The following is a 72,089-nucleotide window of genomic DNA, read 5'->3' as shown; positions in this document are numbered from 1 at the left end:
TAATTTACCATATTCTTACTTTGTTATAATTCAAGTCATAAAATAATAATGTAAATACTAGAATGCTAAGAAAAAGAAATGCTCTTAAAAAAACAAGTATATTTTTAAGGTATTAGGTAGAGTATTGGAAATTGTTTTACAATTGGTTATAGGATTAGGATTACCAATAACTAGCTCATTGTCATCCATTGTTGGGTCTGAAGAGTTGTATGGATTTGATTAGATGAAACTAGTAATATGTTAAACATAAATGTTGATGCAATATAGATGAAGATCTCAGTTGTTGCCACCAACGCAATGCAACTTGGTACTAAAGAAGAGAAATGTTGAAGAAATCATCGATAGAACATAGACTGAGTTAGTGCTAACTTGTGGCTACTAATCGAGACCAAGTTACTCTTGAGGTAGAGAAACAGAAGAAACGTGATAAAGAGATTAGTTACCTGCTAACAGGGGCAAGTGGGCAACAAGAGTAACTAATAAATATTAGTTCCCATGAATTGAAGTTGAATGAACTAGTTCTTTCCGTCAAAGTTAAGTTCCTACTAAATTCAAATAAAGTGTGTTGATCAGTTCTTCATGTAAATAATAGAAAACATGATAAATTTTAAACCTATGAACCTGTTATAGCATGGAGAGTAGAAACCGCAGCATAGTATGATGTAGTCGACATGTTTGTCACCTTGATCGAGTTCCCCTTTAGGAAGTATAGTTAAGGATGGTGTTAGGGTTCTTGAGAGGAACCCGGTTTAAGAGAGAGGAGGCACACAAAATTATAATGTGTGTGTGATTAGGTTATAATGTTAATATTTATCTCTCTTTATATACACCCAAGAAGAAACCATTTATTAGCTAGTAAGGGTAATATGGCTCATTAACAATTACCAAACTAATATATAATAAGGTATAGTTAATATTTTAATCTATATAATATAATGATTATAATTTCCATATATAAAAATATATTATTCTAACATTCTCCCACTTGGCCGAGTAATCATTTATTATGAGTATTAGATAAGCCTGATCAGGAGTTAACATTCATTTTAGCTTTAAACTTAAACTGAAGCAGAGAAATACAGTCATTGAATTGAACATCAGCTCAAGGCCTCCATTAATCATATTGCAGTCCTTATTTAAAACTTAAGTAGTTATGATCAAAATTTTCAAGTAAGACCTTCAGAACGTTTGATTTGTATATTAGCTCGTCTATATGTCATTATGCATGAAGAACATATTAAGAGACGTACAAAATCAAAAATGATGAGAAAATTTGATAATTAATCATTCATAGTATGATATGCAGTTGCGCATAGTCATCAATAATCCGTCATTATTATAAACGCTTTCATAATATTTATGGGTGAGACTTTTAGTTATCGGATCCTTAAGCATATAATAAATGTATTCGATACGAAAATTTAGATTCCTCAATTCGTTCATAAATGAATAATTAATTTCATATCGAAATTTTAATGCGGCACTTCTCGAACTGTTACTGTTTGAGAAAACCTGATAGCTGACTTTATCACAGTAAATCTTCAATATATAATTTATATTGAGATAATAAACTTATGAGCCCACTAATTAATTTTCAACAACATTTATTGCTAATTGCGTTGTGATTAATCAACACATTATGTCATTATAACTTAGATTGTTGTTATTAGTTCATAATGACTCCTCCATGAGATAGATTTAATAGCTAACATAAGAATATATTCAGAAAATTACATTTTCTTATATCTGAATATGACAAAGTTTAGAGTAATCTAACGGTTTGAATTCTCACTTCTTCTTTTAAATTATAGATTTTGTTTCTTTTAAAGGAATTTTTTTAAAACTAGGGCCTTATGGAGATATTTAATCACATGGGGGTTTGGTTTTCTTTTTAATCACAAATGAGGTTGTTGGCATTAGTAGTGGCGATTAAGATGAAGAGGTAGGTGTGTAAGAAGGGTGGCAGGGAATGTTAGAAAAGTTGACAGGGGTGTAAGTAAATTGGGTCTAGTAGAGGAGATTAAGGGTAATTGGGTTTGGTAGTGGCGATTTGCATGTGCATTCTTTTATTTAAAAGCTTTGCAAAGTGAGTGGAGAAAGTTTTATCCATATGTTGGTTTATTTTGTAATATGTATATATAGATTACGTTCTTTTTATATATATAATAATAGAGTCACATTTGGCTTTACTATATATATACACACTAGATGGGTGTTTGTGTAATGCGACGGAAAACGCAAACCATAATTATTAGAGGTGTGCTTCAAACTGAATAACCGACCCGAAACCAAAAAGACAAAACTAGAATAGCCAAACCGAAACAAAACCTACGGTTTGGTTTAATGGGTTTTCTAACAACCGAAACTGTATTAAACAAAACCAAAAAAGCCAAAACATAATGGTTTTCAAATTAGAGAACGATTTATTTTCGGTTTTTCGTATTGAAAATCGCTTTTTTCACATTAAACCAAACCATCGACTTTGTTTCAGTTTGATTATTCCAATTTTGTTTTTTTATTTTGTTTCGGGTTGGTTTTTCAATTTCAAGCACACCTCTAATAATTATGGTATGCATTTTCCGTCGCATTACGCAAACACCTATCTAGTGTGTGTGTGTGCATAACAAAGCCAAATGTGACTCTATTATTATATATATATAAAATAATGTAATCTATATATACATATTGCAAAATAAACAAACATATGGATAAAACTTTATCCACTCGTTTTGCAAGCTTTTAAATAAAAGAATATACATGCAAATCGCCACTACCAAACCCAATTACCCTTAATCGCCACTACTAGGCCCAATTTACTTACACCCCTGCCAACTTTTCTTGCATTCTCTGCCACCCTCCTTACACACCTACCTCTCCATCTTAATCGCAGCTACTAATGTCAACAACCCCAATTGTGATGAAAAAGAATACCAAACCCCCCATGTGATCAAAAGTATCAATAAGGCCCTGGTTTTAAAAAAAAATTCCATTTAAAGATATCTTAGTACTCTTTTAGATGATTCACATTAATATAGACATATCTAGTGTGTTGCAACTTTGAGTAATATCTAAACGAGTATAGACTTGAATTTATATAAGGCTTCTACTTAATGAAGCATAAGGAAATAATCTATCTGATTCTATAATCCTCTAAAGTAGAGCAGTATTGTAAGGCCCCGTTACCGGTGCCTTACATTTGGACATTGGATTTACTCATCAACATAGTTCTAATCATCAGAGTTAATAAAAACATTCGCGGAATATAAAAAGTTTAATAAAACATTTCATAACAAACCATAACTTGTCTTAAAACAACATCTCGTCTTTCAAAATATACAAAACATTAAACTAAAAAGTCTTGAGTCTTCCGATGCCAACCTCTTATTCAATGCCACGTGTTCCCCTCAAGCGAGCTGCCTTATTCTACTCACTTGCGTGCATACTAAAAGTCAGCTACGCTGAGTGAGTTCTAGTTAATCACATAACATACAATACATTCATAACTACATACTTTCATACTTTCGTTTATAATATACTTACTTACCTTCGTACTCTCTTCCTTTCATACACTTACCTTACGTTTTAAAGAGCATTACGCCCTATAACATTCGCATATATTATTAGGGTATGCAACCCTTTAACCTTCGCATATATTATTAGGGTATGCAACCCCTTTAACCTTCGCATATATTATTAGGGTATGCAACCCTTTATCCTTCGCATATATTATTAGGGTATGCAACCCTTTATCCTTCGCATATATTATTAGGGTATGCAACCCTTTAGCCTTACCTTACCTTTCATTATCATATCCATACATTTAATACCATACACAACATAATCGTACATACTCCCTTATACACATACACATATCATACATACTACACTATACTTGCCTTAGCAATACGTGCAATCCCCGAAGGTCGTTCACGTACTGTCAAGCATACATACATAACTATCACAATCGTTATTAAGACATACACTTACCATTTAAGGTAAGTGTATTAACATTCACATCGAGTATCCACACAGCCCCGAAAACATAACAAGGAAATGGGGTTAGAAGCTCACCTGAACACGGTTACGTTCACCGTTAATCGTTATTCCTTTCTTGAGCTGTGCACGGCTAACTGTATAACAATTAAACGTATCAATCAACTATCGCTGTCTATATTGTGTTTCTAGCTCAATTATAACCCACAACGAACGAGGGTCAGGGGGCAGCGCCCCTGGCAGCGGGGTTCTAGGGGTGGCAGCCCCAAGCGGGGTCCAAGGGGCAGAGCCCCTGGCTAGGGTTAAGCTAGAATTTTAAATTATTTTTCTAACTTGTTAACTCATTCTTCATAACGATTTTAAGTCTGCTTCTCTATCTGATTCGTTACCTTGTATTTATGAGCGGACATAAATGTAAGCCAACATACATGTTAAGCGAACTTAACATAAGCGAACTTAAGTTAAGCGGACTTATCATTAAGCGAACTTAGCATTAAACGAACTTATCATTGGCAAACTTGTATGAGGCGAACTTATATGTACGCGAACTTAACAGAAGTGAACTTATCGATGGGCGAAGTTAACAGCGGCGAACTTAGCTGTGGGCGAAGTTGCCCAGCAGCAGCCACTGTTTGTCCTTAACCCCCCCCCCCATAATCGTCTTTGTTTCAACGTGAAATTCTTGGATATGATATCAACCAACTCACGATCATTCCTATGGTCTTTTTCGGGTAAAACTTGGCCCGGAAAAGCATAAAGTTTGGACCTTTAGGCTTAAACGTTCAATACTGGGTCTAGGGTTTATTTTAAACGAGTCATATGCAGCCGTAAGTTCGTTAAGTTCGTTTCTAACATCAAGTTTGCTACTTTAATACTCGTTTAAACCCGATCTACACTAGGTTCAAGTTTCAAGGCTAACCGTTCATAAAAACGTAAACTTTAAAGATAAAAGACATACCTTTACGTGTTTTAAGGTTACGGTTTAGCTTGGTTATGAACTTTAGGTCTTGTATCTATCTTGTAATGCGAGGATCTATCAAGAATCGACGTTTGTTTGGCTCGGATCTCACCTCTCTCTCTCTCTAGGCCGTATATATATATGGTGGTGTGTGTGTGTTCTTGAGTGTGTAGAGATTATGGAAGATGGAAATGAGAGTTAGGGTTTAGGATGGTTTAAGTGGGTATTTATATCCCTTAAAGCTCATGGACCTAAGGCCCATTCCCCTTAACCCATCTTAATTAGTCCAAGTCCATAAACTTTTCCTTATTAGATGCTAGTTAATATTATTTAACACACGACAACTTATCCAAATCTTTCTTTATTTAATATTATAATATTTAAGATGTTACAAGTATTGTTCGTTACATGTGTAAGGAATATCTCTGAGATCTATAATATCAAAGTATGTGTGAATAATGCTTTGACTTTGTAACATATACTTGTCAGAAGAATATCATCTATATAAGGACAAGTTTGTTTTTAGTTGCTCCCACTCATCTTAAGGTAGGTACAATAATCCACTTGATTTTCGATGAAAATAATTGTATAAAGATTTTATCACATTTTGATGTTTACATTAACCCATATATGGATTTTATTGACTTATAGACTAAATGTTCTTTGACCTTCAGTTTATAACTTTTAGGTTGTTTTATAAACATATAAATATGTAAGCCAATTGTTAGGGAAAGTTGTTTTAATGTTCATCTAATGTAGCTCTTAACTATTATAAGCTACTAGAACAATAATGATACTTAAAGAAATCTTTTGTAATATAGGTAAGAAGATTCTTTGATAATTGGTTTCTCCTTGAATATAACCTTTAACAATCAATCGTGCTTCTTAAGTCTTAACTTTTTTATTGGGATTTAGTTTAGTTATGAATACTGTTAGGTGATTCAACCAAATCTCAAATGTTATTCTGACTTATGAAGTTTAGTTTAAATTGCTAATAATAGATTATTCAATTCAGAAGATTGATTGATTTGATGGTTTAATTAGAAGGGGTAGGATCATTAAACTTTCCAACATCCATTTCAACTTTAGTTAGGGAGGTTACATAATCATCAATGTCAGTAGGTTTTAAAACCTATATAGCCTCCTAAATTGATTATTAGGTAATTTTAAAAGTCTCGGTTTTATGGATTAGCTCTTGGTTAGCTTGCTATCATTTTTAGGATTCTAAGTGTGTAAGAGTTGGTATAGTATGGTGTACAAGAGGTGTAATCGGAGTTAAATTTGGAGTAAAATTTAATGACTTTCTTCCCCCCCCCCCCCCGCCTCTTGTACTAATATTAAGTCATTATAAGTACTTTTACTGCTCGCACTGACCTTAGAAGTCTTTAGGAAATTTACATACTTTGGGTCAATATTTAAAAACCAATAGATTCTAACAGAGAAACAAGTTAATAATATAAGTTGTTGTAGTTTCTCTTGTTGAGGATTAATTTTGTAAGAAATGTGAATTTGTCCACGTTTATGCAACAATGAAACTTTTGTAAGAGTGGTAATAAATTCTAAAGAGATAAGGTTTGATGGAATAGTGTTGTGATGGAGCAGTGTCTTATACAAGAGGTGTAATTGAGATAATATCAAGTTTTTACTCCCCCGCCTCTTGCAAATCTTCTAAGTTATAATTGAGACACTTAAGGCTCCCACTAATCTTTAATATCTCTAGGAAAAATACAAGAGAAGTTTCAATGATGTACATGGCATGGGAATCTGTCATATATATGTTAGACTTGATTTGATTCCATTAACGTCCAGATGTCATAATAAACTTAAAGGACACATTTAGAAGAAATCGTAAAAAGTATATATGAATGAATCTCTTTAAGACAGTGGACCATGGAAGACATATTAGATACAAGTAAATAGCCTTTTACATTATAAATAATTATGTCTATATATTTCACTTAAATAATTTCCACGAATGTAAGTAAAATATAGCTTCTAGTGGACTCAATACTTATTTCTTATGTCAAGTAATTTTTAGGGCATCTAACACGTGATTTAAAATCACTAAACTGACATTATATGAAAAATCACCCTCATCAACCATGTCATGATTTCTCATGAAATTTGTTTTAATGGATGAATTTTATAGGTCTTATTTGTCTTTTATTCAATATTTATTGTATGATAACAAGAGTTATGAATGTATATAGTATCATATAGTTCTATTTTATAAATGTTTCAATCCAGATATTGATCACAAATAATATGAGAGTTTAAGGTAAGAGTGACTTTATATTGGCTATGCAGTCCTCATAACTGTCACAATGTAGCTTAAGTATTGATACTAAATTCTGATTAATCTCCATAATATTTAAGGTATCATAAAGCGTAATTAGAAGACAGTTTATCATGGTTCTAATAACTTTAACATTTAAATTTGTCACTAACAATCATGTTAGTTATTCGGGTAAACATATAGAACTAGACTCAACCAATCATGTGTTAATAGGAATATTAGGATTAGCATACTTAAATATCATTAATGTCACACCCCAACCTACGGCGGAAATGCTGGGGCGTGAACTGATTGTCACAGCTCTTAGGGTACTATCATTCATATTAAAAGTTTCTTTATCTATTAAATAAATTTCTAAATAATAAACATCCTTACAAAATCCAAATACACAAGTACATATTTCAATCAATAACGATATGTCTCATTAAGTTTTCTTCTAGCATAAATCCTTAAGTGATCTTGTACTTCACATCAAACGATACCTGCATATGCGTTGAAAATAAAGTAGTTTTGTCAACACAAGGTTGAGTGAGCAACACACCATTTTAAATGTTCATACAGAAAATAAGAATTTGCAACAAGTCATTTGAGTATAACAAATTAACCAAATGAGCAAGTATAACTGAGATGTTGAGAAGCACAAAGCTATAACGACTGGCGTATGATCATACTAGACTGAGATTATGTTGGACCTCTCCGAATGCGAAAGCATATAAGCACATAAACAAGTAAAGTATAAGTTGTTAACACATACGACAAAGTTGCAGTTTTGAGTATAGGTATATATGAGAAATATAATTTACGCATATGTTCCCAAAACGTGGAAAACGAGTAAAATAGGGGAATGTGGTACTCACCTGATCAAATAAGCAAGGTGAGAATGAATACGACAAGGAAGCGTTAAATCGCGCTCTTCGGGAATTATCGACGAGAATCCTAGTTACGATAATTGAGGAAATAAATATAATTTGAATAACTGAACTAAGATTAGATAAAGGTTCGAGATTCGATGATCGGGTGCATTCTAATGAAAGTTTAATATTAATAGATTTATTATTAATTTATTTCAAAGTTTTATAATATGATTTAATTATATAAAATACCTAAAAGATACGTAAATAAATATTTACAATACTTTATAGTTTATATAGAAAGATTTACTTAAAATGTTTACTTCAAACTAAAAATTACGTTTAATATATTTTTATTATTAATAAAGATATCTTTTAAATTAGTTTTGTAATAAATAAAATCTTTTATAAAATACTTATTAATTATGTAAAATTTTAAGGTTTATTATATATTTTAATTATGTATTTTAAATAAATAAAACCTTTTAAATCTTTAACATTTATTAAACACCTTTACTTATTATATATATCTATATTTATATATATATACACACACGCGCACACACGCACACACAAGTTTTAACAAGGTTCGAAAAAAGTAGTTAGTTAATATGTCGGTTTTAATAAAAAAATGTTTATTTGATATAAATATTAATAATAATTAACTAATAAACCTTTTAAACCACTTAAAAAAATAAAAAAAACCGCGTCCAGGGGGTTCGAACCCGCGCCCCTGGCCAGTTCAAAGAAGTTGGTCACACACACCCACCAGCCGCGCTGCGGGTGCCAGTTGCTAAAGAATGAGAACAAAATAATATAAGCATAAACCTAATTTAAGCCCCAATTTGATTTAAGGACCCTAGGTTTTCCATTGATCAAACCACTTCGTATTCGTTTAATTAGGGTTAGGGCTATTTTAACACAGATTAATACGAACTTAATTGCCTCATGAATTGATTACCTTAAACGATGCTTAGCGACTGGTTAATTGGATCGAAGAACGGCTGGCTAAAGATGATTACGGACGGTACTTGAAGGTTGTTAAATCATAATCGCTTAAGGGGGTTTTGATTGCGAGCTTGTAAAGATCGTGTGTGAGGGTTTAATTGAATTATTATTGTCGTCTTAATGTATAACACGATTGAGTATATTGTCAGCCGAGCTATAATGGTATAGTGAATAAAATTGATCCAATTAACTTAATTAAACAGTTGGTTAGGCCGAAACAAGTAAGAATAATATGTATCTTGATTTGATTTCCAAGTTTATTATGAGAATTGTGGTCCAAGGCGTTAAACGGGTATAAAAACGGGTCACGGGTAAAAGGGTATGGGTCATGGGTATTTGGATCTGAGGTATAATATGATAACATATATAGTATTTGCAATTTAGTCCTTGGGGAAAGTAGATGGAAACATTATTGGGTAAAAGTTTAGTTTAAGGATGAAATGGTAATATCATGAAAGTTGTATATATTTATATATATAAACAAATTAAACAATAATATTATAATAATTAAATATCTCGATAAACGCGATGTTTTATCAAAAATAACCCAAACATGGAAACGGGTCGGGTAACGGTTATTAAAATAATAAGTTAAATCTCGAGTTGTTACAATTAATATACAACTATTAGTTTTAGCCAGTTGTTCTTTTGAATTGTGGATAGTCTTGTTGCTTATGCCTAATCTAATGACATATTTTTGAAATAGGACTTCTCTTTAGAGAACTTAAAGCTGGAAGTAATACTTGTGATTTGTCTATGAACCTTAGAATTATCCTCTTTTAAGTTTTAGTGGTGTGTGTTGAATAACATATTATTTCCAGTATCAGACATTTCTTTTCTTGTACATATGTTGTTGATCAACACACTCATTTTTCTTTGGTACTTCTGAGTGTTATAGTTGATTCTTAAGGCACCAAATTGTACTGTTGAAAATTTTAGAACGTAATGTACTATAAAATTGTACTTATTTGCATGTGTGAACCCTTAATTTTATGGGTCATGGTATTGTACATTATGATCTATTCAGGGATACCATTTAACCTTATAGTTAGTATTTAGAAGGAATGCATGCATCTTATGAGTTATTTTGATTAGTCTTAGGAAAAACTAAATCAAGAATAACTCTAGTGATTGCATTTATTTAAATAAATTCTTGATTATCATTATCAAAAGAGACATTATGATTGACTCGTCCCATTTGTTATGCTCTAGATTTCAATAGAATGATTGTTATTAGAAAGAGCAGTAGGATAGTCATATCATGTATTAATGGATAATTAAAACTGAGAAGAGCTAAATGTTATTAAAACTCTTTATGAGAAAAAATTCAGTTGTGTTTTGATATTAGAGTGGATGATTTGGAAGAGATCGTTATTTATAGAAGAATGTTATAGTAATATTATGGGATATTAAAATAATACAGATTAAAATTTATGATCATTAGATTAACTAAGGATCATTAATGTGAGGATCATTATATTTTATTGAAGATGTGATATGTCTATTAGTAACATCAAATTAATAGACTATAATTAAAAGTTCTACTTAAACAAAAAATAAATCACCTTTAAGCAGAATTAAAATTTATTTAACTATGTGTGCAAAACAATTGTAACACATCACCTTTGGGCAGAAGTGAGACAACTATTTTAATTATGCACAAGCTAGTTTTGCTAGATAAAAATGTAGCACATCACCTTTGGGCAGAAATGAGACATTTGTATCACGTTATGCAAAAACTAACAAAAGTTTTCAATTAGACTTGAATGATATGTTAAATGTAACACATCACCTTTGGGCAGAAGTGATGCATCAAAATTCACTCAAGTTAAGCTTTTTATGTTTTGTAAAATTTTATAAGATTTCATTGTTTACAAAACATTTGATTAGGAACAGTTTATAGGAAAATTAGAGTTCTCGGAAAATTAGTTATTCGAGACTTTTGAGTTCTTGGGAATTATGAGTTCTCGGGAATTTTAGTGAGCCCGGATTTTAGTGGGTTTTTGGGATTATGAAAGTTTTCGGGTTTTATAAGGTTTTCGAGATTTGGTAAACCAAAACCATTATAGAAGAAAAAAAAATGAAATTTATTTTAATTCCTTAACTCATAAACTATTTTTAACCCATAAATATTTTATCCTATCAATTATGTTTAGATCCCATAAACGAATTTATGATAAAGATGGAATTCGAATTTTAATGGATTATCTTGTTTCCAAATTTAAAAGATTTAATTATAATTATCTAAGATTTTGAAATCTTTTATTGATAAAACTATATCATGTTTCAAAGTTTTAAATTGATAAAAACCAATCAAAATTGGAAACAACATATTTTATTCACACGATTCACCCAAAATAAGGACGATTCTTCACTTTTTATGATGAACATAAAGAACATCTTCGAAGAATCTTTAGTCAGTTTTCTCTGGAATCGAAATTTTAAACATATTTTTAAAAGATTTCGAATATATTATAGTTTTAAATATGAATTTTAGCAATTATAACCAGTTTTCTTAACAAAACATGAAAACCGAAAAAATAGGGTTTTAATCAAAATTCATGTTTTTTATTTTAATTCTAGATTTAGGGAAAACATTAAGAACTGAATAATCAACATCGGTCCAATGTCACATGTTGATCAGTTCTTCATGTAAGTAATAGAAAACATGATAAATATTAAACATATGAACATGTTATAGCATGGAGAGTAGAAACCGCAGCATAGTATGATGTAGTCGACATGTTTGTCATCTTGATCGAGTTCCCCTTTAGGATGTATAGTTAAGGATGATATTAGGGTTCTTGAGAGAAACCCGGTATAAGAGAGAGGAGGCAAACAAAATTATAATGTGTGTGATTAGGTTATGATATAAATTTTTATCTCTCTTTATATACACCCAAGGGGTAAACCCTTTATTAGCTAGTAAGGGTAATATGGCCCATCAACAATTACCAAACTAATATATAATAAGGTATAGTTAATATTTTAATCTATTATAATATAAGTGATTATAATGACCATATATAAATATATAATATATATTATTATATATTATTCTTACAAAATGTGCATATCATTAATCGTTCCATAAACACAATTCAACGAACGAAACATTGTTTGTACCTGTTTAATCATCTAAACATAACTTTATTGTTCATGTTCATTCACTATTCAAATAACTAGCGTAAACAAACTTTCCAACACTAAGGGTCTATTTAGTATGGGGTAATTGAATGAAATAAACGAGTGAATAAAATGAATAATTACTATTCCATAGTCTAGTCTGGTTACCCTGTAGAAATATAATGAATCATTATTAATTTATAATGTTTGATTGATAGCTAGGAAAAGATGAAGAAACATAATACAAATGTGACGATGACAAGTAAGTATAAGGATCATATTGCAAATAACTTAGAAATGAAAAATGGTGGCGGGAGAGACATGCATGTCTCCTCCATCTATCTTTCTCTTTCTCTCACAATTTTCTTTTTCGTCATTCATTCATTCATTCATCAAAGAGAAGAATCTTCATGGTGCACCAACATATATATATCTTCAAGGTATCTATATATCTTCATTAATTATAAACCCTAGCTGGTTTATTCATGCAAAATTGTTCAATGCCTTCTCATTATTATTATTACCCAAGATTAAGAAATCTCCAGGATTTTCTCGTCAAACGCTGTTATCCGATTCCCATTTCATTTCTTCGCTCTGCAAATTTTGTATATATATATATTTGGAATTAGGTTAGGGTTTGTACTTTTATTTTATAGCGTGATAATAATTAGTTTATTAAGATAAATAGGGAATGTTATATCATATTCATTTTCTGCCTAAACAATAATTTAGGGGTGTTAACAACCCGAGCCGAAGCCAAGCGCGTTAACGCACAAGCAATGGTTGCGCACGGCTCGTGAGTAGTTTTTCAAGCTCGAGTCCAGCTTGAATATATTTTAGTATATATTTTTAATTATTGTATTAATTATTAATTGTTTTAGTCTATATTTTTATAATTATTGTTTTTATTTTTAATGTAATATGTATTACTTAGTTTTTCTTATCATAATTTTATATATAAAAAAATAGCCCTGCTTGCGGTGCGCACATATGATGTATATATGTGTGAACCCTCGGGTGGGCAAAAGTGAAATTGCACTAATTTTGACGTTATTTTACTAATCTCGTGAAAATAACGTTAAAAGTGACGGACGGTTAATCAGGCATCATGTAGTGGCGTTGATAGCCAAAAGACAAGGGTACATGCACCGATCAGCCGGTGTCCCGATGATTGAGTGCTATGTGCCTTATGTCCAAGGCTTGATGCAAAACTACTATCGAGCCGGGGGTCTCACCGGAAGCAGCCTCTCTATCCTTATGGGGTAGAGGTAAGGCTGTCTACATCTTACCCTCCTTAGACCCTACTATAGCTTTGCTATTGATGGGATATACTGAGTACGATGATGATGATGATGATGATGATGATGATGATGATGATGATGATGAATTTTATATATAAAAAACTCGTGAGTGGGCTCGAGCTTGTTTATTAATTAAGCCTCAATAAAAGCTCGAGCTCGTTTAAGGTCGACTCTATTCAAGCTTTTAATGAGCCGATCTCGATTAGCTCATGAGCGACTCGGCTAGTCTACACCCTTAGTAAACATGAAATTTGTGTGCGTGATTTTGTGAATGCAATTCTTGATGGTTTTTTTTGTCAGTTTTGATTAAGAGATGGCTGATGATGAAAAGAAGGAAGGTGTTATATTTGCAGTAGAAAATAACAGAATTCTTTTCTCTGATTCCTCAGTTTCAGTTTCTGCTCAAGGTAATAAACAAAAAATAAAAATAAAAATAAAAATAAATACTCAATTGAAAGTTTAGGTGTTTATGCTTCCAATTGAAATTTTGGCTGAAATTTAGCTTTGTAGGAAAGGATGATGAAGATTTGGATGATCAAAGCAAATCTGAACCGTCATTGCCTGTGAACAATGATGCTGCTGCTGCAGATTCACCATCTGTCGGTTTTCGGATATCAGATTTGGTAGCTCAGATTGATCCAATTGTTCATTCAAGGCAGTTGTGTGAATACTTATGGAAGTTAACAAAGGCACCATCTGCAAGCTTGCAGACGTTTAGTCCGCTACCCTCGATCAAGAGGCTGACTAAGAAAAAGAGCCAGAACCTCATGCCGGAGTTGGATTCAAAGTTAAATGATAGTTTGTATTGTTTTGAGGCTTCGTGGATTAATTATTCCCTCGCGCAACTTAAAGATGCTACCGACAACTTTAGTCGTGGTTTGAATATAACTTCATTTGACTCGTTTTATGCTTTCAAAGTTTTTAACTTTCTTGACTATGGCTGTCTGTTCTAGCTCGGCTCGTTTATCTTAACGTGTTGAAATTTTGAGCTCAGCTTGTAAAAAGCTTGAGTCATCTCATGGCTCATCCAGCCAGCTCGTTTATGTTTTTTTTTTGAAAAATGAGTTTTATATTTTTTTTTCATCTATTGAATTCAATATATAAAAAGAGAAAAAAATATATTATTTTTAGCTTACACATAATGCTTAATCAATAAACTATAAAATTTATGGTTTATAATTATAAAAATTTGGGATACGGGTTATAATTAATATAAGAAAATTTGGGCTTTAATTTAAGCGGCCCGACAAATGAGCCAAAAAGGCAGCTAAATGAGCCGTGAGACTTTTTGAACAGCCAGAATCTTTGTTCAAAGTTACGGACACACTTTATTTGCACTCATTCACAGAAGCAAAGGTTTTCATCTAGAAAAGTCAATTTGGTCAAAGTTATTGATTGATATGTCAGCTTCCATGTCATCATTTTGACCAGGCTTATATTGCCTTAAAACAAAATTTTTCAAAGTTTGGGAATTTTTAATCATATTGTTACAAAGTTGGTTATCTTTATATAGAACATGAATTGCATTTACAGCATTTGACATAGTTAGTCATATATTTGATTAGAAGCAACTATGCCAAATGACTGATGGCTTTAACCATAAAAACAAACCAACCCGGTTTTAACTTTCTTTCTGTATTTTCTGTTATTATTCCAAAGAAAACTTATTTGGAGAGGGAGGTTATTCTGAAGTTTACAAGGGTCATTTACAAAACAATGAAATCATAGCAGTAAAACGCTTAATCCGAGGCACACCCGAAGAGATGACAGCAGATTTCTTATCTGAACTTGGAATCCTTGTCCACGTCAGCCACCCGAACATTTCTAATATTATTGGCTACGGAGTCGAAGGTGGCATGCACCTTGTTTTGCCTCTGTCCTATCATGGAAGCTTAGCTTCTGTTCTGTCTGGTTAGTTAGTTATTAACTGCATTATTCATCAAGGGTGAATTGGTAATTTTACAAACGAGACCATTTGAAATGACATATCTTTATCGGTATATAAAACATTCAGATGAGAATCAAAAACAGAAACTTGATTGGGGAACAAGATACAACATTGCATTGGGCACGGCATCGGGCCTTTCGTATCTTCACGAGGGTTGTCAAAGGAGAATCATTCATAGAGATATTAAGGCTGCTAATATTTTGCTTTCGGAGGATTTTCAACCTCGGGTAATCCATGACTTGAAATTACCTTTTTGTCCCTCATATATCAGTTTGATAACTTATGACAAGATATTAAGACAACTAAACAAGGGTTAATATTATAAAAATTATATATATATATATATATGTATATATATATATGCCCTGCTTGCGGTGCGCGCATATAATGTATATATGTGTGAACCCACGGGTGGGCAAAAGTGAAATTGCACTAATTTTGACGTTATTTTACTAATCTCGTGAAAATAACGTTAAAAGTGGCGGAAGGTTAATCAGGCATCATGTGGTGGCGTTGATAGCCGAAAGACAAGGGTACATGCACCGATCAGCCGGTGTCCCGATGATTGAGTGTTATGTGCCTTATGTCCAAGGCTTGATGCAAAACTACTATCGAGCCGGGGGTCTCACCGGAAGCAGCCTCTCTATCTCTATGGGGTAGAGGTAAGGTTGTCTACATCTTACCCTCCTCAGACCCTACCATAGCTTTGCTATTGGCGGGATATACTGAGTACGATGATATATATATATATATATATATATATATATATATATATATATATATATATATATATATATATATATATATATATATAGAGCAAAGTTATAATAAGAAGTAATTTTTTCCTAAGAAGTGTAGAAAGTGTGTTTTCATCATTAGATCTAATAAAACACACCGCACAATAAACACACCGCAACTAAAATAAAACACACCGCACAATAAACACACTTTCCATATCCACCATCAGATCAACATATCTAACGCACCAGATTACTTCTTACACTTCTTAGACACACTTCACTTTTTATTTTAACCCCACCCTATATATATATATATATATATATATATATATATATATATATATATATATATAGGGAGAGGATCATGAGAGAACTCCTTTTTATGGAGAGAACTAGAGAACTAATAATGAAATATTTTTAATTTAATTAAAAAAATATTTTTAAACTTTTTTTTTTTCATCCTTCTTATATGTTGTTATTCTTCACCACAAAAAAATATAAAAATATAAAAATAAAAAAATTAAAGAGTAATGCATATACGCAATACACCGACTTTTTTTATAATGTGTATGTGCAATAGTGTGCATTTTGATATTTGAAATAGTGTTGAATAGCATATATATAGTTGTTTGTATTGTATATTTGCAATAATGTTATATTATATACAAAAATTTTAAAAAATCGATATAGTGCATATGTGCATTAGTGTTGTATTACATATATGCGATAATGTGTTTTGCATACAATTATTAGTGTCGTATTTGCATATATTCAATAGTGTGTATTTAGATAATGTATATCTGTTGTACTATATGCAATAAAACAATATTTTATATATACAATACACATTAATGCACATACGCATTACATCGACGGTTTTTTACTTTTTTTTATTTTTTTTATGAACAATATCATCTTATTAGAAGGAGGAAAGAAAAAAAAATCAAAAAATAATTTTTTTAAAATAGTTAAAAATAATTCCTTACTAGTTCTCTAGTTCTCTCTTTAAAATGAGTTCTCTCCAGATCCCACCCCCTATATATATATATATATATATATATATATTCTTATTCTCATGTAAAGTCTCTCAAGTTGTTGAGGGACTTTTGTTAGATAAACAGAAAGTATGTTGGTTTTTTATTGTGTTTGACTATTTCTAGTTAACCAATTTAAGAGTTAACAAGTTATTGTTTTAATATTTTTTTTTCAAAAGTACATGTATTTTAGACAAATTTAGAGACTTTAATACACAGTAATTTGACTTTTGTGTACTTTTTACAAGTTGAGGGACTATTTTTTGTATAAAACAAGAAATTGTAGTATGTTACTAACCCTTTAAAGAAGTACTCAACATAATGATTTCTTCTAATTTTTCTTTTATGTGTGGACTTCATTTGATGTAAAAATAGATTTCTGATTTTGGGCTGGCTAAGTGGCTTCCAGATCAATGGGTGAACCTCACTGTATCACAGTTTGAAGGGACTTTTGGGTATGCAATATACATTTATATATCATATTCTTTTTATTTAGTTAACTTGAAGCTTTTTTTTTTATTTATTAAAATACAGTTACCTCGCGCCTGAAGTTTTCATGGACGGTTTGGTCGATGAGAAAACTGATGTGTATGCATATGGAGTACTTTTGTTAGAAATCATCACTGGGCGCCCCGCTTTAGATGAATCACAAAACAGTCTTGTTATGTGGGTGGGTATTTTTTAAGTACCAACCAATCGACCGATTTGTTTGCTTAACAGCTAGTTTATTGCAGGCTAGACCTTTGATCGATGCAAAAAATATTGAAAAACTTGTTGATCTTCATCTTGGTGGCACGTGTGACGTGGATCAGCTGAATGACATGGTATGGATTGCTTCTCAATGCATAAATCATAATCCAACTGATCGTCCGAAAGCGAGCAAGGTAAACTTGAAGTTGAAGAAAGCAAAAGTAAAACAATATAATGTTTGTTTTTGTTTGTTTTTATGTTAACATGATGTTTTCATGCAGATTTATAGGATGCTAAGTGGTGATGAAGGTGTTCCTGATAGCGGGAAAAAGTTTATAAAGAGGGCTTCATTTAAGATTAGGAAATGAGGTGAAGATGACCGGTGATGATGATGGTTCTTTAATCGTCAAGCGATCAAATTGAAACCAATTTTTGTATTGAACTCGAAAAGCATTGTAAATATTTGTTCATGTCAGTTGTTGAAATGATAAGCAGGGCATTGACAAATCAAGTTGTGTTTTGAGAATTTATATTATGTGTACACCCTTCAAAATTCCCAAAGAATACACAGTTTGTATTTGTATGTTTTTTTCTATTTTATATGAATTTGCATTTCTTCAATAAGTTCTAATATATAATGTCTTATAAAATTTCGAAAATACATCGTCGTGTATCTATTAAAATGAATACATATCGTTGATGAAACAAAAGGTGCGGCAGAGCTATGAGAGATTAAGAGCACTTTGACACTACATATCACATAATCACTTTCAAACGTATTTCCATATCATAAAAACAATTTATTCCAACAAAAAAAACATATAGCAAAAACCACTGACATTTAGCAGTGTGGTCATTATATTAATCCAGTTACAATCTCATGCTTTATAATCAGTTCAATGGACTATCAAGCATAGCACAGTGCCAGCCATGCAAATTACAAAATAAATTAAATAGCAGCCTAAAAGTAATGAATTTCACATAATAATATAAAACCCATGTCATGTCACTTCTACAAAAATGCATTCATCTTCTATAACCACCTTGTCTTTCCCTGACCCCAGCAGGGTTCATATTATTATTTTCTCTACCAAAATCACCCCGTGAACTCAGTCCTTGTGGCCTCGGTCCTTTCATGTACCTGTTTACTTCCACAGGCCCACTTTCAGTTCGATGATCATTGTTTGGTCTTGGTGCATCAAACCTCCCATAACCTGATGCGGCTTCACCTGGACCCCGCCTGTTCATGTTTTGACTTTGACTTTGACCTGAACCTGTTGGACTTGTGGTTGCATGCCTGTTTTCTGACCCGTTAGTTTGTCGTGTGGCTGCATACCTATTAAATGTTTCGGGTGCGGGTGCGGGTGCGGGTTTGGGTTTGACCACATGGTCAAAATCATCGGTTGAATCTAATTCCATCTCCTTTTCATGATACGTGTCGGTTTCAGAATCGGATTCATTTAAGCTTTGTTCTTCCGAACGTTGTGTTGAAATTTCATTTACCATTTCTGAAATTTTCTTTTTTGTTGGACCTTTCTTTAACGGCCCAAACTTAATATGTCTTACAACAACGTACGCTTGCTTCTCCTCTACCCTGGGCCCACTTTCCACAAGAGCAAAATCATCAATCTGCCAATGAAAAGTTATTTGACCAATTTCCTTTTTAATTACTTCTTTTAACATAATCAATCAGCACGTTAAAGTTAAACGTACCATTGCGGATAGACGGGATAACAGTCCTCCCAAATCCTGCTCATCTGACTTTTCATTAGGTACTTTCACTGCCATACACTGCTTGACCATAAAAACATTAACGAGTGACCAACATTTATAGTGTAGTGTTATGAAGATAATTTACACAAACATACCTTGACTCGGTGTCCACGCTCGGCTAATCGTTTGATGGCATCTGCCTTTGTTTTCATATCATGTTTATCCTAGAAAAAAGAAATCCATACTTGTCATATATACATACATACACACACACACACACACACACATATATATATATATATATTTAAATGAAATCTTAACATATTGATTATACATAAACAAAATGATAATTATTTAAATATTACAACTGATGAACCTCTAAAAGAAGCTTCAAATATAGAAATGAAGATACTTTTAATTAATTAATATAATGCTAGACACCACACAACTCCTTAATCATCTAATTCCAACACGCAACTCCTTAATCATCACTCGTTCAAAAAAGAAAAATCCGTACTACCTTTCGTTGTGCTATAATTATAATTAAAGAAATTACTTTTTATGTACAAGAGAAAAGGATAAAAGTGAAGAACCGGGTCAAACGAACTCCAACTAAGCTCATTTAAGTATTGTTGGAACCATCTCGTCGAATCCTAACCAAAAACGCTAACCCTATAGCGAAACCTAAAAGCTAAACCTAAACCTTGAAGTTAAGTTAAACTTTGTAAAGAAGTTATTGTTATTGAATTGTGATTATATTTGCTGAATATACATGGGTATATATAGAATACAATATTACACTCTAATCCCTCTAATATAACATAATTTTTAACTATGTCTAATATCCCCCCGCAAGCTAAGGCCGGGAAGCAACTCTTAGCTTGGACCGTAAGAACAAGAATCTTGGAGAGGGTAGAGCCTTGGTAAACACATCTGCAATCTGATCTTCTGTGGAGATAAACTGCACCGAGAGTTTTCGTTGAGCAACTTGTTCTCGGACAAAATGAAAGTCTACCTCAACATGCTTCGTACGTGCATGAAAGACAGGATTTGCTGCCAGGTATGTTGCACCAAGATTGTCGCACCATAATGTTGGGGCTGATCGTGCTGGAACATGCAGTTCATGCAAGAGTGCCCGTAACCAAGTTAATTCAGCAACCGTGTCTGCAAGGGCTTTATACTCTGATTCCGTAGATGACCTAGAGACAGTCTTTTGTTTACGGGCTGACCAAGACACAAGATAGATAGCATACCCCCTGTGGATCGACGGTCGACGGTCATCTGGGCACCCAGCCCAATCAGCATCAGAAAAGGCACTCAAGTTGTTGAAAGAAGCATCCATGTAGGCATGAAGAACCGAAGGAGATTGTTGTTTAATTAGAAGACCATGTGTGGCAGTACCCTGCAAGTACCGTAGAATGCGCTTAACAGCTGACCATTGATTCTCTGTTGGCGAGTGCATAAATTGACAGACCTTATTGACTGCATAGGTAATGTCCGGACAAAAAAGCGTGACATATTGAAGGGCACCCACAACCTGCCTATATTTAACCGGGTTCTCAAATGGGGAGCTGTCACCCAAGGCCAACTTCGCACTCGGTGTAATAGGCGAGTCAACCGGGTGAGCATTGGACAAGCTGGCACGTTGTAAGAGCTCATTAATATACTTTTGTTGGGACAATAGTATGTCATGGCCACTGTAAAGAATCTCAATGCCCAAAAAATAGGAGTCCGCCCATGTCCTGGACAGCAAATGACATGCTGAGATTGCGAACCACCTGATCAATAGCCCGTGAATTGTTACCTGTGAGAATAATATCATCAACGCAGACAAGTAGATACAGTAACATGCCCCCTGATGAGTAAACAAAAAGAGAAGAATCTGTCTTGGAGCCCCGAAAACCAAGCCCCTGAAAAGCCATAGACAACTTGTGAAACCAGGCTCTAGGGGCTTGCTTCAAACCATAAAGGGACTTATGTAAAAGACCTGGTGGCTGCTGTAAATAGACAGTTTCGTTTAAGTCGCCGTGTAGAAACGCATTCTGTCTCAGTTGCCATTGTTGAGCAACTGCTAAAGAAAGTACGACACGAATAGTGGTAGACTTGACAACCGGGCTAAATGTCTCCCGGTAATCAATGCCCGGTTATTGTCGAAAACCTTTGGCGACTAAACGTGCTTTATGGCGAGTGATAGCCCCTGTTTGATCTCGTTTGAGTTTGTAAACCCATTTACAATCAACCACATTAGAACCCGGAGCACGTGGTACCAAGGACCACGTGCCATTTCGCAGCAGCGCCGAATACTCATCAGCCATGGCCTGACGCCATTTTGGGTCTGTGTTAGCAACAGTAAAGGAGGCAGGTTCAGTGTCGGGATTATGTGTGGTAGAGTGAAAGGAGGCAGCATTGTAAGGTTTGGTAGTTTTGGGGTTTTGGCGAAGATTAGGCGGCCGTGAACGGGTAGGTGGTTGGGTCATAGGGGCTGGAGTGGGCTGTGATGCAGCAGGGGAGTCGGGCAGGTCTGAGAGAGACTGCTGAGTTGCAGCCTGAGGGGTTGCAGCAGCCGTAGGAGGGGCTGCAGCAGCTGTAGGAAGGGCTGCAGCAGCCGTAGAAGGTTCTGAAGAGGCTGCATCAGCAAATTCTGTGGAATTTGTCGTGTTGGGTTTAGGCCGGCGGGCATAGGTGTGGACAAGAGGAGGGTGTGGAGGTGGTGGGTGTGGGTTGGTTGGTGCAGGTGGTGTAGGTGGGTGAGTAGGATAGGACGAGACATACGTGTCAGATTCATGAGAGGGAGAATGTGGGATGGATTGTTTGTGAAAAGGAAAGTGTTGTTCATGAAATCGAACATGTCGGGCAATGTAGATCCGTTCGGTGTTTGGATCAAAGCAGCGATAGCCATAGTGGGTAGGGCTGTAGCCTAAAAAGACACACGGTGTGGACCGAAAATCCATTTTGTGTTTGTTGTATGGACGGAGATGAGGGAAGCATTGAGAGCCAAAGACTCGTAAGAAAGAGAAGTCAGGTCGACGATGAAAGATGTGTTCAAATGGTGAAATTGATGAATTTGTACGAGAAGGCATACGATTTATTAGGTAAACCGCCGTGTCGAAGGCAAAATTCCAAAAACGTAATGGAACGTGGGATTGGGCTAATAAGGTAAGACCTGTTTCGACAACGTGACGATGGCGGCGTTCCACAATACCGTTTTGTTCACTGGTATGTGGGCAAGAACGACGATGGGTGATGCCTAAAGTGGTGAGATAAGTAGATAGGCTACGAAATTCTCCACCCCAGTCACTTTGTACTGATTTGAGTTTGGTGTTAAATTGTCTCTCAGCCATGATGATAAATTGTTTGAAAATATCTAGAACATCAGACTTTCGATTAAAGGGAAAGATCCACATAAATTTAGAATAATGGTCTACACACAAGAGAAAATAATTGTGACCCTCAAAGGACGTAACGGGAGCGGGTCCCCATACATCACAAAAAATAAGATCCAAAACACTTGAACTTTTAAAAGTAGAAGGTAATAAATGTAACTTGGAAGATTTTCCAACAAAACAAGAATCACAAACAGTACTTGAAACATTATTTTGTAAAGGCAAATGATAAGCAGAAAGCATTGACTTTAAAAGCTGTGGATGAGGATGTCCCAGTCTTCGATGCCAAGTGGAAGCGGAAGCACGAACAGCAGAAAAGGAAACTTTGGGAACAGGTTGTAACTGCGGAAGCTTGATGGAATACAGACCGCCATTACTTGGACCCGTGAGGAGGATAGTGTGTGTAGACTTGTCCTTCACAATAAAATGAGTAGCGTGAAATTCAAAATAAACGTTATTATCTAGGCAAAAACGTTGGACAGAAAGGAGATTTTGTTTAATTTCTGGAACATGAAGTATGTTTTTAAGATTAAAGGTTTTTGTGGGTGAGGAAAAACGAGTGGAACCAATGTGTAAAATAGGAAGTCCCTTACCGTTGCCAACATGAAGGTTGTCACCCCCATAATACGCTTCTGAGTTATCGAGGCCGGAGAGATTCGGTGCTACGTGGTGGCTGGATCCGGTTTCGGTGAGCCAGTTGGTGAATGTCGGTTGTGAGCGGTAATCAGCAAAGTTGGCAGATGGTTGTTGTCCTGAGCGTATGGTTGAAGGATCACGGTTAGGGCATTGAGACGGTATATGACCGATGCCACACCTATTACAAGTACCATACACGATATTTTGATTAGAAGCCCAACTGAATTGATTTCGATTACCTCCTATGTTGGAACGATTGTTGGAGCTGTTATAATTGCCACGTCCTCCACGGTTGCTTCCTTGTCTATTGTTTGGGTTGCGGTTTGTGTTGCGGGTTGTATAGTTGGCCTGTGGGGACGGAGAAGAAGGCAATTGTAGTTGTAACCCTAGCTGGGCAGCCAACTGTTGGACAGCCTTAACTGTATCAGAATGGGACAGTGAACTGGTCGGGGCAGCAGTGGTCGAGGCAGCGGGTTCACGGGCTGCAGTAAAGGCTTGTGTAGGAGGCATAGCAGCTGCTGTTTTCTTTAGCAGTGGTCGAGGCAGCGGGTTCACGGGCTGCTGTTTCCTTCATCGGTTCACCGATATTTGCCAGAGCAATCGCATACTCTTGAGCCCGAGTCAGATAGGCTGAAGAGGATTCATCAGGCTTCATCTCAATCCGTAGCAGTTGAGTCTTCAAAGTGTATTCTCTAGAAGCTGTATGAGGAGCATAGGCACGTTCCAGAGACAGCCAAAGCTCCCTAGAAGTAGAGCCCTGCACATGCTGAAAAGAGCTTTCAGAGATTGTGGACAGCAGGAGCATGCGGATATAGACATCATTAGAGACCCATATTGCATGCTGAGGATTCGTTTGGGTTTGTTGTGGGAGAGCATCTTCCTTGTCTTTACCGTCAGAAGATGAAGATGAAGATGAAACAGGAATAGTAGGTGCTGGAGATGGAATTGTGCCATCTATATAACCGAACAGGTTGTTTGTGACCAAAAACGGATGAATCATAGTCTTCCAATGACCATAATTGGTGGGGGACAGGGTAAATCGAAACTTGTGAGAGTTGTGGATAGTCTTTTCTGATTGGGAGAAGGCGACAAGGGTAGTCATGGTGATTGGGTGATCGAAAAAAGAGGACAGCAGAGCTGTGGTAGGGCTGTGATTGGAAAAAAAATAAGAAGAAGGGATGACGGCCGAATTAGGATTTGATACCTGACTGTGATACCAAGTTAAACTTGGTAAAGATGTTATTGTTATTGAATTGTGATTATATTTGCTGAATATACATGGGTATATATAGAATACAATATTACACTCTAATCCCTCTAATATAACATAATATTAAACTATGTCTAATAAATGTGTTAAAGCTAAGCTAAACCCTAAGATTACTCCAAATCTTGGAGAAAAATCCATGGTTGGTCACTAATGTTCCATACTTCCATTAGTCATTCAATTGTGAGAGCCAGACACGGTTTTAGCGAAACCCGTGTTCGGTGCCTGTTTGGGTATCAATAAAAGATTTGCCATTAGTACTTGGAATGAAGGTAATGTTGGGCAAATCATTAGTTGTATTGGAAGGCCTCTAATGTTGGATAAGAATTAAGAAGACATATGAACGTTGTAATTAGAAGGATCCTCTTAGTTATGCATGGGTTCTTGTAGAGGAAAGGCATCATGTAGGCTACCGGACAGGGTAAAAGTGGTATTTCATCACGGAATGGTTTTCCCGGGAAATTAGCTCAATTAGACGATTATTAATGCAAGCTACCAGGGGCGACCATAAGGTGTGGCCGGGTAGTCAACGGCTACAGGCTCGACACCCCGCTAGGCCCGAATTTTTTTTTTAAATTATATGTATTTTTATTAAAACAATATGTATATTTAGTGTTTAAACTTAATTACATAACCACCAGCTTGCTCTAGTGACAAAGGGGTATTACTCCCAACCCAAAGGTTATGGGTTCTACTCTCATTTGAGGCATGTTTAATTATATTTTTATACAAAAGTTTTTTACACAACTCAATTATAACCAAGTAAACCCATATAAAAATTAATTTGTTTAAACCCAACAAAAAACTCTTTTTACTTCAAGCTCAAAAAAATTTTCGCCTTTGGCCCAAAAAAATTTTTGCTTTCTCGGAGCCGGCCCTGGAAGCCACCATTATGTAAATTGAAATGTTTTGGGTCATTTGAATGCATTTCATGAACCCAAAGTTATCCAAAAGTTGAAATTGAAGTGAAAGCCGATGGTCCAAATGTTTCGGCCCAAACAATTTCTATGGACATAGATATTGATGATTTTAAAATGGTTAAGAAAAAAAGGCAATCAAAAACAGCCCAACAGGCCCAAGTTCGGCTGCTGGACTACACTCGGTCCATCATAAATCACCAGTCCCTGTTCCAAGTGTGATGGCTGACCCAAATAAACTCACGGCCCAAGGTGGACAGTCGATTCCCTCTGGTCCAAATCAGCCCACGTCCCAACTTAAAATATCTAATGTATGTCATGTGACTGGCACAAGTTCGGTTAATGGTGCGGTTGGGCCTAAAACTGGCCCAAATTTAGCTGGTCTTGGTCAGACGATTCACCAAAATACAAAAAAAATGCTACCTTCAATCTTTTTACTATTTCATTTTTAATGGGCTAATGTTGGAGTCCAATTTGGATGGCTTTGCATAATGGACTTGATATGACTACATGGACTTTGAGTTTTAAGACTAGTTGTTTGATGTGTTTATCTTGTTTTGTTTGTTATGTTTCTCTATATATTGGTCCTTTTTTCTTTATAATCAAATGTTTTCCAGGACTTTGCCTTTTTCCCAAAAAAAAAATCCCTAAATGTTAATCCTAATCCCTAAACCCTGATGCTAAACCCCAAAGGTAAACCCAAAAGACTAACCTCTAAACCCTAAAAGCTGAACCATATAAATATATATTTATTAGGGTTGAACAAGCTGGTTCCATCATCGCTGAAATGAGTTAAATTGGAGTTCGTTTGAACCAGAGTTCCCTCCGGTTCCCCACTTTTACTGAGTTCCCCAATGAATGTTCACACACACACACAAGATATATGTATATAGGGGTGAGTTAACGTACAATAATCGCTTAAAGTACATTACGTACGTGAAATACGTTCAAGGTAAAAATCACTAAAACGTTCAAGCCAAAATCCCAACCCTAAAACGTTCAAGGTTAACCTTTAAACTTTCAGGCAAAAAAACTTAAACGTCCATGCTTAAATCCTGATACATTCAAGGTTAAAACCCATCACTCAAAACTCAAATTGATCGATTGAAGCTTCAAATTTATGATTAATTGGATCAATTTCAAGGTTAATTGATCAATTAGGTTCAACAATATCAATTTCATTTGGTCAATTTGATCAGGTGAACAACTCGTGACGGAAGAAGATGGTGTTCACGACGGTACCGTCGATGGTCGCAACGGTGGACGGTGACGAATAACTGAACGGAGATGGTGAAGGTGGGCGGAAGAAGATGGGGCAGCGGTGGACGAAGACCGGCACACCGTTGTTGTTGCTCGCTATTTTGATTGGAGTACCCTAGATCGCTAATTAAAATCGACGTTCCACATCCTCGCGTACGTAACGTATGATAAAGGATTATTGTATTGGAACATTTATCTATCTGTGTGTGTGTGTATAATCAAGAAACTTGCAAATAATACTCAAGATGGGTTATGACTTACAATTTTAAAAGTAATGCGAACCTCTTTCAATCCTCCTTTACGTAAAACCAAGTCAGACTGCAAATATTTTAAAGCGTACATAAGACCAAAGAGTAGCAAAATCTTAACTTTCATAAATTTATATAATCTAGAAAGAATTATATTCCGATTGAAAAAAAAATTACCTTCTTTTTCGATTGCTCTTTCTCCTTTACTTGTTTTAAATACATTTCCTTTTTATAGTCCATGAGTTTGCAAACAGGTGGGTTACCATCTGGTTGAACCTACCACATAATTAACATAACAAAAAACAATAATGTTCAAAATGACAAAATACTGAAAGGGTCTAATTTATATTAGTTTGAAAACATAATGTACCTCGACTAAATCAAGATTGAGTTTCTTTGCACACTCCAATGCCTCATTCCTTGACACTACACTATGCCCTGAAAGATTGGCATCATTCTAAAATATTAATAAAAAGATCAAATCGTCTAAAATAGATAAGATGTACCAATTATTTCTCACTGTATCTTACATTTTAAAAGTGTTATAGATACAAATACGTAAATAAAATGATAAACTAACCTTCATCGGTGACGAGCCTAACATATTGAGCATGAATTTGTGAGTTCATCCCTGGACCCCCTTTATCCTTCTCTTCATACTTCGGCTTAGCCTAACAAAAACAAGGAAAAATATTTATTGACTACGCAAAGTTTTTTTATGTGACCATAAGAACCCGTTAGAGAAAACTCAGGGCCCCACCAATACCCTGCTAACCAGTGGGACCAAGTAAAGCCCATCTTATGCTGGTTTGGTTTTCACAAAATTAACAAATGATTTGAAGGGGTCTAGTTGACCAAATAGTTAAAAATAATAACTATAATAAAAGTTACACATTTATCACGAGGGTCTTAAGTAATAATGTTTACATACAAGGGGATAACCTGAACAGGGGCGGCAAAGAATCGGAGTTGCCAAGCTCGGGTCCAGGCCTGTGTAAACTCAAACCTTGACCATTCACAACACCAATTTTGGTTTCCCTGATAACCAAAGAGGACTCGTGAATCTGGAAACAGCATCGCTTGAACTGATTTGATAACGCCCTGAGCTGTGCTTGCTTGGTCCGACACCAAAATAACACCATTCTTGTTCCTAAATCACATCAAAAATCAAGCTAGTTGATATCTTGCATTTTGTATCAAATACAATAATACCAGTGAATAAAAAGAACCCTAATAATGTAAATAAGTAATAGGAGCTAAGCTTAATGACACCATCAGTCATTACTAAAATCAGCTAAGGGTGAAGCTAAAAATCGACAATTTCTATAATTAGTAACTGAGGTTACAATCCACCAAGGAGAAGAGAATGTTGTATATAAACCAGAAGGCATTTAATCGAACAGTTGGTGTGCAAGATTGTATATTGCCCAGTTGTTATCATGAATTCTTTGTACAAAGCATTTAATCGAACAGTTGGTATTTGTTTAAGGTTTAGTGCTGGTATACGAGGGTTACTATATTCATCGAACAAGCCTATAGCATGTGAAGCGCAAGTGTTGCAAATCTATCGAATCAATAATTGAAAACCAAGAAATGTGTATGAAAGAGCATGTCATGTTATGTTAGGGCTTGCTTTCAATTCAATTGGAGAGATTATTACCTACCTGTTCAAATTCTTCTCTATGAAAGAAAGAAAGGGAGGGTATTGTATTGTTTTGTTTTGTTTTGTTTTGTTTACAGAGACGAACTCCTACACCTTTACAAAACCCTTGCAACCTTTTTTCCTTCGGCCCGATCAATCGGATTCCAAATCCGAGCGTTAGGATGGTGAGTTTTCTTAAATTCAAGCACGAGTGAGACACAGTTGTTAAAACCCAAAAATAAATTCATTAAATTAATATTAATAAAAAGTCAAATATTTGGTCGGTAAACACGGGCGGTAATAAAAGTTGTCAATCACATGCATTGAGAAACCAACTCAACACGAATTCGGTCGTTTTACGGTTACGTTCGTTCGATACGGTACTAGCGCTGAAAACGGAGAAAATATAAAAATTGAGGTGAACCAATGGAGTGGCGTCAGCCGGTAAGCTAGGGTGTTGGTAAAACCCAAGCATTTGATGGTCCTGGGTGTTGAGCGGTGAGTCTGCACGAATTTGGTCGTTTTTTTGTCATGTTCGTTATAGTACCGAAATTTAGGGGTGTGCGCAATTGGGTTCGGTTAATAACGGATATCAAACATGGGCTAAAATTTTGCTTAAAAATACATGATATGCATGTTTAAATACATGAAATGAAGGTATAACTACATGAAATGATAGTACTAAACTTAATATACGTATAATACATGAAATAGGGAAAAAAACTGGAAAATATGAAAAAAAAAAAAAAAAAAAAGAGTTCAGTGCGGTTTGGTTAATTTCGGTTACTTCGGTTCGGTTTATTCGGTTTTCGGTTCGATTTCGGTTAACGATTCGGTTATTGCTCAACCTACCAAAATTTAAACAAACGAAAAAAACATTGACGTTTGGTCGATTTCGTTATGTTCATTACGGGACCGGAACTAAGAACCAAAAGGAAAGGGAAAAAAACAAAATGTCATAGACCAAAGGGTGTCACCAAGTGACTTAATAGAGTATTAGCCAAACCAAACTTCACATTTTATCTTATATTAGATAGTAGCAGATAAAAAAAATGAAATTAATACAATTATAATTATTATTTTTATTTGTATATTACTGCTAAACCACTTGCATTTCTAATTAAACATTCATTTGAACTTTTATATATATGTTACAAATGACGGGTAAAAAAATAAATAACAAATTTTATGAATGTTGCTTGACACCTACTAGTTGGTCAACCAAAACACTATAACATCTAACATAGCTAGCTAATGTTATGTTTTTTTATATAAGGTCATATAACAGTGATTTAATGTGAGGAAAGCATGCATGTCGTGTGTCACTAAGGGTTTTTAATTGAATTCATATCCGAAATATTTAAAAATTCAAATATTTAAACACAGACTCGTTTAATAATGGAGGAAAGAAGATTCAGATGAACAAGAGCCTTCTTCCCCGATTGATGGCGAGCGATGGAGACAAGATGTAGTTTTCTACTATTCTTTTTAGGTTAAAGTGATGAAAAAGGAAGATAATGTCATGTAGTCGAATTGGTATGAAGTTTTCAATGCCCGATTTAAAAAAGAATGAAAAAGAAAATTAAAAAATAAAACAAGTTGTAATTATCTTTTTAGTCTTTACAGTTGTATTATGTCATAAAATACATGGATAAATACAAAAAGTCAAATCTATAATAAAAGATAAAATAGACTCATGCAAAACCAATGAACATATCCGTGATGACTTGTTAAGTGAGAAATAGTTTGATGATTTCCAGGGCATTGTAACAATTGTTACAATGCATGTGACAACACAAGGGAGGTTGAGGCTACGATTAGGTTGGCTCGTGACTTGGGGATGAATTTCGAGAGTGAAGAGGTAGGTCCCAGCAGAGCCCAGTTAGACCCGCAAGACTCACCTTGAAGAGGGACGTCTGCGCAACGACCAACTGCTTCCGTAGGACCCACCATGCTCAGAGATGAAGACCTTACGCGCAGTACGCCAGCTGTTCCCGCAGGGAAAGCCTCCCAATGGTAAAGTACCCCGCCTGTTCCCGCAGCTGCGGATACAAGCCATCAGGGAAGGCTACCCGCACTGATAGCAAGGCTACACGCACAAGGCACTAACTCTTGATACTTCAGTAATGTCACCTGAAGGAATGAGTAAGGCGGGAATACTCCCGCCCAAATGAGCCAGTCCATATGCTTCTGGAAGATCTTTTGTACTATACATGCCAATGTATGGGCAAAACAGACGATCTGACCAAAACAGCCCATGAACCAATCACAGGGTGACAGCTCACCGACAACAGTACGTGGAGGAGCACCCTCTAGTACTGTTTGTCACTATTAGCTGCTGCCTACTCACCAACCCTTGCTATGGGACGTGCGTAGCCTACAGTTGGTGGAACAGTGCATAGCCGGCAGTAAAGGAACAGTATGCAGCCGGCCTTGTCACTATCGGCCGCAGCCTATCCACCAACCAGCATGGCTTGTGCGTAGCCCACTGTTGGTAGAACAGGAATACTATTCAGCCGGCTGTACCTTCTTGGAAACATACATTCGGCTATAAATACTCCAACACCTTGGAATGGTAAGGACATCATCTGATATCTCATTATCTTATCTTCTCTAGCAATCTCTTAATATACACTTATATTCAGAGCAATCTAGTCTGATTCTCACGCCGAAGGGTGGTCACAAGGAGGAACCCCCCCTTCTCAGTGACGAGCTTACGGTGTCTGTTTTGCAGGTCACCTGAAGAACAACTTTCTTTGCTGGACCTCATCCTCGTGGGAAACATCTATTTAACCCCCAGATTATCCGTAATCTGCCCGGGGTCGATTAGTGTTTCTTCATTGGCGCCATCCGTGCATAAAAGCTAGAACTAATTCTTAGTTTTTTCAAAATTTCTGAAGAAATGGTTAACGTTACTCCGGTCCCAAAGCCAGTAAGTGACCAAGAAACCCTGGTAACCACAACCCCAGCAACTGGGGGGAACACCGGCGGTTATACAAATTTTAGGAACACTACCCCGGTTACCCAAGCCGGGACAAGTGCAGTAAACAATATTTCACTGGGGTTCACTGATGCCCGGTTGGAGAAACGGACGAGGGTCCCTCGCCAAACACTCGATCAAGTTAAGGCGTGGGCCGAAGCACGTCAGAAAGAGTTCCAAGCTGAGTTGGATGAACGCTTGCGTTCACTTCAACAGGCTGACGAATTCGGCAGTACTCGCCAACATCTCAACATGAACAGTGAGTGCGAGTACTCGGACGATGAGCGGGAAGAATCCGATACTGACGCAAACCCTCGCCATAAGGCAAAAGGGAAGCGTAAGGAAACGGACTTCCAACCGACAATGAATTTTGGAGAAACCTTTAAACCAACGAACGCGGGGAGAAACCCACGTGACTTCTCCAAAACCTTTAGACCAACTGCTGCAAATGCAGGAAAGTCCAAGTTTGCAAGGGACATTGCGGAAGCAATCGCCCCGAGAAGTGCCAAACAAATGTCCAACATCGGCACTTATGATGGTCTATCCGACCCAGACGACCACTTGAACAGATTCATTGCGGGGGCAACCGTCAGTAACTGGACGGAACCCACGTGGTGTTATATGTTCCAGATGACTCTGGTTGGAGCGGCCAGGGCATGGTTCGATCGTTTACCGGTCCACCACATCTATGATTGGGCGGACTTTCAGAACAAGTTCAGCCAACACTTCAGCCAACAGAGGAAATATACTGAAGAACAGTGGACGATCCTCAACTGCGTCAGAGAGGAGGATGAATCTTTACTAGACTTCATCACTCGCTTCAACTCCAAAAAGCTGAGTCTGGGCAACATAAGTGAAGATCTTGTTCGCGCCGCTTTCATCCAGGGCGCCGAATACCCAGAGCTTATCCGCACATTGACGGGTAAGGACGGCATGCCATCCACATGGGATGCCATCATGACGGCGGCCAAGCGCTTTGCCGAGACGGAGAAGCAACTGGGAAGGGATCTTCCCCAGAGTACACACCTCTACACGCAAAGGACTAGAGAAAACAATGTTCGGATCGCCCGGCAGAACAAAAAGAGGAAGCTAGGTATTTGGCAGTCAAGGGTAAACTTTGACACCTCATCCAGCTCTCACCCTCTTGTTGGCGGAAGAGATAACACACACCCTTCAAGCCGAAAACACCGGTGGACGCCACTCACCAAAAGCGTCACGGAGATATTTGCCACCGAAAAACTACCATGGCCAAAAGCTCCAATGATCCGGCAGCGACCTAATGCGGATCAAAGCAAATCCTGTGACTTCCACGGGACAAAAGGTCATAGTACGGAGGAGTGTACATCCTTGAAGGATATTGTTGAAACATTCGTCAAGGATGGAAGACTTGCACACCTTGTGGCATCAATCAAGAAGGGAGGAAGGAATGATAACCGGTACAGAGGCAACGGACGAAAGCCCGTTGACATCAGCATCAACATGGTTCATGGCAACATCAGAGGAAGAAAAAGGCGAGCGACAGAACCATGCGCGTGGAAGGAAGCTGAGGTGCGCTTCCCGCGAGTGCCAGGAGGACCCAGCAAAGAAGGCCCTATCGTCATCAAAAGCCAGCTGGGGCACTACATCACTTCTCGCACTCTTGCTGACAACGGCGCCTCGTCAACGATGATGTACAGGCAGTTCTTCGACAAGCTAGATGACGAAGACAAGGAACGCCTGGAAACGATCTACGCCTCGATGGAAGGGTTCGACGGCAGCACAAACACCCCCCTGGGTATCCTATCTTTCCCCGTCACTCTTACGGACGGGAATCACTCACGCACAGAAGACGTGGATTTTGTCGTGATGAGAAAGCCACGCCACACATACGACATTCTCTTCGGAAGAGACGGGATGGCAAGATTTAACACCGTGGTATCTTCAGTCCACGGCATGATGGGATGGCCAACAGCTGAGGGTGTAGCGATGATCACCGGCATTCCCCAGGTATGCATCGCATCTGTCTCATCTAAACCCAAACCAAAGATGGCTAAACCAACCATCACCGAACCGGAAAGATGGGCCTTCAACGGCAAATACCCTGACCAGGCCGTTACCATTGGCCCAACAGTTGTTGATCCCACACGCACCTTACTCAAACGCTTACTACAGAAAAACGCTGACATCTTCGCGTGGACACCAGCTGACATGACTGGTGTACCCCGAAGTAAGGCAGAGCATAAGCTCAAGTGCGATCCGGCTGTTACGCCAGTCGTACAAAAGCGCAGAGTAATGGGGCCAGAACAAACTAACGCGTGTAGAACCCAAGTCAAGGAACTCCTTGACGCAGGCATCGTACGCGTTAGCAGATATCAAACATGGGTTGCAAATCCCGTTATGGTACCGAAGAATAACAAACAATGGCGCATGTGCATAGATTTCAAGGACTTAAACAAAGCATGCCCCAAAGATTGTTATCCGTTACCCGAAATTGATCTTAAGGTGGATTCGTTAGCACCGTTTCGCCTTAAATGCTTCCTGGATGCGTATAAGGGGTACCATCAAATCCACATGGCCGTTGATGATCAGGACAAAACCGCTTTTCGGACGCCCGATGGCACATTTTGTTACCAAATGATGCCATTTGGACTTAAGAATGCCGGGTCCACATACCAACGCCTGATGGACAACCAGTTTCATGCCCAAATTGGGAGGAACTTGGAAGTCTACATGGATGACTTGGTCATCAAAAGCCCTGACGCAGAAGCGATGTTGAAAGACATCGAAGAAACTTTCAACACGCTCAGGAAGATAAACATGAAGCTCAACCCGAGCAAGTGTGCATTTGGAATGGAATAAGGGAAGTTCTTGGGGGTCATCGTCACTAAAGATGGCTTCAGAGCGAACCCTGAAAAGGTCGAAGCCATTATCAAAATGGAATCACCTACTACCATCAAACAGGCTCAGACACTGAATGGACGACTAGTCACACTTAATCGCTTTTTGGCAAACCACGCGGATAAGTCGTTTCCTTTCGTGTCAACGTTGAGAAACTGTTTAAAGAAAACGCACTTCCGCTGGACACCAGAAGCGGAAGCAGCTTTTCAGGAGATTCGGTCACGCTTGATCGAACTCCCAACGCTCACAGCACCAGAAGCGGGGGAGGGGTTAATCCTATACCTTTCCGCAACAGATAGAGCAACCGGGGCGGTCCTGCTAGTTGAACGGAAAGGCATCCAGATGCCAATCTATTATGTCAGCCGTATCCTAACAGACGTAGAAACCCGGTACTCTACCCTCGAAAAATTAGTCTTAGCACTTATACACGCTTCACGCAGGTTAAGACGATATTTCCAGGGTCACCCAATCACCATTCTCTCCAACTTCAAACTTGCAAACGTTCTACGCAAACCCGAGTTATCGGGACGCCTAGCCAAATGGGCAATTGAGTTGGGGGAATACGCGATAAAGTATAAGCCAAGACCAGCCATAAAAGGCCAGGTTTTGGCCGACTTTATTGCGGAAGTGCCTGCATCGCGGGAAAAAGAGTGCCAGGAAGAGGCTCAACCCTCTCCAGCACAGGACATCAATGATGTCTGGCGACTCTACACTGATGGAGCAGCCAGTAACGAGGGTTCAGGCGCAGGGCTGAAACTAACCAACCCAGCAGGCCAAGAATACACTTACGCTATTCGACTGGATTTTCCAAGTACGAATAACGAAGCCGAGTATGAAGCATTCTTGGCCGGGCTGAGAATTGCGCGTAAGATGGGAGTGAAACACTTGGAAGCCCACGTGGATTCCATGTTAGTAGCCAATCAAATCAACGGAACGTACACGGCCGTGAACGACACAATGGCCCTGTACCTCGCACAAGCAAAAACCCTTATGCGCGATTTTAACGATTGCAAAGTCATACACGTCAAGCGTAGTGAAAACAAATCTGCGGATGCGTTAAGCAAGCTTGCATCATTAGCCTTCACCCACTTGGGAAAGGACATCCGCATTGAACTCCTCGAGGCACATTCGGTCCCGCACAAAGAAATTTGTGTCATCCAACCGGCACAGAAACGTGGATGACACCAATAATAAAATACCTTGCGGCAGGTACACTACCAGAGTCAAAAACACAGGCAAGAAAACTACGCTGTAAAGCACTGAATTATCAACTCATCGATGACATCCTTTACAGACGTAACTTTCTTGGCCCACTCTTAAGATGTGTGGACAACCAAGATGCTGACTACCTCCTAAGGGAAGTACACGAAGGCATCTGTGGAGTACACGCAGGTCCACGCGCTGTTGTAGCTAAGCTGAACAACGCGGGATACTTTTGGCCGGGGATGCATACGGATGCGCTGGCATACATCAGAAAATGCAGGTCTTGTCAGCTCTACGCACCCAACACGCATCGCCTGAAGAATGAACTTGTTCCAGTCACCTCTTCATGGCCATTTCAGAAGTGGGCCATCGATGTGACAGGCCCATTTCCTACAGCAGCAGGAAATGTTCAGTTCCTAGTGGTAGCCATCGACTACTTCACCAAGTGGATAGAAGCAAAACCCTTAGCCCAAACAACCGCGAAACATATCAAAAAATTTATTTGGGAATTTATTATTTGTCGTTTTGGACTTCCACAGAATTTGGTGAGCGATAACGGCACCAACTTTGCTGACAAGAAGCTACAAAAGTGGCTGGAAGAACTTCAAATCACCAACACTTTTACCTCAGTGGCGCACCCGCAGGGTAATGGTGAGGTAGAAAGAGCAAATAAGAGCATCGTCGAAGGCATAAAGAAAAGACTCTTGGAACACAGATCCGGCTGGGTGGACGAGCTTCCGCACGTCCTTTGGGCAAACAGAACGCTGAAAAAGGCCAGTACGGGAGAAACCCCGTTCAGTCTCACTTATGGCACTGAAGCCATGGTCCAGGTCGAAATTGGTTTACCCTCACCAAGGGTCTTGATTCAGCCAGAAGACAATGATGCGGAAAGACGGTTAGACCTTATGCTAACCGAGGAACGCAGAGACTTAGCTGCAGTGCGTGAAGAGAACTACAAGCGACAAATGCAAAAGTACTACAACACGCGGGTAAAACTCTGCAACTTCAATGTAGGAGACTACATACTGCGTAACAACGAGGCTTCGAACCAACAACGCCCAGGAAAACTGGCCCCGGTCTGGGAAGGGCCATACATTATCAAAGAAGTTCTGGGAAAGGGCGCGTACCGGCTCGAAAGGCTCGATGGCACTCCCATCCCAAGAACATGGAAAGGAGCTCAATTACGCAAATGTTACATGTATATCAATTCCAAACTTGTAAAGAAAAGGCCTAGAGCCACTTCTAATGGAAATGATTCTCCTTTCACAATGTGTTGATAGCCTTACCTTTATACTTATGAACTTCCCACACTGATGTGCCGGTATTCACCGCATAAATATGGGAAGAAGTAAGTCATTACGTGTGGAAGGCGGCAAAACCCGCATAAACACAAAACGGTAAAAATTTCAAAAGTTTAAGGAAAACCTCCACGCAGGTCAGATGTAGGCAAAGTTTAGCCATCCTACAAAGTGCAAGTGACGGTCTTACCCGCACAATCACGAACAAGGAGGCAAAATTTCAACCTATTATCTACCACGTTCAAAGGTTAACTTATTCTAAACACTTAGAAAATTTCAAAGGAAAAGATGAGGAAAACTTCCACGCAGGTCAGATATAAGTAAAGTTAAGCCATCCTACTAAGTGTAAGTGACGGTCATACCCGCACAATCATGAAAGAGGAAGCGAAACAAACTTATAATTTGCCACGTTAAAAAGTTGACTTATCTAAGTACTAAAGAAGTTGCTAAGTTAAATCAAAACATGCGTAAAATAAACAAGGCAAGGAATTAACACAATCATTATTCCATCAAAATTTAAATATTACAAAGATTGCTGGGTGCATACCCGCATACAAAAGAAGCTATACAAAAATAAAAATCTACTCTAATGGTGGAAAGGGATCTTCAGGATCAAGCTTCAGGACCACTTCCACTTGGACCCGCACCATCAGTAGAGCGTGGCGGTTCAAGGAAAGCTTTAAGGATAGCTAGCCCATCATCAGCAGCAGCGACTTCGTTCACCTTCTCCACCACCGGATGCGGGAAGGCGGCATACTGGTTCACTGCTTGGTCATAAACAGCTTTAGTATCCACATCATACAAAGGGAAGTTGGAAGGCGGGATGCCTTTCTCAACAAACCCTAGACCAAGCAGGAAGCCGACCTTTTCCCCATCCTCATGAGAAGCGTTGAGGGCTGCGCTCATGGCATCGTCGTATGATGTGTCCGTAAAGACTCGATGCACAACCTACAAGAAAAAATACAAGTATCAAAACCTTTTCTATTTACAAAGAAAAGCGTAAAGACATTATAAAGTTAAACTTACCTGAGACAACGCTTCTCGAAGAAGCCATTCCTTGGCAACCAGAGCCTCTTGGAGGGCGGCTTGAGCTTGGTTACGGGCGCGTTCGGCTTCACTTTTATTGAGGTTGGCAAGCAACACTTCCTTTGCAGCAGCCTCTTCAACGCCCTTTAGCTTCCGCTCAGTGTGGTCAAGCACGCCCCTCTGGTCCAAGATCTCTTGGAGCTTCTTGGCGTCTTCCATCGCCAAGGCATCATGAGCCTGTTGGAGCGCCTCTAGTTTGGCTTTAAGTTCCTCATTCTCGAGGCGCAGAGGCTCAGCAACAGCTTCAGCCTTGGTGGCCCTCTCGGTTGCGTTCCTTGCAGTTTCCTTAGCCAGCCGAAGCTGTTCGTTAACAGCTTGGGCAGCCTTGGAACGGGCCTCGAGCCGGGCCTGAACTTCAACCTCGAGGGCCTTGAAGGCCTCCTTTTCCGCAGCCACTGCGTAAAGCCTCCTATTCTCCTCCCGGACAGCCCGCGCCTGAGCTACTTCTTGGATGCGAGCTGCTTTTAACTTGTCGTTTTCACGACAAAGCAGCTCGACGGGCGGCTGCATCCGGGCCAGGAGAACCCGAAGCTCATTGGTTAGCCTACCCTCCTGGTAGCTAGCCATGGCTTCCCCCAACGCACCACTGGGAGCTGCGTGACGAGCCCACTCCACGCACTCCACAGGCGTGCGAAGGGTTGTTCCTCGGCGGATGTTCCATCGTGGAACATACACTTCATTGGAATCCGACACTGCAAAAAACAAAAAGCAGTTAGGAAAAGATGATATAAAAAAAAAAAAAAAAAAAAAGGCCAAAAGAACCCTACGCACCTGTAGGGTCAACAACAGGCCGATAGCCGCCAAACCCATCACCTGAACCCAAGGGAAATCCGTCCAAGAGGTCAGGCACGTGGGAAGGAGGCAGAGGTTGGCGAGAAGCCCCAAGCATACCTGAAGGATCGGCCGTCGTTGCCGATGACGGAGGAGGCATGGTGAAGGCCGCCGCGGTAGTAGAAACCAACGGAGGCGAACTCACCGTAGGTGAACTCACAACCGTGGTCGCCGCGGCGGAGTCCGCAGAAAAAGTAACCGCCGGCTCAGTGAATGATTCAGTAAATATGGCACTGACAGCCGGCGGTGATGTCATCACAGTTGGAACAGTTGGCTCAACGGGGTGAGCAACTGAACCAACTGAAGCAGGCGCAGCCGCCTGGGTCGTCACCTCAGGTAGGCTGACCAAGCCTACCGTCATGGGTCCGAAGGTACTCCTCCCCGCTCCACCCTGGAATGCGGTAGCATCCACGCCTGCACAAAGGAGATAAGTATTAATGATGGAAAGCTATGAAGTTAAAAATGAAGGAAGTTTGTACTTACGGGTTTTCTTGAGCCTAAAAGTGCGGACAGGCGGGGACGAACCCGATGGAGCCGGCCTCTTTACGCCGCTCACCGTCGTCATCCTGGGCTCTCCGGAGGTGACAGTCGTCGCAGCCTCCGGAGCAATGGTCTTATCACCACCAGGGTTGCCCGCCACCTCCTCGCTCTCGGTCTCTGAATCAGACCGAGGCACCGGATCGGCAGTGGAGGCCACCTTCGCCTTCCCCTTCCCGCCGGCAGCCTTCTTCTTCCGCACCAACGGAGGACCATCTGCGGATTCCTCATCAGAACACAAGATTAGAGGAATTCCAGCAGAGGTTTCAGCATTGAGGGGTCGAGGGTTGAATAACGCCTTACCTGGCCGCCTGGCGCTCAGGATCTCGTGGCCCGGCGGGTAGACCTCCACGAACCGATCCGCCGTCTGTTCAAGGATGGGCAACTCGTTCTCATCTAGAGAACGAGTACCCATCCGAGCGGGACTATCAGCCTCCCGCGGATACAGGAGCGACTGCAAGTCGTTCCCCTCTGAAATAAAAGAAAAACAGTTAGAAGACAAACCTATATAAACAAAGAAGACAGAGCATACCGTAAGGGACAGAGTTCAAACCGTATTCAAGGACGATCGGGATCTTTTGCGCCTCCGCATCCTTCCACACCCGGCTCATCCCGAGCATCACCATCCCGGACTCCGCAAAGCGGTAAACCGGAGATTGGACTCGGGAAATCTTTGAGAACCATTCCGCCTCCTGGTAGTTGGAGGCGTGAAGGCTGGGGAGTGCTTGCCCATTCTTGAACTTCATGGCAAGGGGGATGGCGCGAGCGGAGATATAAAAGAATTCCCGCTTCCAAGAACGAAGACTGCGCTCGGTTGCGCAAATCTTCAAACCCTTGATCCGGGTTATCAGAGTATACCACCCCTGGATGCACCTCCAAGAGTAGAAGGTCATCAGGCGGTCGACGAAGGGCTCAACGCCCAGAATCCGGCACACCCACTCGAAGTGGCGAATCTTCGCGATCGCCATCGGGTGTACCTCGGTCAGGTGTACACCGTGCCTCTCCAGAACACGGTACACAAACTTCGTCAAGAGGAACCTAAGATTCCCATAGACAAAGAATGCGGCATATACCCCGATCTTGCCTCTGGGGCATCATACACCGTCTGGTGAGGTTCAGGAAACTCAGGCTCGAAAGACTCGAGCATGAACTTCCTGACGATGTACTGATATAGATCGACAGGCAGGGCACACTGGCACTCGCCAGCAGTACTCTTGTCATCCTTGTCGGACGTGGATGACGGGTTCTCGGCGTACACCCCAGCCTCCTGGGCTGTAGCCTCAAGATCGTGAGCAGAAGACATCTTGCAGGTATGAAAGAAGAGAACGATTTCAAGAGAATGCTCGACTGAAAAGGTGAGTATTCGCCGGAAATCGTTTCGAAGATGAAGAGAAAAGTGAAAGTGTGGATTGCAAAGGACCCTCTCCCCCTTTATATACTAATCGCAATTAATGCGATGAATTTAATGCGGAAGAGAGAGAAATCGCAGGTGCAATGAAACTATGACACGTGGCAATAAGCAAGCTGGCAACAGCTGTTGAAAGGACGCGTGCCATTAATTTCGCGGCCACGCGCCCGAAAATTCGCGCCCACGCGCCTGAAAAAGCGCCTGGAATGACCATATACTGTCACGTCGCCATAACTTCCTGCACGTCCTGACACTGTCAGAAGAAACCGTCGGACGACGTTTCAATAGTTTGGACTGTTCTTATCCTTTCACCAACTCTTCGAATTTCAAAATTTCAAAAAGATTCAAAAGTAAGCGGGAAAATACCCCTTATCTTGGCAACCAAGTAACTATAAGACAGGTGCGGGTACAGTGTTAAGGCAAAACCCTTCACATACTTAGCACCCGCAGGGAATTGACGCCAGGAATACCTTGGAAGTAAAGTAACCGTAAGACGAGTGCGGGTACAGTATCAAGGCAAAACCCTTCACATACTTAGCGCTCCGCAGGGAATTCAAACCAAGAAGGATCTTCTGGGCCATGCTTGAGGAAACGGGAATAACATCCCCGCATAGCGGGAACGTCGAGAACTATATTGTTTGAAACTCCAAGATGGAATTGGTGGTTTTAACATAATTGATCACTATGTTCAAAACTACCAAATTCCCATGGAGAATCCACACAAGTGGGACTCAACGCTCCTGACTTGCGAGGAGGTTACAGACCTACCCGCTTCATACCCAAAGATCAAGCAGAAAAGTCGGGAATTTCTGCGTGACGTTAGGAAAACCGCGGGAAGAATCCCCACGGAAAACCTTAAAACTAAAAACCCTTTTCAAAACCCCTTGCTAAAGTCCAAAAGTTCACCTCACTTATTAATAATTCATGAGAAGAACATTGGACTGGGGGGACTTGAAGAGGTAGGTCCCAGCAAAGCCCAGTTGGACCCGCAAGACTCACCTTGAAGAGGGACGTCTGCGCAACGACCAACTGCTTCCGCAGGACCCACCATGCTCAGAGATGAAGACCTTACGCGCAGTACGCCAGCTGTTCCCGCAGGGAAAGCCTCCCAATGGTAAAGTACCCCGCCTGTTCCCGCAGCTGTGGATACAAGCCATCAGGGAAGGCTACCCGCACTGATAGCAAGGCTACACGCACAAGGCACTAACTCTTGATACTTCAGTAATGTCACCTGAAGGAATGAGCAAGGCGGGAATACTCCCGCCCAAATGAGCCAGTCCATATGCTTCTGGAAGATCTTTTGTACTATACCTGCCAAGGTATGGGCAAAACAGACGATCTGACCAAAACAGCCCATGAACCAATCACAGGGTGACAGCTCACCGACAACAGTACGAGGAGGAGCACCCTCTAGTACTGTTTGTCACTATTAGCCGCTGCCTACTCACCAACCCTTACTATGGGACGTGCGTAGCCTACAGTTGGTGGAACAGTGCATAGCCGGCAGTAAAGGAACAGTATGCAGCCGGCCTTGTCACTATCGGCCGCAGCCTATCCACCAACCAGCATGGCTTGTGCGTAGCCCACTGTTGGTAGAACAGGAATACTATTCAGCCGGCTGTACCTTCTTGAAAACCTACCTTCGGCTATAAATACTCCAACACCTTGGAATGGTAAGGACATCATCTGATATCTCATTATCTTATCTTCTCTAGCAATCTCTTAATATACACTTATATTCAGAGCAATCTAGTCTGATTCTCACGCCGGAGGGTGGTCACAAGGAGGAACCCCCCCTTCTCAGTGACGAGCTTACGGTGTCTGTTTTGCAGGTCACCTGAAGAACAACTTTCTTTGCTGGACCTCATCCTCGTGGGAAACACCTATTTAACCCCCAGATTATCCGTAATCTGCCCGGGGTCGATTAGTGTTTCTTCAGAGAGCATAGAAGATCTTGTTTATAAAGTTATAGAAGACGAAGGGTTAGATCCCTAGGTTGAGGTTTGGTTAACAAAGTCACTTTGCTTTTATGGTTGTTTCAGGTATTCATTCCCTTTTTAGTTTCTCAAGGGCTTATTTTGGTGTTTAGTCTGTCTTGTTTGTTTCGTTGGTTTTGTCTTAGGGTTTTTGCTAGTTTTCCTGCTAGTTGTTTTTTTAAAAGAAATAAAATATCGTTAAAAAAGTGATAGAATTATTTTTTTCTTTTTAAATAATTTAAATATCCAATTCACTATCCGAACGAAGATATGTCTTTGTCATAATACTTCTGACTTGGCTAGTTAGGTAGTTAGTGATCTTTTCCCAGAGTGGTGGTAAGTTTTCTCTTTGATAGTGTTCTTGGGTGAGTCATATCTTAAGCATCAAAAACAGCATAAACGTCTGACATCTTATCTCAGAAACACTCTTCCGGATACTGGAGGTGGTTATTAAAAAATAGGGTTTTTGTTAAGTGGCTAAGCTATATGTAATTTTCAACCAAAAGTTTCTGAATTATAGTCTTGTTTAAGACATCAATTAGAAAAATATGAATTATTAGGCGTTTAAAAAATATGGCACAAGGCAGGCCCAGTGATGGAAGTATTACGCAAATGACAAGGACCAATCTCCCGCAATGGCCCAGACTATCATCATCATCATTGACTCTTCGGGTTTTCCAGGAGCCATAAGTAAATAAATTAGCTGCAGCTGCTGTTAATTTCACTTTCACCCTTCGCCGCGTATCATATTGTTTATAAACCACCACCACCACCACCACCACACCAACCCTAACTCTTCTTGACCAATTTCAATTAAACCAAATGCATAACTCACCACCACCACTAACAACCGCCATAGACGACGAACCCTCATCTTCCACTTGGGACTGGACTCAACTCCTCGACTTCAACCTCCATGACCACCCCTTACCCGATCTGCCTCTCATTCCAACATCTCCGGAGCAGCCCCATGTATCTGATTCCAATTCTAACCCTAGGGGGGACCCACGGATGGCCTGCTCCAATTTCCTCGCCGGTCGGATCCCTTGCGCCTGCCCGGAGCTAGACGCGCAGCTTGCGGCGGAGGAAGAACAACAACGAGCTGTTTCGGGGAAGAAGAAGAAGAAGAAGAGGACGAAGACGAGTGATCGATGTCAGGTTCCCGACTGCGAGTCAGATATCAGTGAGCTCAAAGGATATCATAAAAGACACAGAGTTTGCCTTCGCTGTGCTAATGCTACTAGTGTCGTCATTGATGCTATTAACAAGAGATACTGCCAGCAGTGTGGCAAGTAAGTTAGTTAGTTACATGTATTTTTATTTCACTTTTTAAGTTTGAGTTTACTAATTGAATTTTGAATCCAATACAAGTTTGTGATTCTAGAAGTAGAGGTGGTCAGTATTCGAATCAGAATCAAATTTAGTAATTTCAAATCCAAGACAAATTTATTATTTTTAAGATATATATGTGTGTGTATTTAATCATTAGAGAACTAAAAAACTCCATACTACATATACATAGTAGTATGATTTATTTGCATATATCTAGTATGGAGCTCTCTGATTCTCTCACGAAGAATGAGTCCTCTCATGATCTTTGTGTGTAAAATTCTGTGTAAATAAATTATTATTCTATATTGATATGTCTAAAAGTTCTAAACTCATAATCTAGTAATCGGGTTTATAGTTATGTATTTGATTTCTAGCTCACTTAGTTTGTTACATCGTTCGATGGTTTATTTTTTGATTTCTATAGCAGTTGTCAACTAAGGGTGTTCAGTGTTTAAATCGGACATAGAAAACTCGAAATTCTTTTCTATTTGATTCGGTTCAAGTTGTCAGTTGCGTAATTGAATCCAGCTTCAAAATCTTAAAAATTGAATAACTCGACTCGATCAATATGAGTATTTGAAATTCCATTCATTGAACACTCCTCTAATGTAAAGGTAAAGTATTTGCTGACAAATTCATCTTGTTGCAGGTTTCATGTCCTGATAGATTTTGATGAAGGTAAACGTAGTTGCAGAAGGAAATTAGAACGCCACAATAACCGACGAAGAAGAAGGAAACCCACAGATGCTAAGGAATCTGGACTTCAATCAGCAGCAGATGATTATGATGATGGTTGTGATAAAGCTGAAAAAGGTGACAATAACATAACTTCATATTTCTTTTCTTCCTATTTTTAAGGTGTTTCAATTTTTGGTTGGAACTGTTTTTTTAATTATTCTGATTTGAAGTCCCAAAAAGACCGTTTTTTGTTTTTGTTTTTTTAATGTTCGGATGAACATAATTTGTTTACTGACCATGATTATTTGGGGCGTATAGTAAGTTTCAGACAATTGGTTCATGCTAACTACAACAAAACGTATTATCCAAGTGTAAACTAAATTACATATTTATATCCCTATATTCATACATGATTACATGCTACAACAAATTTCATTATGTGACTATCTAAGTGTAAAGTACAGTTGCATGTTATCTCTTTTTTAATCTAATATGAGACATTGCATAGCAGTTAACATTGAAGTTTTGGAACAATTGACAATATCATATATGTTACCTTGATTTTTCTTTTGAATCAGTTTTTTGAAGCAGTTTTTTGTTATGGCTGCAGGTGAAGGGCGTAGTTCCAGCAACGTTAATGCTTTAACTGTTATTAACAGTGATAGTATTCCATCTTTAGCTGCTTCTGGTGAAACTCAAACTGATGAAGATAAAGAAAAAGCCACACATTCTACATTTAATTCCGATGACAAGGCGGATTTCAGTTCTATGGTAAACGATTTACCTTTATTGTATAAGTGTGTGTGTATCTATACGTATGTATATATGCAGGGATGTCTTTTCAGTACCAGTTTTTTGTTGAGAACTACTGTATAAATCGCTTGTACGTAGTGCATTGATTTTTTAGTGAGATGGTAGGGTAGGCACTTATGTAACCACCTTTTGTATCACACTTAAAGCAAGAGGTATAACTACAATATGCGGTTTCGGCAGTTCTCAACATATTCTTGATTATGAAATGAACGCCCTTCTACACACACACACACTGATAGGTATCCAGTGGGTCGAGTCAACCTATTTGTTACCCACATAACCAGTCAACTAGGGTTTAATTAGTAGAGAGTCAAGTCAAGTTTCAAGTAGGCCTAGAGTGATATCTTTTTCTTTGTCTTTGTCTGTCTTGTTTGTTTTGATTATCAAGTTTATCTTGCAACTCGAGACTTACCATCTCGAATTGGTTAAATCGAAGATTAGCCCCACTCGAATCGGGCCAACTATCTTATTATTTCAATAAAATAAATCTTTCGTTTTCGGGGTTATATCACACACACTGATATGGTCCCATATCTTGGTCAAATCAGTTATTATAAGAGGGGATATGGGGTTAATAAGTGGTTGAAATCTAGGACCGGTTTTAATTCTATTAATAAAGGGTAGCTTAACTTTAGGTCAAGTTATTATTCTACTAGTGCTTGTTTATATCTATTGTTCTAGTGAGGAGGTGAATGTTTGTTATTACTATCTAAATATTATGTTTTCTTTAACCTTATATTGGAGACTTCCCATCTCGAATCGGGTAATCGGAGACCTCCCATCTCGAATCGGGTTATTATGTTTTAGTAATTTGAGTCCAGATTCTAGACTCTATCATTTGGTTCCATTGCCGGGGAAACATGGTTCAGTCGACCTGGAATCGTCGTTCAGTTAGCTATCATCAACGCCAAGCTCGACTCCATAATGTCGAAGGTTGCATAACTCATGGCTATGAGGTTTGGAACGCCCATCCGTTGTAGTAATCAAATGAAGCCTGGTTCGGGAAGGAGTTCAAATGGAACCTATGGTACCAAACTTCCCGCACCATCTGCACCTAACTCGGGACCAACAATAACATCAAAACTGGACATCATAACACCATCTTCACCTACACCGACACCAACTATAAGACCAACACCTTCATACCACAATATCGTGTTTTTCTATTGGAAGGTTCTGTCAAACATCAACCAACAATTCCGGTGTGTGTGTGCACCCCTTGTCTCATCATTGTTGTTCGCTCCACATTCGCATCTCAAAGTTGTCAAACATGGGATAAAGCTTGCGACAATCGCTCCAAGATTAACAAAGACTTCCTGTGCGCAAAGAACCGATAGTTCTAGAACACTTCATTGTAAAAGTGTCGCAAGAAGACTAGAGTGGCGTCCACCATGGTGCTATTTTAAGACAACTCCTATCGTTGTTGTACGCCTAGAATGGCGACCACCGTGGAGAAGTTGTGCGGATCAACTTCCTCATCCTCAAATTGCCCTCTTCTTAACTTGAGGACAAGTCATGTTTCCGGGCCGGAAGTATTGATAGAAACCTGGTCCGGGTTAATATCCATAATGGCCAACGGGTCAAATCAATTAAAGAACATATTCAGTTTTCCGCCTATCATTTAAATTAAGAGTACTCAATGGAGATTCAAGGTCAAGAGATCAAAGTCAAAGGCTTAATTTGGGAAGTCAAGATCAAGGGCTAAAATAATGGAGTAGTTTCCAACACTTATTTAGAATAAATAGGCCTATAGTCATATCTTTCTTTATGTCTTGTTTATTTTGATTATCAAGTTTATCTTGTATTTGAAGACTTCCCATCTCGAATGGGTTAAATTGGAGACTAGCCTCTCTCGAATCGGGCTGACTATCTTTTTATTTCAATAAAATAAGTATTTCAATTTTTGGTTCTATCATTTAAATAATAGAGTCTAGAATCTGGACTCAAACAAACGATTCAATTACTAAAACATAATAACCCGATTCGAGATGTGATGTTTCCGATTACCCGTTTCGAGATGGGAAGTCTCCAATATAAGGTTAAAGAAACCTAATATTTAGATAGTTATAACAAACATTCACCTCCTCACTAGAACAATAGATATAAATAAGCACTATTAGAATAATAACTTGTCTTAAACTTAAGCTACCCTTTATTAATAGAATAATAATTGGTTCTAGATTTTAGCCACTCATTAACCTCATATCCCCTCTTTTTATAACTGATTTGACCAAGATATGGGACCGTATCAATACATCCTGGCCATACAAACGACTTGTCCTTAAGTCGAAAATCCGATAGTTGTGCCAAGCGATCAACTATTCAAGTATAGGCTGACCCTTTTCATATATCTATCCATAAGCTAGAGCAGATTGTGAAAGCCATGCAATTTCCTTGTCTTTTGCATCTACACCCGACTTTGATTACTGCTTGATTTCAGCGATTTTCTTCTTGTCATGGGTGTCCTATGTAATTGCAGTTGGTTGTTCAGAGTTGGTATTCTTTTCCTCTTCCCCTGAGCCCAACAATTTGCATGCTAGGAATCTCCCGTGCTTCATAGAATCAAATATGTGTGGAAGGATTTTAGGAGTGGATTGCAATGACCGAGTAACAAACGATAAGTTAGGTTTGACGGCAGGTGTTACTACTGGGTTTATGTTGGGCTTTGTATCGCCAACTTTGGACTCGGATTCATGGGCCAAACTAATGGTATTAGGTTCATCATATTTAATTTTCAAAATCTGATGATGAGTTTTCTGGTTATAAGAGTTAACCATCACGCCTATTTTGTCTGCCGTTAAACTGTCCTCCGTTCCCATGTTCTTCTGAACCTTATCTGCTCGCCTTTTTTGTCTGCCGTTAAACCGTTCTCTGTCCCATGTTCTTTTGAACCTTATCTGCCTTTTCACAATACCTGCCATCTCTTATCATCTAGGACTTGATTTCTGAAACATCACCCCTCAATCGTGAGAGTATGGTGTCGAGCTTGGCGCCAATGGCTGCCAATTGAGTGGCGATTTGATCGGACGTAAGACTGCTACCACCGCTACCCCTGGTTTGCACCATCGTTCCTTTAATGTTTCCCGGCAATGGAACCAAATAATAGAACCCAAAAATTGAAATATTTATTTTATTGAAATAAAAAGATAGTCAGCCCGATTCGAGGGGGCTAGTCTCCAATTTAACCCATTCGAGATGGTAAGTCTCCAAATACAAGATAAACTTGATAACCAAAATAAACAAGACATAAAGAAAGATATGACTCTAGGCCTATTTATTCTAAATAAGTGTTGGAAACTACTCCATTATTTTAGCCCTTGATCTTGACTCTCCAAATTAAGCCTTTGACTTTGACCTCTTGACCTTGAATCTCCATTGAGTACTCTTAATTTAAATGATAGGCGGAAAACTGAATATGTTCTTTAATTGATTTGACCCGTTTGCTATTGTGGGTATTAACCCGGACTAGGTTTCAATCACACACATCCGTATATAAAGGGGAGGGTTCAATGGGGAACTAGGGAACCATGCCTTTTACATGTAAAAAAATTATATAAAGCTCGATTTTGCATGTAAAAAATTAGTTTTAGTGTAAACTTTTTTGAAGCTTTTGCTTATAAATACATGTAGAAGACATTCCAATAATTTTTTTTAGCTGATTCTTTTGTTTTTTCTATGAAAACGACTTCTACATGTGCTTATATGTAAAAGCTCTAATGAAATTTATGTAAAAATGTGTTTTTTACATGTAAAAATGAATTTTCTATTATCTTTTTACATGTAAAAGACATGGTTTCAAGTTCCCCACTTTTTTGTGGTTCTCTTTTGAACCTGCCACTATTGGGAATTTATAAAAACTATTAACGGAAGGATTGTTACTTTTGAGACTTTTCAGAAAAGGTTCTTGACTTGTGGTTAGAGATGTTCAAAACGGTTTGGGACTAGGAACCGGAACCGGTTCCTAACCGGTTCCTATATTCAAAACCCCCTTTGAAACCGGTTCTAGGCTCGAACCGGTTCTCCCACCCTCGGACCCCTAACCTATGGAACCGGTTCTTACCGGTTCCTGCACTGTAACCGGTTCCAACCGGTTACAGTGTAAATTTTTTTTTTTTTTTCGTTTTTCGTTTGCGATTTGGATTCTAAACTACGATTCGTATTTGTATAGCATGAAAAATAAACAAAACAATTAACATAAAATTCATTTTATTTACTTTAAGAAGTTCAAAAAAAAAAGGTTACATGTTTTAAAATCTTCAAAAACAAATTAACAAAACATTAAACTTATAAATATAAAGTTGTGACATATTGTTTCTAGAAAAGCCTTCTTGTTCGTCGTAATTATTGAGCGGCGACTTCTTCCTCGGAATTACTTGTAGAAATGCCTTCTTGTTCGTCGTGCACTCGAACATCAAGTGGTGTTTCATCTTCGAGAGTGGTTAAGTGTTGAATACGATCGATTGAGTCCAAGTGATCCTTTAAGCAAATGCACATCTCCACCGACTCCGAATTTAGTCTTGTTCTTCTCACCGATATTACCCTGCCACTAAGAGAAAAAGCGGATTCCGAAGCTACCGTATAAGCTTGGACGGTTAGTAAATCACGGGCCATGGTGGTAAGAATCGGAAACTCGGTTTCCTTTACCTTCCACCAAGCCAAAACATCAAAAGTGCCATATTCCTCTTCGGATAAACCGGTAGAGTAATCATTTGCACTATACCTTCCTAGTTCGCTTGAAGGGGTGTTACCCCTTTGTTTTTTAGCCGTTACGTTGCGAACGGTGTTCATAAGGCTAATCATGGGATCTCGTACTCTAGTAGCACTTGAACTTGATGAAGACCCCCCCGGCATAGGCATGTGTATGTTTGACCCATATTTATTTAAATAAAAGTCATACATAAATTTAAAATTCAAGTTAAAATAATTTTTTGCCTCTGTTGAAAAGTTTGGGTCAATTTCATGCATATCTAAGGCTGAAAAAATTTCGTCTATCACACATTCAACCCCCGTAACATTTAACATTGGGTTTAAAGCGGCGGCGCAAGTAAAAACCGGTGGCAATTCAAGAAAGTATTTTTTTAATTTAAACTTCATTGGTAATATGATGTTTGAAAACATTGGACTTTTATTTTCAAATTCTTTAAGATTGTTAACCATTAAAAATAACTCCGAAAGAACCAAGGGACTTGTCGGATAATACGTTCCCGATAGTTTCGTAGTTGATGTTTTAAAAACTTCAAGAAAAGTCGATAAGTCATTGATAATTTCCCATTTCTCATTTGAAAAGGGGATTGCCAAATCATTCTCGACAAGACTATAATGAAACATTTGTAAAGTTTCTCTGTGTTCCAAAGCACTTTGAAACATTATGCAAGTGGAATTCCATCGATGAGGTACATCCCAATTAGCTCCCAAAGCTTTTCTTCCTGTATCTTTACAAAATTTTCTATAATCCTTTTGTCTTTTTTTACTTTTCTTAAAAACTTCATGTATCATTAGTCTAAAATCGTTTATAACCGATGTAACCTCATCCGAAGCAAGTCCGTCTTGCACGATTAAATTAATGATATGTGCAACACACCTTGAGTGAAAAAATACATCATTGCAAATCGGCGTATATTTTAATTTTAATTTATCAACCGCCGATGTATTATTCGACGCGTTATCAAGTGCCATTGAAAATATTTTATTTTCTAGTTTATAAGTTTTTATAACATAATCTAAAATTTCAAACAAATTATCTCCCGTATGTGGATACTCAAAGAGTTCGAAAGCAATGGTGCGTTTCATCATTTCCCACGATGACGGGTCTACCCAATGAGCGGTGACACAAAGATAAGATTCGGGTAGACCATGTGGAGCCGACCAAACATCACTAGTTAAGTTTATTCCCGTATTTATATTTTCAAAATATGCAATTAGTACCTCTTTGGCCTTCTTCCACAATTTTAAACAATAACGTTTAAGAGTATGACGACTTACGTGAGTGTATTGTGGTTGAAGCGTATCTCGAATCATGGCGGTTAAGCGAGGGTTGTCGAAGTGGCTAAACGGCAAAGCTTCTTGAATCACAAACTTCGCCATACGATCTTGAACTCGATCAATTTGGTATGTAAATATTCCGCCTTCACTATCCATTTGCGTTTGTTGCGAATCGACGTTCTTTTTCAACGCCTTGCAATACGGTTTTTCGATGTGTTTCTTCAAATTTGAATTCGAAAGTGGGTTTGAATAAACCCCACAAAACTTGCACCGAGCCTTCAATGAATGGTCACTCAATTCAACCAAATTCCAATTGCACCAAATCTCTTGATTACGATTATGAGGTACAATACGAACGAAACTTGGTTCGGCGTTGGAACCTTGACCAACCGATGATTGTGAGGCAGCCATAACAACAAATATGAATATAGAAGAAGAGAAAACAAGAGATTAGAGAACTCAAAACGTTGTAATAGCGTTTTTTTGTATTTTTTTGCGTTCGGGTTTGCGTTTTGAGTGTTGTGATGAACCCATGACACCAAATACCTATTTATACTAGTAGTGGGGTGCTTGGGGGAGCCAAAAAACGGCTATTTTTGACCCCAACGGTCAAAAAACGGCTATATCGATCCAACGACTAGAACCGGTTCCTAATCGGTTCCGGATGGAACCGGTTCCTAACCGGTTCCGGTTCCTACCCACCCCCACTCAGAAATGCAAGAGCCGGTCACGGATCATCGGGTTGAATCAGATAGGGTCCGGTTCCTACAAAAATCGGGTAGGAACCGGTTCGGGTCCGGTTCGGTTCCACCGGTTCCGGTTCCGAAACCGGTTTTTTTGATCATCTCTACTTGTGGTTAAATTATTTTTGTGAGAATTTTCTAAGAATTATTATGTTGATTTTTTTATTGTGTATAATTTTTATTTATACTTGAGAATTGAGATAATTTTGGTCATCAACATATCATTATTAATATAAGTATTCAAGCTTTTCGAGCCGAGCTCATCCTTGAGCCATATATATGACAAAATGATTTTGGTTCGTTAACATGTCAAAATATGTTTTTTTGTAACATGTCAAAGTTGTTTCAGTTGGCCCTAAACACGTTTGTTCAACATTTTTATATATCATATAAATAATTAGTGAAACAAACTTAGTGAAACATACACAATCTAAAAACACTATTATTTTACTAAAAGTCTATTGTTTATTTTGTATAAAATAATATAGGAATTTCTATGCATCAGAAGTTCAGAACTACAATGTTAACCGTTTTCAATCTCTTTGATCTCTTTCTTTTTCATCTATTATTGTATACAAAATGTACTGATGATACATATTTTTAAATGTAGTGCACAACGGGTCGGGTCTCATTTAAGCTTTATGATTGGAATCCAGCAGAGTTCCCACGCAGACTCCGGCATCAAGTACTACTATAATAACAGTTACTATTTACTTCAACTGAAAAGAGTTTAAATACTTATATTTACCTCATAAGTTGATATAAATAAATGATTTCACAGATATTTCAATGGTTAGCCAACATGCCTGTAGAGTTGGAAGGGTATATTCGTCCAGGATGCACGATCTTGACTATTTTCATTGCAATGCCAAGGTTTATGTGGATCAAGGTGACACCTTTTTTTTTCTTTCCATTTTGCATTTAGTTATTAAAATGATTCAAATGATATTATCTAGCTTATGGTAAATTCTTGAATAGTTAAGTGAAGATCCGGTTGTATGTATACATGACCTCCTTGCATCACCAAGAAACTTGCTCTCTGGACGACACACGTTTTTTGTTAGTTTAGACAATACGATCTTTAGTGTCATGGAAGGTTTGTTGACTTTTGTGTCTTTTTATACGTTATGATTCATGACTAGCTTTTTAAAGTCCGTATGACATTACTGTTATCATTTTAATAACATGTTTGTCGCTAAGAAAACGACCATGTTTTGTTGTTTATGTTTGATCGTTAACAACATAAAAGAACAGTTTAGGAAAGTAAATGAACGAACATAACTGAGCTAAAACCAGTTAAAAGTAATGACTACCAATGTCTTGGACCTAAAAAGTTGTAATGAGCCAAAAACTTTGAATAAATACATTATCGAAAATAAAGGAATTTTAATGAACGGACGTTCATGATCATAAATGAACGAATTAGAGATGTGTTCATGTACGTTCGTTTAACTAAATGAACACAGTTTTTTGTTCATGGTTGTTCATTTATTAAATAAACAAGTCTCCCGCTGAAAAGTTTGCGAACTGTTCACCGAATGTTTGGTTCTTCTATAGGCCTACTTAAGAGTATATATTTCTTCAAAACTGCATGCTTATGTGCATTGTTGTGATATGCAGGCGGAAGGTCTGTGACAAGAATAAAAGCAGGGGATAAATCCCCAAAGCTTCATTATATTCAACCTACATGCTTTGAAGCAGGCAAACCGATTGAGTTTTTGGCATGTGGAAGTAACTTACTTCAGACTAATCTTAGGTACATCACTAATTGCAATAAACTATATTTATTTTCAATACTAATCAACCAATAAAGATGATGATTGTATAATTTTATTATGCAGGTTTTTAGTATCTTTTGCTGGCAAGTATATAAAAAACGATGCGCGTGTTACATTTAGTGACACCTCTACAACAAACTCGGATCATCAGTTTCTAAGTATACGTGCAAATCACACTGATTTGAATGTGTTCGGCCCTGGATTTATTGAGGTTTGGTTCATGTTATTAACATATTGTTAGGCATGTAAACAAACCACACGTTTGTGTTTGTTTATTTAATAAACGAATGAACACGAAGCAAAATTGCTGTTCAGTTAGTTAAATCAACGAACACTAAGACATCTTGATTCTTCATTTGTATTCGTGAACATTTGTTCATTTAAATTCGTTTATGCTTGTTAGTTTGCATTGATTTAAGTCCATTCGTTTAGGTTCGTTTATATATTCATTAAAGCTTTTAAGCCCATTACAATTTAGTCTAGTTTTGATAGCTTTTTTAGGCCCAACAAGTTTTTGATCACGTTTACTTTTAATTGCTTTTAGCTCAGTTATGTTCGTTTATCTCCTTTCAGCTATATCCGTCCGTTTATACTGTTACTGAACGAACAAACACAAACACGCAAACTTTTTTTACTGAACGAGCACGAGCAAGAAAACCTTGTACGTTTTAATTGCTCATGTGCGGTTCATTTACTAGCCTAATTATCGTTTATCTATATGTATAAAAAAACTGTGTTCATTTAGCTAAGTAAACAGCAAGTAAACAATATAATAATGCTGTCTTTAACATTTGTGTTGATTTTTCTCTTTTGAAGGTTGAGAATGAATCTGGTTTATCAAATTTTATCCCAATTTTAGTTGCAGAGGAAGAAATATGTTCTGAGATCAAAATACTGCAGATGAAATATTATTTAAACTGTTCACGAGACTCTGAGACTAGTACTTGTGAGGTTGCAGCTAATAAATTCTCTGAGTTGCTTGTAGATATGGCATGGTTACTCAAACAGCCAATTGTAGAAGATGCAGAGTGTGTTATAATGTCACCTCAGCTGCAAAGATTCACTTTTTTGCTCAACTTTTTAGTTGAATACGAGTCCACTACGGTTATGAAGCGCGTGTTACATTCTGTGAAGATGAGAGTCTTCAAAAGTGGTGGTATATTTGAAGCTGATAAAACATTGCTTCAGGAACTCATTGATCATGCCACAAAAGTCTTGAATCAGCAGTTGGCAAAAAAAGAACTAGTCGGGTCACGTTTAAATGATAGTTTATTGGAAGATGATGAAAGTAAAATATGTGGGGATGAGGTACATCCCTTCATCTCAACCGTTAATCAGGTATTGAAGCCGCTCTTTTTTAAATTTCTTTCATTAAAAGGGAAAGGAAGTAAATGCCCTCATATACAAGACACATGAATTTATGAACATAAAGGATGTTATATAATTTTCTTAGTCATAAGGACGATTCTTGAAATTTGCTATATACCTAAAGGACGAAAACCGTGATTTACTCTGTAAATAATAAGTTCACTTAGGCACGCATGCCTAATTAAGCTTGGGCTAACGAGTTTCAATTTAAGCTCGAGCCTGGATTGTGTATTAGTATTATTAGTTATTTAATAATTTTTTATATACATATAAAATTTTTTTTTTATATAGGCAAATTGGAAATAAATAATCCACCTTTATTCCGATCAAAAGCCCTAAAACATCGGTCTGAAATTCGGAAAAACACTTAACGACGTTAAGTGGTTTTTAACGGAGGTCCGTTGAGAAAAAATAGTCGAAAGTTGGACCGGTGGCAAGGATTTTAAAAGTGGGATTATTATCGACCAATACACAAAAGGTGAGATTGTTTATTCCAATATGCCTATATTGGCAATAATTATACACGCAGAGATCTATGTATATATATAACTTTAGGTATGTAAATCACAATTATATATATTAATAATTACTATGTAATATAAAGTTATTATGTAATAAAGTTATATTTATATAATAATAAGCTTGTTTAGGCATGTGTGGCTAATCAAGCTGAGTGTATAAAGCTTGGGCTAACGAGTTTCAGTTTAATCTTTGCTCGAATCAAGCTTTTAGCGAGCCGATCTCGAGTAGCTCACGAACCGTTCGGCTCATATACTTCTTAAAAGACTGACTAGCCCATATTTCCAAACTCACAGGTACCGCCTTCGGGGCATGAAAATGAAAAGACTGCACTCTTAAATGCCGATTGTGTTATGAGCGTGACAACCTCACCCTACAAGGAACAACTGCATAAATCTTCTAACAACATGTTCGGTTACCAAACCCGTAGATACTTTACGCCCCGGCCGCTCATTCTTGCGGTCACTTTGGTTACTGTATGTTTTGGTATCTGTGCAGTTGTTTTCCACCCTCACAAAGCTACTGCAATTGCCACGACTATACACAGTTGCTTATTTGACAAAAGTTAAGTCACTTATCTATAAATATTGGACTAGTTCAAGGGCTAGTTATTTTTTGTACATTATTGTTGTATGTTAGGCTAACCGTATAATCGAGTTAGTTGAAAATATATTGTATGTTGGTATTTTTGAAATGGGTTTGTTATTTGGTTTTGGTTAACTTTAACTTGGTTGGAAGTCTAGACTACACTTGGTGAAATACACGGATGGTTTTGTAGCATAGATGCATTTTTATACATTTTTAAAGTCACGTCGGCGTATCGTGGTAGTGCCCGGCTTTTACCGACCTAACGAGTGTGACCATAATTAACCGAATTCGGGTTGACTCGTTGCAACACTTGGGTTTTATCGACTGAATAAATGTTGCTATATATATACATGAGAGATTTGCAATTTCCTTTTTGTAGTTTGTTTTTTTTTCCATTTCCGTCAAAAATTTTTTTTTATCATTTTCCGTACCTTGTAGTTTCATTTTCTTGCTTTTTTCGTCTAAATCACTAACTCTGTTAGTTCTAGTATGTTAAGTTAGTATGAAATTATAAAAATACCCTTTTAATTAAATTTTGAGTAAGCTGCCATTTGGTTAAAACTTGCATATGAATCCCAAAAAAGTTGCAGATTTGGATTGATTATGTTTATTTATTTATGTTACATTAATTGCTTTTGTTAAAACCTGCATACAAATTCTAACAACGTATACAATTTATTTAAATGGTCTTTTTACTAAGGTCACTCTTGTCAAATCACACTATCTTAATTGACAAGGGCTAAAAGTATTAGTAAATTGGATGAAAATTACGACTTTTAGAAACCGTAAGGAGTGAAATGGCTAAAAATAAGTTTATATTGGACGAATATGGCAAAGGTGAGCAAATCAGAGGGATGGAAATGCCAGCTTACTCTATTTAATCAAAAGGGTAGTTTTGTCATTTCATACCACCTTAATAGAGTAGAACGAATGAAGTTAGTGATTTGGACAGAAATGACAAGAAAATGAAACCATAAGGACGGAAGTGCCTATTTTTTATACGGAAATGTTTGTTCTCTCTATGTACATTATTCATTTGTATTGTAAGCTATTTTTTTAATCATAAGTTATTCTGAGTGTTTACTAAATTCATAGGGCTTAGTGCCCGTATTGTAATAAAACTAACTGATACCAACAGAACTAGTGTCGCTTTGATATGAGCTGTATGTGTGATGCTACTGTTTTGAGCACTATGATTTATTTTTTGAATTTAGTGGCATTTTTGTTATGGACTTGAATGATCTCGATAGAGTTCATGAAATTGTGTTGTCGATGCAAAGGGGCGAGTTATGTACTTGTTACCTAGCTATATACTAAAAAGCATTGTTGGTGGCAGTGTAGTGCAGATCTTCCATTAGGATACATGGCAGGCCATCTTGTGTAACATCTTCGGTTATTTATTTATTTATTTATTTTATATCATAGACTGCATGAGTGACAATATTGTTTTGAATGTTTACTAACTTATTATGTTCAGTATCGGTAGCATATGTTTTATTTAAACATGTTAAATTTGATTTAAATTTTATATGGGCGACTACCTTGTTTGTTTGTTTTTAAATATGTTAATTTTTTTTATCATAAACTATACAGCTTTTGCTGCTATTTTCATCGTAAACGAGTGCTAATACTGTTTTGAACGTCTTCTGTTGCTGCTTTCACTGTATAAGAGTGTTCATACTGTTTTAAACGTTTAGTAATTTAGTTTTTGTGTTTCGAGCCATATATTATTCTTTTAAAAAAGGTTGTCGCAAGTACCGTATATGGTGTCGCTACTGTTTTATGCGTATTTTTTTTAATGTAGTGTCAGTATAGCAACAAATTTAACCCGTCGCAACAGAGCACACGTTAATACACCATCATTACATGACGGGTCAAAGCTAGTTAGGCCATCCTTTGTGGTTGTGGTTGGAGGCGCCATCCATGCCATTGTGAAATTCCCCCCGTGCCAAACTCCAAGCCGTCCCAAAAATGGGGTGCTACCCATGATCCATGCGGTTGTCTTGGTGCCCGGTTATTTCATCAATTCCAAAAAAGAGCCATTGTGGTTGTGGGAACCATATATAGCCATGATTAATAACTTTGTTAACTAATTCATATTCATACCATTTTTTTAATTAGTTAGTTAATGGCCACTACCACAAGATAGTTATATACCATTTCTTTTCATTAGCTACCATTATTCAGAAAACACATCGTCTTAACCATTGTTTTGAAACTTGGACCGGTTCGACCGGGACCTGTTAGAAAATCCGGTCCGGTTCGCTTGTTAGACCCGTTTTCTATTAGCTCGGCCGGTTTAGGCGGTTCACGGTTCAACCGGAACAGGCGGTCTAACCGATGAAGCATTGTTTATTAAATAGAAAACACTTGCTGTAGCATAGATTAGAACCTTGGTGAACACCAAACTTAAATGACTACCGAATACCTCACTAGCCACCCAACCAACTCATAACTATGTGAATCTGGATGTAATAAATATCCAATATATTGATAAAATCATTATAAATAAAAATGAAAGTTAATTATTATTATTTTTGATATATATATATAAATAGGGTATATATGCATATATATTTATTAATATTTTATGACGTCATCCGGGTTAATGTTCGGTCCAACCTTTGACCCGGTAAAACGTCCGGATCAATATCCGAACCGGGTCTGAAAACATTGGTCTTAACATTATCTTCTACAAAGTTGTTTTCATAAAATGGTTACTTCAAGAAGGATTCTTGCCCTTTAATAACTTTATTGTCTCCTAATAAACAAATCGATGTCGTATAGAAGATTTTTAATAGTCCATAAATTAAATTATGAAACCATATAAAATATTATACTTCACATAAATTTGCAACATGTGTTTTTAACGTTACATTATTTGTTTTTAATATTTATATATTTCTTTTGAAGTTTAACTTTATTTATTGTAAGAAAATTAATTTTATATATTTAGAGTTTGATGATAAAAGGAGTTTCACAAATAACTAAGATGTTATAAACTGGTTTAAAAGTTATATGAGTTTGGCGAGACCCAAAACCTGCTTATTTTTTTTACTATAAAATTGTTTCTTAATTATAAATAATATCTTTTTAAAAAGAAAATCATATAATAATTTTAAGTATATTCCTATTTTATAGGAAGTTCACATCAACAATTTGATGAGATTGATTTTTTAATTTAATGAGATGTTATAACCCGTTTAAGAAATATCTGGGTTTGGTACGACTCATACCCATGAATTCGGGTCAAATGTGTCACAACCCAACCTACGTCAGAAATGCCGGGGCGCGAACTGATTGTCACAGCTCCCAAAGTTACTATCATGCAACATTAAAAGTTTTAATATCTATTTAATAATTTCAAACAAGTATTCATGTGCATCAATTTATAAATAAACAATTACATTAAACATCCAAAATTAAGTTCTTGTATCTTTTCTCTAACATGCATCCTAAGTTGCTTCAAACAATCTTGATAATTATGTCACACGATAACCTGCATATGCGTTGAAAATAAAATAGTTTTGTCAACACAAGGTTGAGTGAGCAACACACCAGTTTCGTTGAACATATAGTATATATAACAAAATACGTAGCTGCAAGAAGTCATATAAGAATAACAAATTAACCAAATGAGCAAGTATAAATGAGATGTCGAGAAGCACAAATGCTATAACGACTGACGTATGATCATACTAGACTGAGATTATGTTGGACCTCTCCGAATGCGGAAGCATACAAAACAAATAAGCACATAAACAAATAAGGTATAAGTTGTTAACACATAAGACAAAGTTGCAGTTTTGAGTATAAATATATATGAAAAGTAAATTTACGCATATGTCCCCAAAACGTGAGAAAACGAGAAAAATAGGGGAATGTGGTACTCCCCTCAAAGACGAACAAAAGTGATCAAGATAATGAGAATGCGGGAAATCACAAACGAACGTTAAAGCCTAACGAGGAAACAAAGAGAAAACGGATACACTAAGTAAAGTACAAGATTTACTATGATTTATAAACAGTGTTAAGTTAAATATTATAATGATATAATCTTAAATATAAGATTTATTATATAAAATTTTATCCCTTTAACATACACTTATAATCTATTATAAAATTTTTAATTTGGTTTATATAGGTAAAAAATATCTTAAAAATATTACTTTTTTTAGTTTTTATAAATATAAGTAATATATAGTTTCTTGATTTTTTTTAATTTATAAAGCTTTTAAATATATATATATATATATATATATATATGCACGAAAACGGAAATGAAAACGAGAGTTAAACGGGTGTTACAGAGCATGTTTTTATTATAATAAACTTTATTAGTTATTTTTATTATAAATATAAAAATTAAATGTTTAAAAGATAATAATACAAGAAAACCCAAAAAAAGGGGTGCAGGGGGGTTCGAACCCGCGACCCCTGCCCCACATACACAAGTGTTAACCAGCTGGTCCATAGACGAGATGCGTTAGGAACCAGTTTCAAAGATATGCATACAACAGCCGATCAATTAATACATAAACCCTAGAAATATGATTTGATCCAATCGTGCATAATTAAATCAAACGAGTTTAGGGATTTTGATCTGCATTATAACACGATCTTAATGATGTAAATAATTACCACTTAGCTCGTAGTATGACGGGTCAGAATTAACGAACTATGGCCGACGATAAAGGGTGATGAACGAGATATAAACGAGCAAAATAATCTAATTAAATAGAGGGGAAACGTCGGCTAGTATGTAAGTAACGTATCCTGTAATTTAATTGCAATAAAACGAGCGATTTCGTGTAGAAGGGTTCAAGGAACTGTCGGCTAGGTTAAAGATTGAAAACAAATCAATTTTGATATTATTTACTCGTTTAATATGTCGGTTTGGCCGCGAATTGACTAATTCAAACGTTTACGAGATCAAATTCCAAATATAAAAAGATCTCCTAACCTAATTTGGTGTTTATAGATTCGGGTACAAGAAAACCCGCTTAGACAAAGATATGGGTAAATGGGTTAACCAGATAAGGAAAATGGGTTATAACAAGGTTACAAAATGGACCGTGGAGTTTGAAGGTGGGTACAATATAAGCTAATGGTTTAAGTTTGGGTTAAATTTGAATATAATTCAAAGTAGTTATATTTATATTAATTAAATATGATAAGCAAATATTAATAAAATAATACAAACTTGTATAACGCGATACGTTTATCGATAAAGTTTCCCAAACATAAAACGATTCGGGTCAATTAATAAAATATTATTTTGGAAAACCGAGTTGTTACAGTCTCCCATACTTTAGGGAATTTCGTCCTGAAATTAAAGAAGATTATAACAAAACCAATAAAGTTTGAGGAAAAGAAAATTTTAAAATAAAATTTAAAAATTTATCATATCACAGAACTTTGAATAGTCAAAACAACGCTCCAAATGCAAATCCGATAAGGACACTTATATATAGGATGTACCAGCGGCGTATCCACCATGTCCTTATCATCTCTACATTTGTACCGTCATCCCAACTACTTTCGATTCTATATTATGACACACAATCTTACGCATCATGATTTCCATGCGAGGACTTCGATAATTATGTTCCGGACCATAATTATTTTCATCGTCGGATGGTCTACATGATTCGTCCCATCGTGTGGATTTTCAAAAATTTTGATTAAAACATGACTTTGAGGAAACAAAAGTTTTAAGGAGTTTTAATTTAGAACACTAGAATGTATAAAATAATTTTAAACGTTGCAGAAAGTAAAGAAATTTTAAGACGACTTTTAAACGTAAAGATATAGGTATTTAAAGTTGAAGAAGGGGTAGTTTATAAATAGTTAAGGTTAATGAAGGTAGAGAAATAAGATAGAAGTAGGCTTCACTAAACAATCTATTTAATCAAGAGAAACTTTATTTATTAGATAAAAGATAAATAGTTTAAATACGTAAATAATTCAAGGCCACAAAGAGGCGTTACAAAACGTAATTAAGAAAAAGACAAAATAAGGAAAGATAGATAAAGGGAACGACAAAGGTCTTCATGATCGTTGAGTAGCTTAATCGGCGTGACCTGAGGCACCATGAGGAGTTGCAGGAGTAGGAGCAGTTAAGGTAGGTTGATTCGGCATTGCTAAAGCTTGAACGGTTTGCAAGAAAGTTGTTTGGTGGAATTATGTTCGCTAAACTTGAGCTTGCGGTTGCGGGGTTCGGTAGTGTTGGGTTAAGTAAGGTTGAATTGGATTGATGGAAGGAGCTTGAGGGACATAAGATTGATGGGTTTGAGTCCGGTAAGCATGGGTCGAGTAGTATGGTGTAGTCGTAGATTTGGCTTGATGAGCTCGGGTAAGTTGGGGGCACGCTTTACGGAGATGACTTGGGTCCTTACAATGGTAGCAAGCACGAGTATTAGGAACATCGGGTTGAGCATGAGGGGTAGGTTGTTGCGGAACAGCTTGTGCAGTAGATGGGGCACGACAGGTGTTAACATGATGGCCATAACGGTTACATTGAGTGCAACGACGACATAGGGATTAAACCGAGTGATGACGGTTACAAACGGAGCATGATGGAAAAGGACCGAGGTAAGGTTTCTTATTTGAGAAGACTTGCGGGTGGGTAGGTTTTGTTGCAGCAAGGTTCTTACGCATCTTGTTGTGAGGATGAGTGGAGGTAGATGGTTTGTAGTCACCAGCAGAGAAATTAGTGGGAAAAGTTGAATCAATTGCATTGATGTTTTAAATTTGTGTCACTATCTAGGGATCACAGCAACTATCTTGGCGATACAGGCAGCCATACGATGGTCGTGAGAATCAAACGATTGATGTCGAGGATAACGTTGGTTTCTTAAATGAGACATTTTATAGGGACCAAAAATGAGGATTTATAAGATGAATGTTAAATTGATGAAGTCAATAGATTAATAAGATGGTTAAGTATATAAATAACTTATGATAATGTTGCCTTGAGAAGTAAAGAGATTTGCGTCATAAGGATTAAATGTGAAAGATTATAAGATGAGGGGGTACATAGCGTAATTAGTTATTAAATGATGTAGTCAACAAGTTTAATGTGTGATGACTACATGAGGAGTTAAGTCAGTTTAAAATTTAGATTATTAAGTTTACAATAAACTAACGAAATATAAATTGTGGATGTTGGCCTCCCATGAGCTTTCCATGACAATTTGAATGGCCCAACGAACTAACGAATAAAAACAACTGAGTTGGACAGCCCATGAGTGTTACATGGCAATTTGATTGTCCCAACTAATTAACGAATTAATAATGCAATGAAGTTTGTCGGCCTAATGAGCGTTACACGGCGTTTTAACCGACCAAACTAAATAACGAACTATCAAAATAAATATGGGTAGTCGGAGAATCTTGTGAATCACCACGTTGATTACTCCAACAAAAATACGAAATCAAGTTAAGAAATAGATAGTATGAGTGACTATGGGTTCCATGGATTTTTCACTCAACTAACCATTTAAATAACGGAATACAATAATCGGGAAAACCGAGTTTAGCCACGAATCACCGTGAATTCGGTTAAAATCAACCTAAGGTGGTCTATGGCATTTATGGGTGTCGCTCGGGTCCATAGGGTTGAGTATTGTGGTCAGGTTATCACCCAGGTAAGGAATAGCGTCTTACCTTTGGTTATTGGAACCGTTTTGCCAGTGCCCAACTCACAGTTTCTCTTCCCCTTTCATCTATCACAGGGACATGCCACATAACCTAGCCTTAAGGTGTACGAGTTAAAACAACAGATGGGAATTCTTAAGGAATTTCCCGAAAATAAAAGCAATCTACTTTTCGAAAAGTTTTCTTTGAATGGTGAGGCATAGCCTCGGAGTTTGTGTGTGTGTGCATAACAATACAATAGATAATAAATAATAATTATCTAAGAAAGCTGTAAACAATTTAAAATTGAACACAAAAAGGTAAACAAATAAGCACGTATAGGGTTCCTAAACATGTGTCTAAGTCAATTTCTAACGACCTATCTTAAACCTTCGGCTCTGATACCAATCTGTCACACCCCAACCTACGGTGGAAATGCCGGGGTGCGGACTGATTGTCACAGCTCTCAAGGTTACTATCATGCAACATTAAAAGTTTTAATATCTATTTAATAATTTCAAACAAGTATTCATGTGCATCAATTTATAAATAAACAATTACATTAAACATCCAAAATTAAGTTCTCGTATCTTTTCTCTAACATGCATCCTAAGTTGCTTCAAACAATCTTGATAATCACGTCACACGATAACCTGCATATGCGTTGAAAATAAAATAGTTTTGTCAGCACAAGGTTGGGTGAGCAACACACCAGTTTCGTTGTACATATAGTATATATAACAAAATACGTAGCTGCAACAAGTCATATAAGAATAAAAAATTAACCAAATGAGCAAGTATAATTGAGATGTCGAGAAGCACAAAGGCTATAATGACTGACGTATGATCATACTAGACTGAGATTATGTTGGACCTCTCCGAATGCGGAAGCATACAAAACAAATAAGCACATAAACAAGTAAGGTATAAGTTGTTAACACATAAGAAAAGGTTGCAGTTTTGAGTATAAGTATATGTGAAAAGTAAATTTACGCATATGTCCCCAAAACGTGAGAAAACGAGAAAAATAGGGGAATATGGTACTCACCTCAAAGACGAACAAAAGTGATCAAGATAATGAGAATGTGGGAAATCACAAGCGAATGTTAAAGCCTAATGAGGAAACAAAGGGAAAACGGATACGCTAAGTAAAGTACAAGATTTACTATGACGACTTTATGAACAGTGTTAAGTTAAATATTATAATGATATAATCTTAAATATAAGATTTATTATATAAATTTTTATCCCTTTAACATACTCTTATAATATATTATAAAATTTTAGTTTGGTTTGTATAGGCAAAAAAAACACATCTTAAAAATATTACTTTTTTTTAGTTTTTATAAATATAAGTAATATATAGTTTACTTGATTTTTTTTAATTTATAAAGCTTTTAAATTATTATATATATATATATATATATATGCACGAAAACGGAAATGAAAACAAGAGTTAAACGGGTGTTACAGAGCATGTTTTTATTATAATAAACTTTATTAGTTATTTTTATTATTAATATAAAAATTAAATGTTTAAAACATAATAATACAAGAAACCCAAAAAAAGGGGTGCATGGGGGTTCGAACCCGCGACCCTGCCCCACATACACAAGTGTTAACCAGCTGGTCCATAGACGAGATGCGTTAGGAACTAGTTTCAAAGATATGCATACAACAGCCGATCAATTAATACATAAACCCTAGAAATATGATTTGATCCAATCGTGCATAATTAAATCAAACGAGTTTAGGGCTTTTGATCTGCATTATAATGCGATCTTAATGATGTAAATAATTGCCTCTTAGCTCGAAGTATGACGGGTCAGAATTAACGAACTATGGCCGGCGATAAAGGGTGATGAACGAGATATAAACGAGCAAAATAATCTAATTAAATAGAGGGGAAACGTCGGCTAGTATGTAAGTAACGTATCCTGTAATTTAATTGCATTAAAATGAGCGATTTCGTGTAGAAGGGTTCAAGGAACTGTCGGCTAGGTTAAAGATAGAAAACAAATCAATTTTGATATTATTTACTCGTTTAATATGTCGATTTGGCCGCGAATTGACTAATTCAAACGATTATGAGATCAAATTCCAAATATACAAAGATCTCCTAATCTAATTTGGTGTTTATAGATTTGGGTACAAGAAAACTCGCTTAGACAAAGATATGGGTAAATGGGTTAACCATATAAGGAAAATGGGTTATAACAATGTTACAAAATGGACCCTGGAGTTTGAAGGTGGGTACAATATAAGCTAATGGTTTAAATTTGAGTTAAATTTGAATATATTTCAAAGTAGTTATATTTATATTAATTAAATATGATAAGCAAATATTAATAAAATAATACAAACTTGTATAACGCGATACGTTTATCGATAAAGTTTCCCAAACATAAAACGAGTCGGGTCAATGAATAAAATATTACTTGAAAAACCGAGTTGTTACAAAATGCATGAGAAGCCTACATTTAAAAATCAAGCAATCTGGTGGCTTCCAAAGGGGGGGGGGGGGGGACCATATCACGACAAGTAGTATTTTTGAGCTTTCGTTTATATATATTATAGATAGAGGATCCGGTAATTTATCATTTATCGTACATTACGTATGCGAGCAAATATATCGTTGATTTTAGAATCCCTAAATCACAAATACACTCATCTTCCCCCTCACTCTCCCCTCAAGCTATCTCCACCACCATCGATCCACCACTTGTTGGCATTAACACACCTCCTTCATCATCACCGGAGTCGACAACGAGGGTCCGACAACTCGCCGGAGAAACACGACGTCGCTTCCCTTGTTTCACAGGTTTTTGTTTAACTTTTGATAAGAATCGAAATTGAAATTGAAGTCATTTGGTCAATTAACCTTGAAATTGATCCAATTAATCATTAACTTGAAGCTTCAATCGATCAATTTTGAATTTTGAGTGATGAGGTTTAACCTTAAATGTATCAGTATTTAAGCCTGAACGTTTTTGGTTTGTTAACTAATATATAACCATGATTAATAACTTTGTTAATCGTTTTTGGTTTTTTAATCGTGAACGTATTTCGTATACCTAATATACGTTAAGCAATTATTGTACGTTAACACGCGCATATATATATATATATATATATATATATATATATATATTTGTACATTACTTTCATAAACATGAACCTAATAATTATTTTTAGTATACACATATTTCTTCTTTTGTTTTTTTTTTAATTTTTATATGTTTAATATTCAGAAAACAGTAATATTTTCAAAATATATATTATATCAAAGTTTATAGTATATGTCCTAAATTTATGTTTCGAATTCTCACTCTTTTATGAGAGTATCATATATCAACTTTAAAACTATTTGGACATAAATGTACAAAATTATTTATTAAAAAAAAAGGAAATGATTACTTTAGGAAGGTTTCTAGAGTAAAAGCTAAAGGTGATGAAAAGATTTAAAAAAAAAAGACATAATGTTCAAAGGAGAAACATGTCTTAAGTCTTGAAGTGATTAAACTCAAGTAAGTAAACAAGAAGAATAATGATTGGTGGGGTTGGATTAGAATCTAATGGTGTTTGTTTGTTTAGAGTTTGGAAGAGAGGGAACATGATGGCCTCCATGTTTACATTTTCATGCCTCAACCCCAACATTATCACTCCCTCTAAAAGATCACCAATCATTCTCTTGGAACTCACACCACATTACACACATCATTTCTCTTTTGTACTCCCTTTTGCTTTTTGCCAAATCCATGACAACATCTTTATGTCATCTAACTCCTCCCACCTTCATACTTTCATTGGGGTATTTTTGTAACTTCCATCTCTATATCTCAATGGATAGGCTGCTTTTTTCAATATCTTATACACATAAGACACTTGTATTATTGTAATAGGGTGATACAAAATCATAAACTTGTGACAGGTGAAAGTAGCATGTTTGTTAGTGCAATCCCCACAAACAAACATCACAATATTCTTTGTAACAAATTTGTAAGTTGAAAAAAATGTTAAGTTTGCCTGAATAGTCGTCCAAAAAAAAAAAGTTTGTCTGAATGGATAGCTTTTGTCTAGGATTGGTACATAGATATGGTATATATATATAGAGGTCCGGTATTTGTTTTCTAAATAAAACATAAACTTCACTAAGAAAAATACAAGAGTTCTGCGATGCATAAACTGTTATAATAACCTATGCCATATTGTGTAATGTTGATAAGTCGTTATAGAAAATTATAAACTGATAGCACATTGAAAGGTTTATTTTTGTTATTGTAATTATTAAATACACATGAAATGGTGTAAAGCTCATAAAATAGTAGCAAAATAAAAGAGATTATATTATATATTGTCATAAACTAATTTCCTCAAACAATAATACGAAGGGCATGCATTATATGTTATATAATTACATGATGGTTAAGTTTATAATTTTTAATTTTTAAAGAAGACAAGGGGGAAACTTGAAACATAATAATAAGGGAAAATGTAAATGAGTTAGTGGAGATGATGAAGCTTGCGTGGAGCAATCGAGTGAGATTCCAAGGCAGGCACGAGTACAATGATGTGGCGTGTAACCCCTTCCTCTCTATCTCCAACTTCAAACCACATTTACTATAATTCTTTTTTAAATCATGTTTCTGTTTTATACATATTAATAATTCTTTATTAATTTGTGTCTAATGGATGAATGGTTAAATTATTGGCGTTGTTTTAAACGAGTGTTTTACCGGTCGGTAAAACCTGGATGGTGATAAGCCCAAGCATTAATGTGGTAAGTCGACGCTAATTCGGTTAGTTTATGTTACGTGCGTTATGATACCGGTACTAAAGATCAAAAATAAAACAAAAAGTTAAAAATTGAGGTTGACCAATGAGATGGCGTTGGTTGGTAAAACTTGGGATTTGGGAAGACACGAGCGTTGTCGATCACGGGTATTGAGTTGGTGAGTCTACGCAAATTTTGCCAGTTCTCGTCACTTTCGTTACAGTACTGGAACTAAAACTAAAAAACAAATTCGGTCGGTTTTCTTTACGTTCGTTACAGTACCATAATTAAAACAAAATGTGACGAGTCTATACGAAGTCGGTTGGTTTCCATTGTGTTCCATAACTAAAACAAAATGATAATAAAACAAAAAGATGTGGACCAATATGGTGCCGCCAAGTGGTCCAATAAGGACTTAGCGACACCAAAGATCTTAAGACCATGCGTAGTCGCCGCGTTACCACGGCGTTTTGGCCTATAACGCCCGGGGCACACCGCCCCCTCGGCGTTTTGGGTCGGCTTTTTTTAACAGCGTTTTTTACAAAATGCTTAAAAAGGCACGCATATCAAACAAATCTGACCGTTTTCTACATTACTGTTTGAGAGTTGGTTTATGTTTATGTTATTGTTATGGTGGTGGTGGGTGGGTTACAGATCAGAGAAGAAGGAAAAGCATAAAAATGGTGGTGGTGGTGGGTGGTAACGGGATCGCCGGTTAAATGCCAGTCGACGGAGTCAGGTGGCCGGCGAATTGAAGAAGACGAGATGAGGAGTGGTGTAGGGCCTTTTATTACAGATTTTATATCTTTTATTGTAATTTAAAACCCACACCATATTGTTATTGTAATTTTAACCCACAACATATTTTTTATTGTAATTTTAACCCCCACACTTTTTATAGGTAAATAAGTTTCAACATTCCCATATTGGTAAATACTTTTTACCCAAACCCTATTTTGGTAAAAAAAACTCGGTTTATGTTTATGTTTATGTTACTAATACCATACCTATGTCAAATATTTATCGTAAAAAAAATAATAATAATAGATTACTAAAATAGGTGAAACAATAAAAAAAATAAATAAAAAATAAAAGTGATTGGGCGCCATGTGGCGCATAACGCCCAGGGGTGGAAAGTTATGACTACGCCATCTTTTTGCAAAAAACCATAACTCTGACTGGGCGCCACGTGACGCATAATACCTAGGGGATGGGCATTATGATTACACATGGTCTAATTGTTATATATTCGGTTGGTTCCCATCGTGTTTGTTATTATTCCAAAACTAAAACAAAAAGATATGGACCAATATAGTGCCTTCAAGTGGTCCAATAAAAACTTAACGACTCCAAATATCTTAATTGTTATATATAATAATGATTTCACATAAAATTAAAATTTCAAAAAGTTAAAAAATGCATATCAGATAGGGGTGCAAACGAGCTAAGCTGAGCCCGAGCTCGACTAGGCTCGAGCTCGGATCGTTTAACTTACACGGAGGTCGAGCTCGAGCTCGGCTCGTTTCGAGCTCTATTTTCAAAGCTCGAGCTCGGCTCGTGAATGGATTCTGAAGCTCGAGCTCGGCTCGGCCTTGACTCATTTACTATTTATCAATTATTTTTTTATATAATTATAATTATTTTATATATTTTCTATATTATGTTTTATGTATAAAAGATATATATATATATATATATATATATATATTATTTAGTTATTTTTATTTATTTTTTTCATAACATTATATTTATTATTTAATAATTATTAAATATATATTTTTAAAAAAATATATAAATGACAGGCTCGTTTAGGCTCGCAAGCCAGCTCGAGCTCGACAAGTAAAGCTCGGGATCGGGCTCGTTGAATAAAAGTGCTTATTTGGTAGGCTTGAGCTCGGGCTCGGGCTCGATAAAGCTCAGCTCGAACGAGCTTTTTAACGAGTCGATCTCGAGTAGCTCGTGAGCAGCTCGGCTCATTTGCACCCCTAATATCATCTCACGCCATTTGGTGTAATGACAAAGGTGGTTTAATTTTAAAATGATGGTCATGGATCTGATCCCCACTTGAGATGGCTTGTAAATAATATATTTAACTGTTTATAAAAACAACACGTAACATGTTTATATACTTTAGATTATTTTAATCATTTTTGTCATAAGCGACTCAATATCAAGTAATACTTGTAAATTTTGTTTTGTTCAATAATGTTATGTATGTTATGTGTTTGACCATCTCTATTCAGGGTTTGTAAAAAATATATTTGACTGTTAAAAATAAAAACAACGTGTAGCATGTTTATATACTTCAGTTTATTTTAATCATTTTTGTCATAAGCGACACAATATCAAGTAATACGTGTAAGTTTTGTTTTGTGTAATAATGTTATGTACGTTATGTGCTCGACCATCTCTATTAAGGGTTTTTGAGCTTAACGAGTTATAGATGCAGAATAGAGAAGCCACGGGATATGTGCACATGACGGTTCCATAAGTGAAAAGCATGGCTCTTAAACGGGGAGACAAATCATAAATTAAAAAAAGTAGTGCGGTCCATGGAGGAGGAAAAAAAAGTCGGAGGTTCTTGGTAGCTGGAGTATTTTATACATGAGTATCGTCGTACTCAGTATATCCCACCAATAGCAATGCTATGGTAGGGTCTGAGAAGGGTA

The 72,089-nt window shown here is 37.2% G+C and overlaps 2 protein-coding genes and 1 pseudogene across 3 annotated transcripts; 2 read left to right on the top strand and 1 right to left on the bottom strand.

The window, feature by feature from the left end:
- Positions 1-13,846: 13,846 nt before the first annotated feature.
- LOC143633646 (receptor-like cytosolic serine/threonine-protein kinase RBK2) lies at positions 13,847-18,477 on the top strand. Its single transcript, XM_077101906.1, has 8 exons — positions 13,847-13,940; positions 14,044-14,409; positions 15,193-15,444; positions 15,548-15,708; positions 17,631-17,710; positions 17,790-17,925; positions 17,990-18,139; positions 18,227-18,477. The coding sequence occupies exons 1-8, from the start codon at positions 13,847-13,849 to the stop codon at positions 18,311-18,313; spliced, it is 1,326 nt and encodes a 441-aa protein (XP_076958021.1). The 3' UTR covers positions 18,314-18,477.
- A 290-nt stretch (positions 18,478-18,767) lies between these two features.
- On the bottom strand, positions 18,768-29,074 carry LOC143633647 (translation initiation factor IF3-1, mitochondrial-like; annotated as a pseudogene). Its single transcript, XR_013153699.1, has 9 exons — positions 29,030-29,074; positions 28,312-28,519; positions 27,950-28,040; positions 27,740-27,807; positions 27,547-27,645; positions 27,383-27,439; positions 19,814-19,882; positions 19,659-19,736; positions 18,768-19,574 (listed from the first exon to the last, which is right to left on the bottom strand). The product of XR_013153699.1 is annotated as a translation initiation factor IF3-1, mitochondrial-like (transcript).
- A 14,907-nt stretch (positions 29,075-43,981) lies between these two features.
- On the top strand, positions 43,982-57,313 carry LOC143633645 (squamosa promoter-binding-like protein 7). The gene is made up of 10 exons (XM_077101905.1): positions 43,982-44,499; positions 45,189-45,368; positions 45,820-45,988; positions 53,366-53,440; positions 53,537-53,644; positions 53,734-53,851; positions 54,376-54,511; positions 54,597-54,744; positions 55,350-55,871; positions 56,717-57,313. Exons 1-10 carry the CDS (start codon positions 44,030-44,032, stop codon positions 56,987-56,989), a joined length of 2,199 nt encoding a protein of 732 aa, XP_076958020.1. The 5' UTR covers positions 43,982-44,029; the 3' UTR covers positions 56,990-57,313.
- The last annotated feature ends 14,776 nt before the right edge of the window (positions 57,314-72,089 follow it).

Source organism: Bidens hawaiensis, unplaced genomic scaffold, assembly GCF_021521415.1.
Source record: "Bidens hawaiensis isolate Kalapana, Puna unplaced genomic scaffold, B.hawaiensis_p1.1 tig00006836_1, whole genome shotgun sequence".
Taxonomy (NCBI): Eukaryota; Viridiplantae; Streptophyta; class Magnoliopsida; order Asterales; family Asteraceae; genus Bidens; species Bidens hawaiensis.
This window is presented reverse-complemented; position numbering and strand designations above follow the sequence as displayed.

Bases quoted from the DNA above. Each gene is read 5' to 3' on its own strand.
- LOC143633645 (XM_077101905.1), top strand. From the start codon at position 44,030: ATGCATAACTCACCACCACCACTAACAACCGCCATAGACGACGAACCC. The intron at 53,441-53,536 runs GTACTACTATAA...ATGATTTCACAG, and splicing joins CACGCAGACTCCGGCATCAA to ATATTTCAATGGTTAGCCAA. The intron at 53,645-53,733 runs GTGACACCTTTT...ATTCTTGAATAG, and splicing joins CAAGGTTTATGTGGATCAAG to TTAAGTGAAGATCCGGTTGT.
- LOC143633646 (XM_077101906.1), top strand. From the start codon at position 13,847: ATGGCTGATGATGAAAAGAAGGAAGGTGTTATATTTGCAGTAGAAAAT. The intron at 17,711-17,789 runs GTATGCAATATA...ATTAAAATACAG, and splicing joins CAGTTTGAAGGGACTTTTGG to TTACCTCGCGCCTGAAGTTT. The intron at 18,140-18,226 runs GTAAACTTGAAG...GTTTTCATGCAG, and splicing joins ATCGTCCGAAAGCGAGCAAG to ATTTATAGGATGCTAAGTGG.